This window comes from Suncus etruscus, chromosome 1 (genome assembly GCF_024139225.1).
Source record: "Suncus etruscus isolate mSunEtr1 chromosome 1, mSunEtr1.pri.cur, whole genome shotgun sequence".
Lineage (NCBI taxonomy): Eukaryota > Metazoa > Chordata > Mammalia > Eulipotyphla > Soricidae > Suncus > Suncus etruscus.
In genome coordinates this window covers 87,528,806-87,600,894 of record NC_064848.1, presented here as the reverse complement: position 1 = coordinate 87,600,894, position 72,089 = coordinate 87,528,806, and the positions used below count along the sequence as shown (strand labels likewise).

The 72,089-nt window shown below is 35.5% G+C and overlaps 1 protein-coding gene across 1 annotated transcript; it reads right to left on the bottom strand.

The window, feature by feature from the left end:
- Positions 1 to 32,370: 32,370 nt before the first annotated feature.
- On the bottom strand, positions 32,371 to 69,425 carry COL1A2 (collagen type I alpha 2 chain). Its single transcript, XM_049785197.1, is given in 50 exon segments — positions 32,371 to 32,670; positions 33,559 to 33,801; positions 34,832 to 35,016; positions 35,643 to 35,901; positions 36,207 to 36,314; positions 36,433 to 36,486; positions 36,951 to 37,058; positions 37,350 to 37,403; positions 37,536 to 37,643; positions 37,735 to 37,788; positions 38,162 to 38,269; positions 38,883 to 38,990; positions 39,739 to 39,900; positions 40,962 to 41,015; positions 41,833 to 41,886; positions 42,266 to 42,373; positions 42,470 to 42,523; positions 42,621 to 42,674; positions 43,394 to 43,447; positions 44,156 to 44,209; positions 44,845 to 44,952; positions 46,277 to 46,375; positions 47,679 to 47,723; positions 48,667 to 48,720; positions 49,240 to 49,293; positions 49,708 to 49,761; positions 50,420 to 50,473; positions 50,870 to 50,968; positions 51,412 to 51,465; positions 52,399 to 52,497; positions 52,603 to 52,656; positions 53,014 to 53,121; positions 53,246 to 53,299; positions 53,715 to 53,813; positions 53,925 to 53,969; positions 54,126 to 54,224; positions 54,971 to 55,024; positions 55,365 to 55,409; positions 55,510 to 55,563; positions 55,847 to 55,891; positions 57,637 to 57,690; positions 58,299 to 58,352; positions 58,988 to 59,041; positions 59,341 to 59,394; positions 59,488 to 59,541; positions 59,635 to 59,679; positions 62,841 to 62,894; positions 64,302 to 64,412; positions 65,539 to 65,609; positions 69,250 to 69,425. Coding segments are annotated over 50 exon segments (4,128 nt in total). The 5' UTR covers positions 69,320 to 69,425; the 3' UTR covers positions 32,371 to 32,523.
- Positions 69,426 to 72,089: the final 2,664 nt, after the last annotated feature.

Below are 72,089 nucleotides of genomic sequence, written 5' to 3'. Positions count from 1 at the left end.
CTTCCTTCCTTCCTTCCTTCCTTCCTTCCTTCCTTCCTTCCTTCCTTCCTTCCTTCCTTCCTTCTTTCTTTCTTTCTTTTTTTTTTTTTTGGTTTTTGGGCCACACCCTGTGACGCTCAGGGGTTACTCCTGGCTATGCGCTCAGAAGTTGCTCCTGGCTTCTTGGGGGACCATATGGGACGCCGGGGGATCGAACCGCGGTCCGTCCTAGGCTAGCGCAGGCAAGGCAGGCACCTTACCTCCAGCGCCACCGCCTGGCCCCCTCTTTCTTTCTTTGTTTCTTTGTTTCTTTGTTTCTTTGTTTCTTTGTTTCTTTGTTTCTTTCTTCCTTCCTTCCTTCCTTCCTTCCTTCCTTCCTTCCTTCCTTCCTTCCTTCCTTCCTTCCTTCCTTCCTTCCTTTCTTTCTTTCTTTCTTTCTTTCTTTCTTTCTTTCTTTCTTTCTTTCTTTCTTTCTTTCTTTCTTTCTTTCTTTCTTTCTTCCTTCCTTCCTTCCTTCCTTCCTTCCTTCCTTCCTTCCTTCCTTCCTTCCTTCCTTTCTCTCTCTCTCTCTCTCTCTCTCTCTCTCTCTCTCTTTCGTCACAACTGGTGATGCTCATGAGTTACTCCTGGTTATGTGCTCAGAAATAGCTCTGGCTTGGGGGGCCATATAGGACTCTGGGGATTGAACCTAGGTCTGTCCTGAGACAACTGCCACTTGCAAGGCAAATGCCCAACCGCTGTGCTATGGCTCCAGCCCAGAGTAAATATAATGTTACTAAATACTTCAAAAAGTTTAATGAGTAATTTTATTTCTATTACTTTATAACTACTTGTTCTGATGTACTTGATTATATTCTCTGCTTCATTTACAATATAGTATTAAATCTATATAGAAATATATTTTATGAACTGATATCCTAAGTTTTGAGTTCTTGCATGAGAGTTGAGAGCATAGTTCTTTGTTATTACTATGGGAATAGTAAAACTTATTTGATAAAAAAAAAAACCAACTTATTTGATAAGATAAAACATTTATCTTCTGTGGCAAAAACCTCCATATATGGAGTGTGTGACAACAGCCTACAAGGGGTCTAAATGATTTCTCAATGGTGATGATGAAGTTCCCTGATATACCATCATATGGCTAAAGCTATGGTAGATTTTCTTTCTGGTTGACTTCTTAACTCTTTAGTATTGCAGCTATGACATTCTCCAGATATAAAAGTTCCAAAGGCCTTCTGCCTATAATAGTTCCAATTATGATAGTTTCCTATAAAATTGGTACCTCCTGGGGTTTATGATTTAGCTTATCACTGTGCCTTCCAGTCCTTGATACAAAGTTTCACAAGAAACAAGTGACCCCCTTTTTTTATTAAGACACTAATTCTTTTATTTCTTTTCTCTCTCTATCTATCTATCTATCTATCTATCTATCTATCTATCTATCTATCTATCTATCTATCTATCTATCTATCTATCTATCGTCTGTCTCTCTGCCCCCTCTCTCTTGTTTAGTGTGAAGCACTGAAATTAATAGTAATTGTCATTTCAGAAATAAAGATTATCTGAAAGTGCAATGAAAAGCAACATAAGTTGCATACATTTTTTTTCACATTTTCAAATCTAAAAGATTCTGGAATAAATGATGCATGCTTCTGAAAAACCATAGTCAAATCCCAATAGCTATTATTTTTACTGCTATTTTTATTTTATAACCCTTTGACTAACTTTTAAGAGAAGCCATTTAATTTCCAAAATTAGTTAATTAAAAGAAAGATTAAAATAATATGTGATTAATCAAGCAGTAAATCCAGACAAATTTTAATGCTCTCCTATGTCATAGTATGTATTCTAAACATGTTAAATAACTTAGTTTCCTAGAGGTGTGTTTTCTATATGGTGATATATATGACTTTTCATTGTTAGTAATTACTCAGAATAGTGTTTGGACTTCAATATGTTCACATTTTAAAAGGTGAAGCCTGAAAATACCACTGTTTACATAAATTTGCTAAAATACCATTAATAATTTTTAATTATAGATTCTCATCCTAAGATGCATACTACAACATGGATGTCTCTTCCTCTCACATATTGAACAGCAAATCTTATGCTTATCATGGTATATGGAAGACACAGAAAGAATATGGTAAAACTTAAGATTGCACAGAGTCTAAAAGTAGTTGTCAGTTTCTATTTGATTACTGGACAGAGTAGCTATAAGATTTTAAAATTCTCTAATTAATACTCTATTCAGTCTTTACATTTTTGTGTTCAAACTAAGAAAAAGTTTCTTATTGGACTGAAAAAGGAGAGAGTGAAGGAAAATAAATACATAGAAATGAAATAGAAACACAAAGGTTTTCTTAACTTACCCCGTTTTCCCCAAAATAAATGTCTTATATTAAGTTTTGCTCCCAAAGATGTGCTAGGTCTTATTTTCACGGGATGTCTTATTTTTCCGTGAAGAAGAATATGGTACACATTTATTGTTAAATAAAAATAAAAGAAATTTATTACCTTTATAAGGTATGGTAGTATAGTATTTGTCAACGCAAACCAAACTGAATCCTACAGTATCAAGAATTTATTCACCTAGCAACTAGTTTATGATAAATTAATTTTCATTTCAAGACAGAGCCTAGGGGGGCCTTATTTTCTGGTGGATGCTTTATATTTCACCCAGAAGGAAACCTGTAAGTAGGTCTTATTTTCAGAGGATGTTTTATTTTCGAGGGAACACTGTAGATACAAATAAAGTTAAAACTTTCTTCTTATTATCATGACCTGGAAAACTTTAGTTACATTGCTCCACTTTATGTAGGAAATTAAATGACTGATAGTAAAATGTTTCTTTGCTAGTATCAATGGCTAAGCCAATCTATATTGTTGGTTGTTCCCATAATTTCCAGATAAAGTGACTAGCTGCTGATCAAAATCCAATTATTCTTATTTATAAATCTATTTAACAGCATTAGCTTATGTAGTATATTGTTGCAGTATGGAATTCTAACCTCAAAGTTGGTCCATAACAGCTTCCTTTGAGACCTTAATAGATAAAAATCATAGATAAAGAAAAGCAGCAACTGCTAATTTTTTAAAACAAACTATTCTGCCTTTCCTTGTATACACCCCCACACATGAAACCAGATAAATACAAACAATTCAATTGTTATACCTTTAGAGCATAAGATCCTTACTATACATGAGTACTATCTGTTCTTTACCTTCAATGTCTTTTGCAAAAGTAAATGCCATGTGCAGCTCCATTAAATTATTTGCAATAAAAGGAAATTCTTGGGCATTCTATAAAAACCTTTAGAGTTTTTCCAGAACAATAACTGGAATTATGGGAAAAGATTTTATTTTGTGGGAGGGGGTTGGGGGGTGTCCTATTCCCTTTCAGTGGAATGGTCAACATACGCCAGGCGTTTTTTTTTTTTTTTTTTTTGCAGCATTTCTGTTAATAGGTTTTGTCTAACTGATTCAAAGTGAATTCACTCCTGGGCATGTGTGTGTGAATGACCTAAATATACTAGAATCTTTCCCTCTTCCAGTTTGTGAGAGTGAATAAATAAAGACTTGGCAACTATCTCACAGAGGCTGCTGACACCTGCTCTGGACAAATCCCAGGGTAATGTGCTTTCTGTCTTCGTTGCATGTTCTGCACGAAGGACTAAATTTTGTTTATCTTCCATCCAGCTAAACAGATTATATTTCATGGCCAGCTGGTTCCCTTTGAGGCAAAATTTGACTCTTTAAATACAGTATATGTTGAGGTAAATGTTTAAGTTGTTTAACAAATGACTTAAAAATACTTTTTTCTGGAATGTTTTTTCACTTTTCAATGGTAAAATACAGAGTATTCAAATGTATATTGTTAAAAAAATTTTACCTCCCTCACTCAAGAACTAGTCCCAAAAAGAACAACTTTTTTATTTTTGTAGAAGAAGTTGTCATTATTCATAGCACAGTTATCCTGAGGCTGTTAAATATGATCAGAATAGGTCTGAAATTGTCTGTTGATATAAATATTCACTACTAATTTGAAGGGGAGTCCTGTTTCTGTTTTGCACATTTCCTTTAATTTCTATGTGGTACATTTCATGTGTTGTCTCACTAAAGCCTTGTGTCTCCATAGTATGTAGTGATTACCCGTAGTATCATTGCAGAACCTTTCACGCAATATGTATTCTGTCTCATCTGTAACTGGAGTGAAAGATTTGTAAATACATTTTGATTTATCAGCGTTAGTCAACACAAATAAAAATGGATCATAGTATCAAATCTTTTTACACATTTTCTCTTTTGGGTTATTTAATTGTTTATGCCACTTATTTTTATGGAATTCTAACCTGCCAATATGAGCTCAATTCACATGAATGCAGTGGAGTCAGATGTGACAAAGCTTTAGACTGTTTCATTACAGTCAGTTTGCCTGGTTCATAGAAAATGGGGAGCCTGGTAGTGCTAGTCTCTATAGATAAGAAAGCAGCCACCATGAACTAAGCTAAATGAGACACCTCTGATTTTTCGGGCATGACTGAGAAAGTAATGACACCACAACTGTGTAGGGTGAATGCATAGCAGGGTGGAGCCAGGCTGTCTAGGTTCAAAACGCGAGATCTTTACAATTACTGCTGTGTAATTTTGGAAAAGTTATTTAATAGTTTAAAGTCAGTTCCATGCTTGTAAAATGGAAATAATAAGAGTATCTAACACACAGGGTTGATGTGAGGATTAAATGATATCATGCTATAAAGAGGACATGGGACAGAGTCTTGCATCAAATAAACACTTAGCGAATGTTAGCTGTTAAATCCTATCTACCATAACCACTCCTTGACTCCGAACTATTAATGCTCTTGGAATTTGCAATGCTCTTTTTGGCACTTGACCATGCAATAATTCATCCATCATCATCTACTGAGATGAATTTAATCTCCCTAAGGTTGCTGAGTATGGTTCACATAGAATTTAAAATAGCATATTGCCTATTTAAGTGCTGTTCACATTAAATTAACCTCTGACAAATATTTACTCAGAATACTAAGTCAATATTTAACAATAAAAAAAAGAACTAAGGAATATTGTCTTTACTTAATAGAGAAAGGGTATCCAGTATACTGAAGCCCAGTTTAAGTGTCATTGCTAGAAATTGGAATTAAATATGAGAATATGCACCTTGGGAAACACACTGGTCATAATAGAAGTAGAGGAGGGTAATTATAATGGGTAGGTCTAGAAAGTATGTTGTAAGAGAAGTAGGAAAAATAATGGAAACCAATGGGTTGTGTGGTGTCTGAGGATATCAACTTTTTTTTTAGGTATTTGCTGTTGGAAGATTTGTACTCTCTACATTTCCATTTATAGTCAAGTTTTATTGTGAACCCCTGAGACTATATTGAAAAGCCATATAGAAAGGCACCATTCTTTAAAAGCCGTACTTTTTTTAATGCTATGGCTTTATTTCTGGGCACACTTTAATGCTATTGCATTATCAGCAGCAGCAGCAACAGTAACAGCTTCATCATCATCATCATCATCATCATCATCATCTTTGCCTTGAGTATTCTCCCAAGAGCTACATGAACAGTTTCTCAAATGACCTTGCAAGCTCCTGCCTACTATTTTGCAAGAAGGTCAAGGCATTGGCAATCTCAAGTCAAGTTTAACCCATATCCTCTACCTCTGTCTCAGTAGAAGAGTAATGGATTAAACCAGGCGGGAACAGACTAACAAATGTCCTAGGGATTCATAGTAAGAGAGAACTGAATTGAATAGGGTGGAGTCCAAGTTCTGGCTATCTCAGTGAACACTCCTCTTGAAGACAAACTCTTTAGCATGTTGCTAATGCTATCCTCAATTTTAGAATGCTTTTCACTCTGAGGGTTCACATTCTGTCTCTCTCAAGTGACTTTGTTATTATTTTTTTAAACCTTTGGTGCAAAATCAGTATAGTTTTAAATTTTAAAAATTTTAAAATTGCTGTTATTTATACTATATTTGGTTTGGAGGTGTTTAGGATTATTGGATTTCTCACCTAAGAAAACCAATTACTTTGATTTTATATTCACTTTTGTTATAAAACTCAGATATATTCAATTTTAGTTTTATGTGGAAGTATTTTTTCATGGGGACTACTCTGCTCTCACACATCTCCTTACCATCTTGATTGCCTTTAACTGTAATGGTGGCTCAGCTCTAAAGATTGAATATCTTGCTAACAATTAAATTTTGCTATTTTCCCGCAACAATTATACTCTCCATTACTTTTGATTTTGTTTTTAAGCAATAGTTGTAATTCATATGATTGTAAAATGGTTGATGTAAACCTTTAGTCCTCTTTAGAAATATTTAAAATACTGTGTTCTTTAGGAACACATGAAGAATAATACTTTAGCACATAGCTTTTATTTTCTCTGAGCTTACACTAATCCAAGGTTATTTAGTTTCACATTGTGTAATGTTCTCACTTCTGATGATTTCTGTAGGTTTCTCATTTGCTTTTTTTAATCACAACAACTGAAGGACAACAACAACTGCTTGAATTATGGCTGTCAGACATTTTAGGTATTTTTCTCCTTTGGTTTGAAACAGTTCTGTTGAAAATACTAAGTTGTGCATATGTTGAGATTGCCACCCACTGGTGAAATAGCGAACTTCCATTTTAATGAGTAAGAAGATAGCCCATTTGTTTTCTACTTTTACAATAAAATTTATAAATATGTTTAAGATCTTTTAAAAATGTATTTCAAGTTTACTTAGAAGAATAAAAATTTTCATCATTATTAAGCAGTTTGAATTTCTAGTGGTAGAATTAAAAATCATCATTATGAAACCATTTAGAAATCTTGTAGCCTCTTCAAAGGGAAAAATTGAAAACAATTTCTCAAATTAGTTTTGCCAACGTAGTATAATGCTTGCTATTGCAACTATGGTACAGAGATTTAGAAGGATTGAACATTACTTGTTTATCATTTAGTTGCTTCTTATCACTTTTATTTAACATTTTGCTACAGAGATCTTGCATTGCTTTAAAAGAGAATGTAAATCTGAAGAGAAAAAATATATATGTTTGTACATATATTGAAATGTAAGTCTTCAAATAAAGCAATTTATAGAGTGTTAAAAACATCAATGCCACATTTAACTGAATTGATACAAAAGGAACAAAAGCCTGAGATTGAACTGCAGCTTTTATCATTCTACCAGCGCAAATTTTAAAGTCAAATGTGTACATGAGAATTTGTTACGTGATAAATATGTCATTTCAAATTCATGTGCAAGGATACTTAGCTTCTTCGTGTCTCTTACAAAATAAAACTAGATGTGAAAAATTAAAATATAAAGTTTAAACTATACAAACATTTAGTCTGAGCAAAAGTGCAAAGGAACACTATGAAGGGAAATCTAAAAAATTGTGACAAGGTAAAGTTACAGTGGAAGGACAATCACCCATAACAATTCTCAGAAGAAGTCCCCTTGCTGATATCTTTGAACTTTCAGCCAAAGAACATTAAGATAAAATAAAACAGAATCCATGTAAAATTACTTTGTCCCTCAAGTCCCCAGATTGTAATACATTATAATATTTCTTAGCAGCACACAAGGCAATCTAAAGCCATAAAACTTATGTAACTCCTTAAACATTAGAGGCATAATATTTTTTTACATTTCCATGTACATGCATATTACTTTAAGTTAACCTTAAAAGTTGGTGGGGAGGAGGGACATCTGGGAAATTGGTGGTGGGAATGTTGCACTGGTGAAGGGGGGTGTTCTTTACATGACTGTAATCATACAACTATAATCATGTTTGTAATCATGGTGTTTAAATAAAGATAAAAAATGTAAAAAAAAGAAAGACAAAAGAACCTTTCTATACTCTGTAGAGTATTGACTATTAAAGCTTAAAAATACGTTATCAATTTTCTTATGCATATCTGTATAAAATCTAAAATAAACTTGGACTTATACAGAATATATACATCATAAAACATTAACACATATTTATCTGATTTTATTTGTGTGTAAGACAAGTAAATAAAACTTTCTTTTTTTAATTTTTATATTTAATTATGAGAACAAAGATGCAAAGAAAGAGGACAAGGTAAAGTTACAGTGGAAGGACAATCACCCATAACAATTCTCAGAAGAAGTCCCCTTGCTGATATCTTTGAACTTTCAGCCAAAGAACATTAAGATAAAATAAAACAGAATCCATGTAAAATTACTTTGTCCCTCAAGTCCCCAGATTGTAATACATTATAATATTTCTTAGCAGCACACAAGGCAATCTAAAGCCATAAAACTTATGTAACTCCTTAAACATTAGAGGCATAATATTTTTTTACATTTCCATGTACATGCATATTACTTTAAGTTAACCTTAAAAGTTGGTGGGGAGGAGGGACATCTGGGAAATTGGTGGTGGGAATGTTGCACTGGTGAAGGGGGGTGTTCTTTACATGACTGTAATCATACAACTATAATCATGTTTGTAATCATGGTGTTTAAATAAAGATAAAAAAGTTTAAGTGAGTTTTCTTTAAGTATTAGAGTCAAAGGAGCACAGTAAAAATGGTCTTAGAGTGGCAATTGTTGTTTGCATAGGCCCACCAAAATATGAGGGGCATGGAAAGGAAAAACATTGGCCTAAATACAAAGAGACCTACCCCTGAAGTTTCCTGGCATAAGACCAAATCTAGGCTCTAGGCAAGCTAGATTGTTCAATCCAAGACATTGTCTGTAGTCCCAACACACTTTTATTTTTCACACAGTCACTGTTGTTGGTATCATGTTTCTGTATTAAAGATCCTGGGATATGCATATCCTACATTGAAGTCAGGATGTGGAGCGTCCTCTCGTTTCACCTTACAATTAAAGGGCAATGCAGAGAGCCCTGTCCTATAAGCAGGTTGTTGTTGTTGTTAGTCTTCTCAATGTTAAGGGAAGTCTCTTTTCAGCAGGTCAATGTCTGAGCAGTGGTTGGGTCTTCCGTGGTAGAGGATTGCTTCCAGGTGATGTTATAGACAAACTTGGATGTTTCGTGGATGGCTTCCCTGGTTCAGGGGTGAATGGAAAATGCCCATTCTTCTGAGGCCTGTGCCAGGTCGTTCTGTCAATGTTCAGGGTGTAAGGTCCCTTTGCACTACAAGATTAGTGTGTTCTAATCTCTATTAGATAAGATCTTATTTGTATTATAGAATTTTCCTATTTTAATGTGCCTATGCAAAAAAGGAACAATGCCACGTGGCGTTATTGGCGCATATGGGGGCCATAAGAACAAGTCCAACAATCCCCATGACATGGTTCAATCAAAAGCATTAAACTGGGGGACTCTTTCACCAAAATACTTTATTGAACAACTCATAAAAAGAAGATAAAAAGTGGTTAGAGATGCCTGCCCAGTGGGGCCTGACTGTGAAAAACTGTGAGTGCTGCCTGTGTGTCTGTCTACTATCCTGTTGTGTGAACCTCTTGGGAGTGGGCTGAAAGAGGCTCCAGCATAGCATGGCCGCTCTGCTTTGCTACGCGGCCATGCACTTTTTCTAAGAAAAGAATACCATCGCAACAAGAAGAAAAAATTACACTAAGAACTGTGCTGGATCACTGAAGCCCAGCATTTCTCTCTGGACTGTATTCAATGCTGCGTGCTCGGGCCTAAGATGTGATCCTGTGTGAGGCTTCATCCACGGAGGACTCCCCTCCCTTAGAGGCAAGTTGGCCCATCAGGAAAGGGCGGAGCCAGAGGAGTGTGCTGCCTGCATCATTTAGCCAATAAATACCACCACAACACGTAGAAAAACCCACAATACAAGTGTGACAATGGGGAAACAACGCAGGCCAGCATCAGACATAGAGAATGAAGATGACAATTCTGATGACCTGATAATGACCAACCAACTAATCAACCTCTCAGATAAGGACTTTAGACTAGCAATATGGAAGATGCTCAAAAAACTCAAAAAAAACCATGGATCGAGTTGAACAGAACACTAATAAGAACCAAGAAAATATGAAGACAGAAATCACAAAACTCCACACTGAAATAACATGTCAACTAACAGGCCTGAAAAACTCAGTAAATGAAGTGAATGACAAAATGGATAAGCTCTGGGACAGGGTATCAGAAGCTGAGAATAAACTTGGTGCTGTGGAAGATGAGATACATAACAATTCCATACAGCAGGAGAAATTGGAAATAAAAAATTTAAAGCAAATGAACAGACAATGGAAAAATTAGTCAAAGAATGGGAACAGATGAAAATAGAAGTCTATGATAAGCTCAACAGAAACAACTTAAGAATCATTGGAGTCCCAGAGACCCAGGAAGAAAATTTCCAGGAAGAATCAATGGTCAAGAACATCATTAAAGAGAAACTTCCAGAGCTAAAGAATATATGTGATCAAATCCTGCATGCTCGAAGAGTACCAACCAAAAGAGACCCCAGAAAAACCACCCCAAGACACATCCTAGTCACAATGAAGAATCTCACAGATAGAGACAGAATTCTAAAAACAGCAAGATCAAAAGGGGAAATCACGTTGAAGCAAGCTTCCCTGAGATTTACAGCAGACATGTCACCAGAAACACTCAAGGCCAGAAAGCAGTGGTGGGATATTGTGACAAGACTGAATAAAATGAATGCTTCACCTAGAATACTGTACCCAGCAAAACTCACTTTCCGGTTTGACAGAAGAATGCATGGTTTCACAGACAAAAAACAGCTCAGAAACTTTATAGACTCAAAACCAGTCTTAAGAGAAAAACTGAAAGACCTAATTTAAGACAAGACTACCCAAAAGACACACCAAATTTCGATATAAAGATGGCATTAAATCTCAGGACAATTCTTTCTCTCAACGTCAATGGATTAATGCACCAGTTAAGAGACACAGAGTGGCTAAATGGATCGAAAAACTCAATCCAACCTTCTGCTGCCTACAAGAAACACACCTGAATAGTCAGAACAAACATAAACTCAAAATAAAAGGCTGGAGAAAAATTATCCAAGCAAACAACACCCATAAAAAAGCTGGAGTGGCCATACTAATATCAGATAATGCAAACTTTATACTCAGAAAGGTTGTAAGGGACAAAGATTGACATTTTATATTAATCAAGGGGTATGTAGAGCAGGAAGAATTCACTTTCCTAAACATATATGCACCAAATGAGGGGCCAGCAAAATATTTAATACAACTATTGACAAATCTGAAAAATAATATCAATAACAACACAATAATTGTGGGGGACCTCAACACGGCTTTGTCAACACTGGATAGGTCAACCAGACTGAAACCCAACAAGAATATACTAGACCTGAGGAGAGAAATGGAAGAAAGAGGCCTAGTGGATATATATAGGACACTCCATCCCCAGAAACCAGGATACACATTCTTCTCCAATATACATGGGACATTCTCCAGGATAGACTACATGCTGGCACATAAAACATACCTCCATAATATTAAGAGGATAGAAATTTTGCAGACTACATTCGCTGACCACAAGGCTCTGAAATTATTTGTGAATTCCAAAGGGACTCAGAAGAAAAACTTTAACACCTGGACGTTAAACAACCTCCTACTAAAATAACCAGTGGGTCCAAGATGAAATCAAGGAGGAAATCAAAAGGTTCCTGGAAACAAATGACAATAAAGACACAAACTATCAAAACTTATGGGACACAGCAAAAGCAGTACTGAGAGGAAAATTTATAGCTTTGCAAGCACACATCAGGAAGGAAGAAGGAGCTTACCTGAGTAGCTTAATGACACAGCTAATAGACTAGAAAGTGCTCAAAAAAAGGACCCAAAAATAGGGAGACAGAAGAAAATAACAAAGCTGAGAGCAGAAATCAACGAAGTGGAAACCCAAAAAACAATCCAAAAGATCAACGAAAGCAGAAGTTGGTTCTTTGAAAAAATAAACACGATTGATAGACACTGACAAACCTAACAAAGAAAGAGAAAGAGAGAGAAACTTGATAACTCGTATTAGGAATGAAAAAGGAGAGATCACTACTGATATGACAGAGATTCAAAGGGTAATCAGAAACTACTTTGAGAAACTCTATACCACTAAAAATGAGAACCTGGAAGAAATAGATAAATTCTTGGACTATTATAATCTTCCACGATTGAAGGAAGAGGATGTAACATATCTAAACACCCCCATCACCACTGATGAAATTAAAATGGTAATCAAATGTCTGCCCCAAAACAAAAGCTCATGCCCAGATGGATTCACTAATGAGTTCTTTCAAACTTTCCAAGAGGAACTACTACAAATACTGGCAAGACTCTTTCATGAAATTGAACAAACGGAAACACTTCCAAATAGATTTTATGAAGCCAACATCACCCTGATACCTAAACCAGCCAGAGATGCTAGGAAAAAAGTAAAATACAGACCAGTATCGCTGATGAATGCAGATGCAAAGATCCTCAACAAAATCCTGGCAAATAGGATTCAGTGCCTCATTAAGAAGATCATCCACTATGATCAAGTAAGTTTCATCCCAGGAATGCAAGGATGGTTTAACATCCCTAAATCTATCAACATAATACACAACATCAACAACAAGAATAATAAAAACCACATGATCATATCAATAGATGCAGAGAAAGCATTTGATAAGTCCAACGCCCATTCTTGATCAAAACTCTCAGCAAGATGGGAATGGAAGGAACCTTTCTCAATATAGTGAAGGCCATCTATCACAAGCCAGTGGCAAGTATTATCTTTAATGGAGAAAAACTAAAAGCCTTCCCTCTAAATTCTGGCACAAGACAAGGCTGTCCTCTCTCACTATTCCTATTCAACATAGCACTGGAGGTACTCGCTATAGCGATTAGGCAAGAAAAAGATATCAAGGGAATCCAGATAGGAAAGGAAGAAGTCAAGCTCTCACTGTTTGCAGATGACATGATACTCTACTTAGAAAACCTTAAAGACTACCAAAAAGCTCTAGAAACAATAGACTCATATAGCAAGGTGGCAGGCTACAAAATTAACACACAAAAATCAATGGCCTTTCTATACACCAATAGTAATAAGGAAGTAATGGATATTAAGAAAACATCCCCATTCACAATAGTGCCACACAAACTCAAATATCTTGGAATCAACTTGACTAAAAATGTGAAGGGCCTATACAAAGAAAACTATAAAACTCTGCTCCAAGAAATAAGAGAGGACACGCGGAAATGGAAACACATACCCTGCTCATGGATTGGCAGGATTAACATAATCAAAATGGCAATACTCCCCAAGGCATTATACAGATTTAATGCTATCCCTCTAAAGATACCCATGACATTCTTCAAAGAAGTGGATCAGGCACTTTTGAAATTCATTTGGAACAATAAACACCCTAGAATAGTTAAAGCAATCATTAGGAAAAAGAATATGGGAGGAATTACTTTCCCCAGCTTTAAACTTTACTACAAAGCAATAGTTATCAAAACAGCATGGTATTGGAATAAGGACAGGCCCTCCGATCAGTGGAATAGGCTTGAATACTCAGAAAAGGTTCCCCAGACATACAATCACCTAATTTTTGATAAAGGAGCAGGAAATCCTAAATGGAGCAGGGAAAGCCTCTTCAACAAGTGGTGTTGGCACAACTGGCTAGCCACTTGCAAAAAATGGAACTTAGACCCCCAGCTAACATCATGTACGAAGGTAAAATCCAAATGGATTAAAGACCTCGATATCAGCCCCAAAACCATAAGATATATAGAACAGCACATAGGCAAAACACTCCAGGATATTGAGACTACAGGCATCTTCAAGGAGGAAACTGCACTCTCCAAGCAAGTGAAAGCAGAGATTAACTGATGGGAATATATTAGGCTGAGAAGCTTCTGCACCTCAAAGGAAATAGTGCCCAGGATACAAGAGCCACCCACTGAGTGGGAGAAACTATTCACCCAATACCCATCAGATAAGGGGCTAATCTCCAAAATATACAAGGCACTGACAGAACTTTACAAGAAAAAAACATCTAATCCCATCAAAAAATGGGGAGAAGAAATGAACAGACACTTTGACAAAGAAGAAATACAAATGGCCAAAAGACACATGAAAAAATGCTCCACATCACTAATCATCAGGGAGATGCAAATCAAAACAACGATGAGATACCACCTCACACCACAGAGAATGGCACACATCACAAAGAATGAGAATAAACAGTGTTGGCGGGGATGTGGAGAGATGGAACTCTTATCCACTGCTGGTGGGAATGCCGTCTAGTGCAACCTTTTTGGAAAGCGATATGGAGATTCCTCCAAAAACTGGAAATCGAGCTCCCATATTATCCAGCTATACCACTCCTAGGAATATACCCTAGGAACACAAAAATACAATACAAAAACCCCTTCCTTACACCTATACTCATTGCAGCACTATTTACCATAGCAAGACTCTGGAAACAACCAAGATGCCCTTCAACAGACGAGTGGCTAAAGAAACTGTGGTACATATACACAATGGAATATTATGCAGCTGTCAGGAGAGATGAAGTCATGAATTTTTCCTATACATGGATGTACACGGAATCTATTATGCTGAGTGAAATAAGTCAGAGAGAGAGAGAGAGAGAAAGACGCAGAATTGTCTCACTCATCTATGGTTTTTAAGAAAAATGAAAGACATTCTTGCAATAATAATTTTCAGACACAAAAGAGAAAAGAGCTGGAAGTTCCAGCTCACCTCAGGAAGCTCACCACAAAGAGTGATGAGTTTAGTTAGAGAAATAACTACATTTTGAACTGTCCTAATAATGAGAATGTATGAGGGAAATGGAGAGCCTGTTTAGAGTACAGGCGGGAGTTGGGTGTGGAAGAGGGAGATTTGGGACATTGGTGATGGGAATGTTGCACTGGTGATGGGTGGTGTTCTTTACATGACTGAAACCCAAACACAATCATGTATGTAATCAAGGTGTTTTTAAAAAAAGTGGTTAGAATCGTCACTGTACAAGATAATAATTAGTAAGACTTATAGCTTTCAGAAAAAAAACACATAAAATATTCAAAAGAAATACGTGTCCATTTTATGTCTTTTGAAATAGTTGGAGGTTGTTACAAACAATGCACGACTTTGGTCCGTGATTAGGACTATGCAGTACTGAAGTTAAAAAGAGTAATGTGGGTTAGTGATGTTTGAGGGGGGGTGAGAGAGTTAAAATGTAAAAATGAGCTTTATAGGGGTGTGGGAAAGGGCAGAATACAAAATGGACATTCTGGATATGCAATCATAACATAAGGATAGGGAATACTCTTAATACATGCAGTGCGTGCTTTTCCACATGTAGACTGGTCAGAAATTTCCAGTGACAAACTTAGTGCAACCAAACAAATCTCAGCACGCCCCAAGTAAGGAACTACCATTTCTGGCCGCCTGTGCTGCCACCGCAGGAAGGCCTGGAGACCGGGAGCAGAAGAGGGGACGGCTGGGGGCCTATCAAGGCTCCCAGCACACCCAAGTTAGGGAGAAGGCCGTCTACATGGTGTCTCCCAAACCCCATGCCGGCTAGAGCTAGCCTCCAGCTCAAAAAAGCAAAACTTTCTTTTAATAAGGAGACCTTAATAAGCTGGAACAAATGCCTGTCATGTATAGGGCCCAGGGTGGGATCCCTGGCACAATATGGCTTCTATAGCACTACAGCTGGGTGTATTCATAGAATCCTTCCCTAACTTTTCCCATTGTTTTTTTCATGAGTGTGCAGTATGCCCTTATATACATGAGACAGGGGATAGAAATGTGCAATTACTCAGTTTGTATGTCTCTAACAGTATATGTTTTAGTACACATTTTTCCTACAACGTGGCCTACTCAAGCCAATTGCTTTGATGCTTAATCCTAGGAATCTATCTAACTTAATATAAAAGAAAAACTGGATAGAAGGTATAGTATTTAGTTGCAAATCTGGAAATTAATAAAATTAATTTCATCACATGTTGATTTTGAAACATATCTTTATGTAAAAGATACCAGCCTTTTTTGTAGTTGTTCTTTAAAGTTTCTGATGTTTTTTACATACTTTTTACTGATTGAATTGAAATTCTTAATCTGTATATGCCATATTACTTTAATCTCCTTATCAGACATTTGGTTAATTTCTAATGTTCAGCTATAAAATAAGACTGGCATTATATTGGGTCGGTCTTTGTTTTTACACATGTACTCACTGATTTGTTTTATTTTTATCATTTTTTAATCATTTTTATGCAAATAAGATATATAGGGGAGGTCAGTCTGTCTTGACAATAACTAGTTGTAATTGCTTTTAATATAAGAGGAGAAAATAAAACATTTGAATGCAACCTTTTTGTTGTATTTTGAAGACAACAAGCCTCAACACCTCTTGCTCATAGGTTTGAACTGGCACTTGTCATGTAGGTCAGCCATTGAATATTTGCTATGGCTTTTTTTTTTTAAAGTGCAGTGTTAAGGTCTTTCTTTTGTCTTCATGTTCCAAATAGCCATAGAATTTCTCAGTTAGACATCAGTGATTTGCAGATTTGTCCTTCAGGTTGGCATAGCTTTCTCTCTGATTGAGGTTTCATTTGTTTGTTACTTAGATTGCTCTGGATACAAGAGAACAGCTATGGATGTATAAGTTAGGTAGTGAAGAGAAAACCAGTATCTCAATTTAATGAGAAATTCTTTGTATTCATTCTCATTCACAAGTCTTTGGGGGAAATCAAATTTACTTTGTTAAGTATATTTCTTTGTATTAGAGTAATGGTAAAAATAAATTTTTAAGATTTGATACAAACTGGTAAATTGCTTTGCAAATATTTCTTACAAACACCATGTCAATTGTGTATGAGGATGATCTTTTGAATAAAATGTAATTATTTCTAAAAATACATAGTTTTAGTTTGGAGTATGCTTATTATATATATATATATATATTTTTTTTTTTTGGTTTTTGGTTTTGGGGCCACACCCGGTGGTGCTCAGGGGTTACTCCTGGCTGTCTGCTCAGAAATAGCTCCTGGCAGGCACGGGGGACCATATGGGACACCGGGATTCGAATCAAGCACCTTTGGTCCTGGATCAGCTGCTTGCAAGGCAAACACAGCTGTGCTATCTCTCCAGGCCCTATTTTATATTTTCTTAAATAAGAGAAGCTAACTATTGTCTTATGCATTCAAACATTTAACATTCAAAATTTCATGTTCATCAGTCCTCTTTTAAGATATTTTGTTTAAAAATATCGTTACAGTTAAAAAAGTACAAAGTACCTTTTAATAGCTGATATTTTTATCTAGAGCTACAATTCCTAATCCATGAGGAACGTGACACATATTTTTAAGAGAGTCAATGGTGGGAAAGTACAAGAAGTCTAGATAAGCAGTATTTATTCAAATAAAGATGTTAGAGCTTTTCCTGCCCTTGCCCCCTTTAAAATTATCCCACCTATAGCATCTGATGTCTATGGCCACATGTTATACCACATGACTTTAATGATCACAGTTGATGGGATGACTATTCAAAGGTCACCAGTTAATAGGCTGCCAAGGGATTAATATATTGCACTGGAATGTATCCCAAAGGAATTGGAATAGTGAGGGGGAAAAAGATCACCAATTAGTAGCAAATCTGTAAAGCACAAACACATAGAATAGGAATGAACAAGATTAGTAGTAATACTGTGGAGGAAAGAGCCACAGATTCCTTCTGAGGTTGCCAAAGTCACATTTCATAAAGAGTTCTATTCCAGATACAGTTTCAGCAAGGCTATTTAGTTATCTCTTATTCTATGATTGTTCCTGTCACATGAACCTCCTTGAGGGAATCTACTACTTAGAGTGAATTAAAGTGAATCTGGAGAAAAGGAATAATGCTCATAAAAAGTACCTATGATATAGATTTAAAACTATCTTAGTTATTTATAATTCTATACATATTCTAACAGTATTTTTATGGTTAATACTTGCTTCAACTTTTAACATTTAATAATTGAGTATACTATGTTTTTACCAGGCTAGTTGGTAAAGGACACACAAAGATGAATCAGACAGTTCCTGTCATCTAAAAGAAAATAGTTCAATCACACTTTTCTGCATAGCATGATGGTCTTTCATTACTGTAGATTGTCAGATCAATGGTGACCAAATAGTTGCTAGGCAACTTAAAGACAGGAACATAAAACTGATGTGTTTCATTCTGATATGAATTCTTCTTGGAAATGTTTGTCAAAAACTGTGAAGGGCCTGAGATTTTCTCTGCTAAAGCAAAACTGTTAACTTGCCATAGTTTAATGGATGCTGGCAGAAGACAGGCTTTCAGATCTTGATTATTTACAACAAGGCAAGTAAAATAAGCTTTATATTTACTTCAGGTTTCCATCCCTTCCCCTCCTCATTCTCACCTCTGATTCCCCCGAGGAGGGCAGTGCAGAAAGACCCAAGTGGATGTATGACTAGACTAGTGAAATGGTCAGGTGTGGGGAACCCAAATCTTTTTTTTTTTTTTTTTTGGTTTTTTGGGCCACACCCTGTGATGCTCAGGGGTTACTCCTGGCTATGCGCTCAGAAGTTGCTCCTGGGTTCTTGGGGGACCATATGGGACGCCGGGGGATCGAACCGCGGTCCGTCCTAGGCTAGCGCAGGCAAGGCAGGCACCTTACCTCCAGCGCCACCGCCCGGCCCCAACCCAAATCTTTTACAGCGATTTACAAAGCAAATCTACCTGAAGTATACTCAATAGGTGGGAAGGGAAAGAATTCTTTATTATTTCAGACAGCAACTAGTTCTTCATTCTTAAGGGAGAAATAGACTTTTCAAAACTTCACTATCACTATATAGACAATCTTAAAAAGAGTCTAGAATATAAATTATCTTTGCTTATAAGATATTTTAGCAAAAACATCAAAGACTCATAGATAATCATCCTCCAACAATTTTGTTTTTTTTTTGTGTGTGTGCTTAAAAAGACTAACTATGAATTTACATTTTTACTTCTCCAACTTTTTATTTTTGTTTTTGGGCCACACTCGGTAATGTTCAGATTACTCCTGACTATGAGCTCAGAAATCGCTCCTGGCTTGGGGGACCATATGGGATGCCAGGGATCAAACCTAGGTCTGACTGGATCAGCTGTGTGCAAGCAAACACTCTACAGCAGTGCCACTGCTCTGGTTCTTACTTCTCCAACCTTTTAAAAAGATATTTAAGTGTTTTTTTTTTCTTTCTCCTCCATTATCTGTTTACTAGGTAAATTATTTAAAAATTAAAATCCTAACAGAAAAAAACTTTATCACAAGCCAAAAAAATATGTAATGAGAGGATATTGGATTATTTCATAATCCAAGGGGAAAAACACTCAAACTGGGGGCATTTACAGAAATGTAGTTACCTATAGAATTCTCTCTCTCTTTCTCTCTCTCTCTCTCTCTCTCTCTCTCTCTCTCTCTCTCTTCTCTCTCTCTCTCTCTCTCAACCTGGCTGTGTTCAGGGGTTACTCCTGGTAGTGCTTGTGGGACCATGTAGTATGCCATGTATCAGCATGTATCAGACATGGATTGTCCACATGCAAAACAAACTCCTTACCTGCTGTGCTATTGTGTCAGACCAATCCTCTGTCAATTTATTTTTCAAGTTTTAAATTCTCAGAAGAGAGGAAAATGATAAATCATGACTAAGATTTTGCACCTGTATTTTTTACTTTTTTTTTTTTAATGAGAAAAGGGACATAAGACATAAATGTAAACCATGGCTTTTCCTGAAGAAGGAGAAAGAATTTGGAGTGTTGATTGCTTTGGCAGCAGTTATTACTAAAATTGGAATGAGAAATCGGGGTTAGCTTTGGAGAGCCTTCTAATTGCTTCCTTTGTAGCTGATTTGTTTTGATTCATATTCCACAACTTAAGCATTATTTAATCTTTAATTTCAATTAAATAAAATTTTGATTTGTATATGATTTTTTGGCCACTGTTTGCCATTTTCCAATTTTTAGAGTTATTTTATCAATGAACCAAGCTAATATTTAGACATTCAAGGGAGTTTGGATTTTGGAAAACAAAGGTAATTTTGTAGTCTATTAAAATAACAAGTGAGCTTTTATAATTTTTTCTGATGTAAATATTTTACTAACTTTTTTGAAGACCATCATCTTAACAACGAAATATTTTTTATCAATAAATACACCCTCTGTTTCAAATAGTAACACTATTTCAAATATCAGATTAGACACATCTAAAACTGTGTATTTTACTAATTAGGGCATTTCCAAGGTTACTTAATCATCCCTGGAGAGTAGACTAATGTAACCTTATTTTTCAACATGTGCATATATACATGAGATCTCCTGTGGAAGTAGTTTTAAAGTAAATTACCCGACATACAATATAATAGGTCAAATTTTAGTCATTTAGTCATACACTTATGCTAATTTCCACCCTTTTTTGTAATTAACATTCCTCCTGACTGGATTAATTGAGTTTGCAATAAGAAATCATATTTATAATACTACAACCGTTCCCAAATTAATTGCTCACGTGTTCAATGAGCCATTACATGTTCTCATTTAAAGCAGCTCAGAGAGCCCATAATTTTGGTGCTGTGGTTCTAACCATTTTGGGAAAAGGGGCACAGGATCATCCAAGAATCTGTCAATAATACAATGGCAGAATAAAATAGTTGTTCCCAGACTTTGAGAGGACATGATAATACACAAGTGTATTCATTTAAAGCAGGAACTTTGGCTCCACCTTGCAATTGAATATTTTGACAATTTTTATTAGAAAGATATTGTGTGAGATCTGGAAAATTTATGAGAAGTGTTGTATACAGTCTTTTTTAGAATAAGATAGTGTATTTATGCCCTTGCTTCCAATTTTACCAGCACTTTTAAAAAGAGACTTTTGTAACTCAGTATCGTTAGTGTAGTACATTTTCTCCCAACATTACGATCATCCAGAGAGTCTTAGACATATTCTAAAAACAATTAAATCAAATATAAGTGTCATGTGAAGACCAAACACCTTGCATGATTTTTTTAGCTTAGAATGAAAATCAGGATTTTCTTCAGGAATCATTCAATTTACTGAAGTAGACGCATTTGACAGGTACCTAGCAAAGGTGATAACAAAAATATCCAAGTAAACCTCTAAATCTTACAAAATACACAGTTTAATTTGTGTATTGGTGAGAAGGCAAATCATTTTTGGCATTGATTTGTCTTTTTATCTTTAAAGGTTCAAAGGATTTAGTAGATAGACTCTGTACTCTTTGTTATAAATAGCTTTCTCAAGCTTGAGAGAAGAAAAGCATGTATATATATATATATGTATATGTAATATATAGCTTATGGTGGCAAGCAAGGTGAGTAAATATTGTGATATTTTGCTGAAAAATATCTCAACAAATATGTCAAGCTTTAAACCCATGGCTACAAGTTCACTATATTTTAACGTAAACCCAGTAATAACTAAAAGTAACTAATTATTATGAGTAACCCAGATAAATACTTATTTAAATGTATAATTTTCTAGATGTTATCCAAGAAATATCTTAAAAATCCATTAAAACCTCAGGAATAAATACAAAGTAGTATATAAAATTTAGTTGCATAATAAAATTCTTGAAATTATTTTAGACTTCTGTAATATAAAGAAAAGAAAAGCTATAATCATGTTTTAAAAACATGATTAAAATAACTATAGTCAAAAACTACTGTGTGCCTAACTATTGGTAATATTACTCATATAGATATTCAGAGCATTGTCAATATTAGATAACTTAATATTTTAAACTAATAAGTTTATGTAGGCTAAGATATTTCCTTGAGGACATGAATTTAATAATTATGATAATTTCTTATGTTGATAATTGTTGAGTTATGATTTCCCTGCCAACAAAGTTTCAGAAGATTAAATTGTAAAAATTAAGTCCAGAAGTTCAGCCAATTCAGCATGTATGAATTATAGTGCATTTGTGAAGAACAGGTAAAAGGAACATTCCTAAGATCAGAAATTTAATATTAACAGGTAAAAGGAATATTTCTAAGATCAGAAAGTTAAGTTCCAAATCGAATTTTCCACCAAGCTCCAAAAGAAAATAATAACCACCTATAATTCCTATGTAGTCTGGTCCTGGCTGATACACTTGTGGTATTCTCAGAAAGAAGAGGGTGGAGATTCCCTTTTCTGCCTGAGCTACGGCAGCCCACTGCCACACCTTCTACCCTCTGACAGAAATGGTTAAGCTTTGCATCTAAAATCAAATAATATGAGCAGCTAAATCTTCTCAGATCACATTTCAGAGCTAAAAACTCTGGATCTTTTTTTAGAAAATGAATTTGATTAAAACTCACTGTACGCAACCCACCCTACTACCACCATCTTCCCAGCTAAAAATGAGAGAGAGATAGAGAGAGAGAGAGAGAGAGAGAGAGAGAGAGAGAGAGAGAGAGAGAGAGAGAGAGAGAGAGAGAGAGAGAGAGAGAGAGAGAGAGAGAGAGAGAGATTCTCCACAAAGTTCCAAAAGAAAATAATGGCCACTGGTACTTCTCAGGTAGTCTGTTCCTGACAAATACATCTGTGGCATTCTCAGAAAAAAAGAGGGGACAGATTTCCCTTTCTGCATGAACTGCAGAAGCCAAATCCTACCCTCTATCTCTGTGACAGAAATAGCCTAGCTTTGTGACTTAACCTAATCAAACTTCTAAGTCATCAGATTGATTCTAGGTTATAAATCCTGGACACGTCAAAATCTTATAGTAGCGGCAGTCCAGTAGTATCATAGGAAATTTGATGGGATGGTTACATAGTGATCTACCAATATCTGTTAGCCTGAAGAGTAATGCAGAAAGCTCAACTAGCACCAACCACACAGCTCAGAATATTCTTAGACACGGACTTTAGTAAACCATGAAAATATATAACAATAATTTAAAATTGGCCTGTATTGATCTAAATTTTTAACAATTCCATTTGCCTTTTGCTGTAACAAGTAATAGGAAGTAAATCTGTTTGTGTCTACATGGAGTTAGGATATGGCTGTGTGTGGGGACCCTGGTGAGGTAAGGAAAATCTGGTGGTAGGATTAATATTTGAATATTTAATGTCTGAAATGATTGTATTCTAAAAATCTTGGTAATGACTATGTTATAATAAAAATTAGGAAAAAAAGAAAGTTGCTTTCCAAAATTAGATGGACCTAATGCCATAAGGCAGAAAGCATTTGAATGCAATTTGTCCTTTTTTAATCAGAAAACATTTTAAAGGTGGAACTGTGGGTTTTGTTTTGTAAAAATTTAGACTGACTTGCAAGCTTTTAAATAAAACTGGGCACTTTTGCATGGAATGTCAAGGGTCCACCAAAATTGTGAGAACTTGGAAATTTGGTTATAATAGTAGACTCTGGAGTCCGATTAAATTGTAGTTGTTATATAATTTTAGGTCATTATAGTCAAAGAAGATAGAAACTTGTGGAAAGGTAGCAAGTTTTTCTTGTGGTGGAGTTTAAAGCTGTTAGGAAAGTACCAGGCTTGTGAAAAGATAAGAGTAGCAAAAATAGCAATAATAATCATAAATTCCACAAGATCTATGACTAGTTTATACAATTTTTTTTCTAATTCTAACAATCTGGTATGTAGTGTCGTATTTTCCCCATTTTACAAGTGAGGAGATAGCGAAGACAGAATTCAAATTCAGACACCTCCTTTTCAAAGTTGTAGCTCTTTTGTTACATATTCTTGTCTCCGCTACATAAAATCTCTAAGACCTCTGGCCTAAATTCTAATTTAGGGTTATATTACATTTTGAACATATATGCAACACTGTGTAACTCTAATGACCAAAAATGCTGTCTATTTCGTTTGAGCTTTGTTTGCTTCTTGTTGCCTTCCGTTTACTTGCTTCTTGTAAAGATACTAAGAAGAGATTACATGAGGGTTGGAAAGAAAGGCAACACTGAAACCATGAAGGTAGACTCCTATAAAAGGATAAGGAAGGTTATGCTCTCCGGCAGACAGGAAATAAGCACAGGATTCAGTTCTATTATCTCCTCCAAAATTTCATTCACTGATGGTGTTCTGTGGCAGTATTAAAAACCCAGGGTGTTCTATTATCCAATCAGCAGGGGGAGTAGTGGACTTAAAGTGACATCCCGTAGGGAGAGAAAGGCCATCCATTCAGATTAGGGATTTGAGTAGATGTTCTTATTCTGCCTGGCATTATTAGATTCCACTTAAGAAATGAATTTTTTTTATGTTATTTATGATCAATTAAGTTTTTAGATACTAAGAGCAGTTCTACACCAGAAAAAAAATCCGCCTATGGTAAAGTGCATTTTGCGTTTATGAATTTTTGAAAATACGTAGTGAATTGCTATTTTAAGGATACTTTTCTAAAAACCATTAAGTCTTAATCCTGAACAAATTACTCTTATGTTTTGTGCTTGAATAATAGCTCTGTTTGGGAGCAATCAGATGAGGAGGAGACTTGCTTCTATGAAATGATCTGAGGGTCCCTGAAAAACATATTTTAATAATTGCTCTTAAAACTTTTTATGGTACTTGAAATTGCAAACCCATTAAGATACATTTTCAGGGCCAGAGCAGTGGCACAGCAGTAGGGCGTTTGCCTTGCACACGCGACTGACCTAGGGCAGACTGCTCAATTCCCCGAGCCAGGAGCAATTTCTGAGTGCTTAGCCAAGAGTACCCCTGAGAGTCACCAGGTATGGCCCAAAAACCAAAAAAAAAAAAAAAAAAAAAATTCTCTATCACTCATCTCTCTTTATCACTCTTACGTATCTATAACACACTTATTTGATCTAAAAAGAGTAGTTAATTAATTGATCTCCATTGAATTTGAATGAACTCACATAGGTATGTGATGTGTAAATACCTATTTTAAAAAGTTCTATAGACAGGTACATTTTGATGTACTACAAAGAAGAAGATGAAGTCTTAAGGAATCTTCCTAATCAGTGAAGCAAAAACTGTAGAGTCCATAACTTGGAAGTTGAAGAATAAAAGACAAACTACTATTTTAATCTGCACTGGTACTGATTATTTGTCAGGTCTTACGATAAGAGAAATATTATGTTCTTGGCCTGGAGAGATAGCACAGCAGCGTTTGCCTTGCAAGCAGCCGATCCAGGACCAAAGGTGGTTGGTCTAATCCCGGTGTCCCATATGGTCCCCCGTGCCTGCCAGGAGCTATTTCTGAGCAGACAGCCAGGAGTAACCCCTGAGCACCACCGGGTGTGGCCCAAAAACCAAAAAAAGAAAAATAGAAAAATATTATGTTCTGAGTAAGAGATTCTTGTCATAGTTCATAGAAGTTTGGGGTTAGTATATATTAATATAGTCATAGTTAATATAGTTAACTAAATAGTTTATATATAAAATGTATTATTTATAACTATATGTATTTAATATAATTAATACAGTCATAGTTAATAAAAACAAGGATTTAATAAATACTTTTGTTGTTTACGTTCATAGACATAAGTTTTGGCTGTAATTCCTTGCAGCAGATGAAAATTCTGTGGATCCCATTCAAACAAAAATATGCACAAATACAATTTATTACTTGTTGTTTTAAGAGTTCCTTAATATTACACCCTCCCCCAAATCTATCATGAGTTCTTGTTTAGAGCAGTACTTGTAGATTGGAGGGGTGAAAGGGGGGTTCATATATGCCCCATAGGTTTGTACAAAATAATACTTGTGAGTACAGCAATTTTTTATTTGTATTTATTTCCTGTCTCTTAAACATAATATTATGTGTGTAGATTTTATATCGCATATAATATGTTATTTCCAGATATATTTATATATAGATGAACACAATTAATTGTAGAACTCACAAATTTTATGAATAGCCTAACTAATAGCATAACAGTTTTATGAATAGCATAACTCAAAACTTAGGGATTACCAACTTGGAAAGCATAGTTGTGCTAATTATAATTAAATTCTAGGCTTTGGTATCAGATAGATCAAATCAAGAGGTCACGATTAGTAGTGGGAAACTTTGAACTTAATAATGACAATCTGGGGGGAAAATTATTGTGAGTACGTACAATGTCACCCTGTACTTTTACACAGACTTCTTTCATCAGTTGGAAGTTCTGCTCTAAAAAATAGGTAGAACAGCTATGCTAATAATATACTAACAAAATTCTCACATAACCTAAGAGATAATCTATTTTTTATTAGGTTTTTCTATTTTGTTTCACTTTATAATGGTATTAGTTCTTTGTATGTATTAGATAATAACTACTTGTCAAATGTAAACAATGCAAATAGCTTCTAACCCAGGGGTCTCAAACTCAATTTACCTGGGAACCGCAGAAGGCAAAGTCGGGGTGAGGCAGGGCCACATAAGGGATTTCACACAAAAAAGGGACAGCGGGCAGGAGCAGCGAAAATGACGTCTGCACTAGGTGCAAAGTATTCGGGATTATTTGCTTACCGAATATTCGCAATAAAAAAAATCACATTAGTAAAAAAAAAAAAAAACCGCAAAAAATTGCATTAAACATTTGCATACCCCGAACAAAACGCGATTTTTTTCTTACTAATGCGATTTTTATTGCGATTATTCGGTAAGCAAATAATCGCGAATACTGCGATATGTGAAGGCCGGCCGCGGGCCACAAAATGTTGTATGGAAGGCCGCAAACGGCCTGTGGGCCGCGAGTTTGAGACCCCTGTTCTAACCAGTTTGTTGACTTCCTTTTTCTCTTACAAAAGATTTTTAGTTTTACTCTAGCTCATTTGTCTATTTTTTCATTTGCTTCCCAAACTGTCAGAATGGACATCCCTGAGATTAATGAGATCACCTAATATTTCTACTGTACATGTTATGGTATATTAAATTCAAAACCTCAAGATATTTGAAATTTTAGTCTATTATGTTAAAATAAACCATATGTTCTATAGTAAGATCAAATTAGTTTGGTTCAAGGTCCATTTATTTGGTCTACGGTGTTAAAATTGATCATTTTTGTCTATGGTGTTAAATATTTTAGTTGAATTATTTGCATGTAAAGTAAATCTGAAAGACAACGAAGGCATGTAGATGGTCAGCAGGCATATGAAACAAGGCTCACGATCACTTACTAGAAAACTACAAATCAAACTGCAAGGACATATCAAGTCTCATTGTGATAAAAGTCTATAGTAAAAAGATTAAAAGCAATAAGTGTTGGTGAAGATACAGAGGAGAGGGAAATCCTTATATACTGTAATAATATAAATTGCTGTAGTCTTTATAGAAAATGGTATAATTATTTCTTTAAAATCAAAAGCCAAATTTCATAGGATCCAGAAATTTCACTCTTTGAAAAATATGATAATTAATAGAGAGGAAGAAAGGGTGGGAAGAATGGGTAGAGAAGTGAACTGGATATTGATAAATGAGCTGTGGTGGTGAATTAAGTGTAGCGTATACACATATAGATAAATATATTATAACTGTACCGTGCTATCTATATGCTATGCTATACTATATAGCACGAATATGCTATAGTATAGTTATACTATACTATAAATAATAATAATATAAATAATAAATTTTTATGAAAAATATTAAAAATAATAATATAGGGTCAGACGATAGTCCAGCAGTTAGAGTGTTTGCATTGCATATGTCCAACCCTAATTCTTTTCTTTTTTGGAGGTTTTTTTGGGGGGTTAAGTTACATCCAGTGGTACTCAGAGGTTACTCCTTGGCTCTGCACTCAGATATCACCTCTGGCAGGCTCAGAGAACCATATGGGATGCCGGAATTGAACCCCGGTGACTGGGTCGGCTGCATGCAAGGCAAATGACATACCACTGTGTTGTATCTTTGGCTGTTGCATGAATTATTAGTTATAAAGTCCTAGTAGTGTGTATGGTGAAGCCTTTCTTGGCCCAACCCGGCACCTGCAGCCCCTTTGGCCCGTGGGTCTGTAGATTCTGGATAAAGGGTGAAGAAATGATCACAGCAGTCAGAGGAAGTTACAGGAGACATCAGCTTTACTGTAATAAAGGCCTTGTAAGGTCCTAAACGCCATGTGCATATTCTTCACATAGCCTTCAAACTAAGCAGCCTTTTTCCTGCTCCTGCATCCAACATGTCTCTGTCTCCCAGCTGTGGGAGATCTCACAATCCAGGTAAGATAGGCAGGAAGTTTGGGGGAGGGGTAACATCCGGCCCGTAACTTTAATCCTTGACACCACATACCACCTTCAGGTGACTTTCTGGAGACCCCTAGCATCACTGGATATGGCCTGTTTGGTCCCAGACACTACAGGGCTGAGAAGCACTCCATCCTCAGGTTATCTTATTGTGCCTCTGACCCCATTGACTTAGAATTGACAAGAATGACCCCAGAACCTCTGAGTACTGCTTGGAAGCCCTTTCACTACCACCAAATAACCATAATAAAACAAAATAGATTTTCCCAAGTGTCCTTGATTAATTGTAGAACTGCTGTTCAGAACCTTGACTGCTGACCATGAATTATGTGCTTATTTCTCTGAACCACAGGGATAAGTCAATCACTATGTTATGTCTATGGTCCCATAGCTGCAGTTTTAGGTTCTCCCTGAGGTCACAGAGTTGTTGAATCCCTGGCTGATCAAGACACAGGAATAGACAACGTATTTTAACTTTTTGATCAGAGATTCAAGAAGCTGAGCTAACAATTCAGTATTAGCTCTCTCTTGTTGGCGCTGTAATACCAACATATTTCAAAGCAGATAGAGGACTCTGGAAGGGTTTAGATGCATCTGTGCACAAAAAAGATTTACAATGGGTTATTAAATGGGAGTTTTGAGGCTGGCTTCACAGGAAGTGCCAACAACTCTTTCTCCCAAATTTCCCCTGGTGCCACTGTCAACAGCAAAGTACTCATCTAGATGGATCATTTTTCTGACCCAAAATGACATTTTCAACTTTTCTTATATATAATCCAATTTCTGAACTTCCTTTTCAGTATTATTAAATGGAATAACATAAAAAAGTCTTTTGGCATTAAAGATAATAAATGTGTTCAACATTGCTCAGATGTGTTTGCTTTGTGTTAGAGTATTAGCTATATTGATTCTAGAATTTTAAGTGACCCCTTTTTCCTTTTTACCAGATTTGATTAATGTCTTTTATCCCATCTTAACTATTTACTTTTTCTCTTCTCATGTGAAGTCTTTTTCTCTATTTTTTTTCTTTCTCTTTTTCTCTTTTTGTCTTCTTCCTTCTCTTTCACACTGGTACAAGATAGAAATAGCTGACTTTCTAAGAGTTAGAAAAGAGTAGAAGGGTCTCTTGGGCATGATAATTAGCTTCTTCAGAGTGTCCTAGAGGTACAGAGCTAAACTTTCACAACATTGTCTAGGTCCTAAGAGTACTTAGTAGACCTCCTGACTTGGTAAGTAGCACAGTGTTTTCATCTGTGGCTTCCAGAGAAATCTCAAGGTAGCTTGATGACAAAATGAGATCTCTGGCAAGAGCTGTCCAGATAAATATCAAATATCACTTTTAATTGCACAAGACTGTTAATTTCCAGGATTATATCTCAATAACTAATAGTGCCTTCTGAGAATATTCTTAGAGGACATTTTATTTAGAACTATGTTTACTCATTATTATCATGTCTTTCCACAACGGAACTACAAGCTTTATGAGGATGTTTGCTAACTGCTTTGGAGAATCCTCCCCCCTATACAGAATTGTTGAGTCATGACTGGTGATCACTCGGGTTTATATTTTTCTTCATTTTCAGAGGATGGAGGCTGGTCACCTTTTCCCTGGAGATTACACTTTGCTAACAATTACTTTTGCTTGTTTGTTTTATTTTTGGGGGGGCCACACCTGACAGTGCTCAGGAGTTACTCCTTGCTCTGCCCTCAGAAATCACTCTTGGCAGGCTTGGACATCCCTATGGGATGCCAAGGATTGAACACTGGTCCTTCCTGGATCAGCAGCATGCAGGGCAAATGCCCTACCACTATGCTATAGCCCAGCCCCATTCTGCTTATTAAATATTTATTTTCATAATATTCTGAGTACACTTGTAAGTAATAAGGATAATATAACATTACAAATGTAGACAAATTATTTCTAGTTAGTCTATGAATGCAACTACTATTGTTTTATATGCATATTTAATTTCTAATGACTAAATGAGTTTATACTGAAAATATTGTAAGCATCTTATTCTAAGTATTTTATTCTTAATTGCAAGATGCAAAATTTATTGTTTTTTGTTTTATATGCATAATTATTTCTTGTAATTTTAGTTATATAATAGCTTATTCCCTATTGTTCACAAATAGATGTACCATAGTTAAAACACTATTCCTACAGTAAATCACTTATGATTAGCTTATTTATTAATAATTATCAGCTTACACATTCTCCCAATTTTGATTGTTTGATAACTGTCATTATTATTGCATTTAGCCTAGTGTTTGCTTATCATTGATGCTCAAAAAATGTAGGTTTTTTTCTCTTTCAATATTCTTGCCTTTTGTAACACCATTATGGTTGTTTCTTGTACTATATGTACAAGTATATGCTTCTTGTACTATATATATAGGTGTACTATATGCTAAAAGTCATCATATGTATTTGATCCAGAGATTTCTGTTTGTCATGTACATTTACCATGACCATTTCAATCACTAATTTGCAGGGTTCTGATCACAAGGATTTTGTATTTCCTTATATCATTTGGCAAAGCTTATTGGTTGCTTTATATCAGATGTAGTGTACCAGAGCAACCTTGAAATAACTCTACCCAATTAGTGAACATCATAATTTTGCAGGATGCTGAAACATTTTAATTTCTTGCTAAGTCTTAGTTGGCAGTCTTAGTGGTAATTTCCCAATTTAGGGTTAAAAGGACCATAACTTAGAATTACACCTGGTCAGAAGACTTTGCTAACTTTATTTGGAATATTAAATTTTTGTCATAGTCAGCCTTTCACTTTTAAAACTAATTGAATCCTGAGATGACATAACTGGAGGCAAATATTACAGTCACAATTATGTTCTGCAACAGGAAATAAGGTCTAAATGAATCTTAACATTTTACTTGACACATTATTATGTGTAAGTGTATTAAAGATGTTATTGAAAAGTGCAAATGAGGAAAAATGAACTTGATTTGGCAGGTAGGTGTTCATGGTACTATTATCCACAACTGTCTGTGCTGATTGACAGTACACTTATTACCTCTTAATAGACATCAGTCTCAATTGCATGGGATTTAAGTGTATGTCACTTTTTACTGCATATTTGAAACTGTTTTAGTTAATACTATTAATTGTTCATAGACCAATTTTCATCCACTGTTTTAAAGTAGTTAGTAGATAATAAACCAAAAGGTTTATTTCTCATAGTAAACTTAGGTCAATAATGCCATGTTGCTTAGGTACTATTTTATCTTGATTTTGGGAAATGTTTAATAATGTAGAGAAAGAATCATTCCCCACATTAATATACTTGGAAACTGAAACCCAGAAAGGTGAATTGTCAAGGTCAGATAAGGAGCACTGCCAAATTGGAGCTCAGCTCCCAAGTCCTTGTTCTTTGCTCTTTATACTATGGAAAGCTAATTTTTTTTCAAAGTACCCTTTTAATGAGAAATACTTGGTCTAATGATTAGTAGAGATGTTATATTTCACATTTATATACAAAGATCAGTAAAGCAAAGAATTTTACTCAATATTTTCTTTCGGAAAACCAAACATGCTTTATTTAATTTTTCACAAGTTATTTAAACATCTCACATATACAAAATACAAATTAATTTTTTTGCTTGTCTAAGAACAAGGCTTTTTTGGAGGATGAGAAAAAATAAAAATAAGGCTAGCAAAGAACACTTGCTAAATTTAAAGAAGAGAAAGTGTGGGGCAAATGATGATCTACATACTTTTAATTGGGGATAAGATGTAAAGTATTGATGCTAGACCAAAAATAAAAAATGTATAGTACAACTCAGTACAGTATTAAGATGTATTAATTTTGAAATTCTTCTAGCACCATCAAATTCTTCAAGTATCTGAAATATTAATTAGCACCTCTGGATTTTGAAAAAATAAGTACCTCAAGTCATCTCTGTCTAGGTTAGCACCTAATGGTATATATAACACTCACAGGAAAGTGTTTTGAGGTAGTTTAAACCTTTGGAAGCTTGGGTTTTAAACTTCCCTCTGGAAGATATTCAAAAGCCACAAGTGGTGCAAATGTTCATGGTTTTTATTTTATTTTAAAATTTTTATTGATTCATTTATTTTTACAAAGGTTGACATTTTCCACAACAGATCTAAGAGTGCTGAAAAAAAAATCCAAATCTTTGGGGAGAAGGGGAAAGGAATGGGAAATTAATGAAATAATATTGCACAATGCTCTCTGATCAAATCCTTCTCCTCTTTGATCCACAATTTAAGCAAATAGATGTGTAGAAGAAATGGAAGGATTCAGCTTTCAGTTAAAAAAAGAAAAAAGAAATGGCGAGGAGAGAAAGTTTTATCAGATTTCTTTTTAAAAAAATTTAGGTTGAGTTCATTTATTTGAAACAGACTGGGCCAATGTCCAAATAGAATTCTTGGTCGGCACCACCGATGTCTAAAGGTGCAATATCAAGGATAGGCAGGCGAGATGGCTTATTCGTTTTGTATTCAATGACGGTCTTACTCCATTCATTCGTCTTTTTCTGTTTAACAAAGAGAAAAACATCAGAAATTAAACTTAGCTATTAATGTAGTACTCTTTGAGGTTAAACTAGAATAGAATATTTTTAGCTTGTGTCATTCTAAAGACGTGTATTTGAACCAAAAATTTCATCTTTGAAGCAGTAACACTGAACTGTTTCTTTGAAAGAAGCTTCTTGGAGTCTATTTAAAAACTAAAAACTTATTTTAAGTGATTTTTTTTCAATGATAATTTTAAGAAAGTATGTGTGGTGATGGTGATAGTGCAGAAAACTAGATGGGTATGTAGTATTGCTATTAGTAAATTTTAATGTTTCTCTAATATATAGCATTATGAGAAAATTTAGAAAAATTAATTGTAAGCCATACTAGTAAGTATAATTAAATATATATAACTATAAAATATATCATAGGCCATGTAAACCCTAAGTAATTTTAAGTTATGTGCATTATCATCATTTAAGATATGTATATGAAAAAAAGTTGCTAATATATGGATTTAATATGTATATTTAACTCAGAGAATTTTAGAAGAAAAATTAATTAAATTTAAAATCTTTAAATAGCTCAGGGTTTATACCTGGCTATGTGCTCAGAAATCGCTCCTGGCTCAGGGGACCATATGGGATGCCAGGGATAGAAGACAGGTCTGTCCTGGGTCAGCAGCATGCAAGGCAAATGCCCTACTGTTGTGCTATTGCTCCGGCCCCAAATTTAACATTTTATTTAATTGATCATTAAATTTAAGTTATGATCTGAATTTAAATCAATATTAATAAAAAAAACCAAATAAGGTAGTTTTTTATCTGCTCATTTAATGGTTTATTCTATTATTTTCTCCACCCCATTTCCCAAATAGGCACTATTCCCATTTTTTTACTATTACTTACAGAGCAGCCATCTTCAAGAACACTGTAAGTGAACCTGCTATTGCCCTCAGCAACAAGTTCAACATCATTGGAGCCTTGTAGAATGACAGCTTTTTTCAGGTTGCCAGTTTCATCATCCATATATGCAATGCTGTTCTTGCAGTGGTAAGTGATATTTTGAGAGGCATGGTTGGCCAGTAGGCGCATAAAGGCAAGTTGGGTAGCCATTTCCTTAGTAGTAACTCCTTCAATATTGTATTCAAACTATAGGAAATAAAATGGGGGTTTGAGGTAAGTGGAGAAGAATTTATATACTAAGAGACAAACTTAAAAAGTCTATATAAGAAGAAATCATGATCTCAAATTGAGCCTTAGAAAACATTGCTCTAAAAGGAAAACAAATTTACTTGTCTTTGAAGCATGAGTTATTTAGAAGGGTTATAGAAATAACTTGGTTAAGTCAGGATCATTTCAAAAAGTTGCTTGGGAAGCTGGAGAAATAGGAAAGTGGTAGGGCCTTGCACACAGCTATTCCAGGTTGAATGGTGGTTCGAATCCTCGAATCCCTTATGGTTCCCAGAGCCTGCCAGGAGTGATTTCTGAGTGTAGAGCCAGGAGTAACCTTCTATTGCCGCCGAATGTGACCCCAAAACCAAAAAGTTGCTTAGTGTCTTAGACAAGGTTTTATATATTTTTTTATTTTTGGAGATGGGAATGTTTGGGGCTCATTTGAGGTACTCAGAGATTACTCCTGGTTCTGTGTTCAGAGATTAATTCTGGCGGTGCTCAGGGACCATACACAGTGCTGGGAAAGAAACCACGGCCAGTAATGTGCAAAGCAAGCACATTACCCTTGTATTCTTTCTCAAGCCCTATTATATTTCCTTTTTATATAAAAAGTATTAGAATAAGGGAATAAGACTTCTTATTCTTCCTATTTTGCAATTTTTGCTAGAAGGCATTTAAAAGTGGTTAACGGTTTAACAAAATTCAGGAAACAGAAGTACTGGTATAAGGCTCTATCTTGATGAATGCTTGTGTTTAATACTAATTCATACTAAATGATTATACTTTTTAAATTATCAGTTAAGTAAAATTTGAATAATTCTAAATTGTGTATTTCTGTGCCTAAGCAGTCCATCTTTAAGCTGTAATAATAAAACAGAATGTGTGAAATAGCAGTGTTTTCAATAAGCCCATTTGGACAAGAATTAAAATGAAAATAATTAAAATGAAAGCAATTTTAACAACTATTTTTTTTATCAAGAGAAATAATATTTGTAGAATTCTTTACCTGAGTCCCACCATTGATGGTTTCTCCAAACCAGATGTGCTTTTGGATCTTAGAATTTTTGTACCAGTTCTTGACTGGGATGCTTTCAGGTTGAGCCTTGATGCAAGTTTCACCAGTAGAGAAATCACAGTGTACTTTGATAGCATCCATAGTACAACCTTGGTTAGGATCAATCCAGTAGTATCCTTTTTAAGAAAATATGATATATATTATTAAACCTTTCACTGGATGGTACATAGGTTAGAGTAACTAATAATTGAAGGCTTTGATTCCCACAAGACTTTAACTGTACTTTCATTGTCTGTCACATTTAACAGGAAGGCCATTTTTAAGATCAGACACATTTGACTTTTCTGTCTTCCATAAAAAAATGAAATCAGGGTATATCTTTTGCTAAGAGAATAATAAAACATATCTAAAAAGATGTCAGAATGGATGTGAGAAAATAATGCCTCATTAATTGGGCATGATTTCACATAATGCCATTTGGACACAAATACATTTTCTTTCTTGGGAGGGGTACATCAGGCAATGCTTAGAAGTTATTCCTGGCTCTGAATTAAGGAATTTCTTCTGGTTGTGCTCACAGGACTATATGGGATGCCAGGATTGAATCCTGGGTAAGTTTTGTGTATGGTAAATGCCCAACTTGCTGTACTATCATTCCAGCCCCATATAATTTCATTTTAAATGCCCAACTTGCTGTACTATCATTCCAGCCCCATATAATTTCATTTTAAATGCCAATATATACTCATTTGAGAAGTCCCAACTTGTGAGACACATGCCTGTCTTGGACAACTTGACCTACCACTGCTCCAGTCTGGGTGGCTCAATCTCAAGTCACGGCATGTGCGAGCTGGGTTCTTCCTAGATCCTTCAGGAGTAAGAAGAGTCTCAATTTGATTGTTGAGAGATTTCAGTGTAGCATCAACTTCATAATCCTTAGGTCTGAGAGAAGGTGGTGAACGAGGCTGGTCAGCCCTGTAGAAGTCTCCTTCAAAACCAAAGTCATAACCACCACCACTAGGACCAGGAGGGCCAGGAAGACCAGGAGGACCAGGAGGGCCCTGCAAAGAGAATGGGGAGGCTTAATGAATAGTTATAGGGTGAGATACCAATGACAACATATTTTTCAATTGATTGGCATACTGAACAGTCTCTTGTGAGAAAAAAATAGTTCATGTAAATAAATAATTTCTTTCCCACAAATTTGCAAGAATTAATTTAAACATCAATGCATACATTTTTACATATTTTAGAAGACATAGAGCAGAAGGAGACTTGTTTAACAGTTTGTAATCATCTTGCTGAGATGGATAAAAATGGTTCGTAGCTCAATAATGTGTTCTGTTAGTTACCAAGTGACACTTACAGCAGGACCTTGGTTACCCTGGGAACCACGAATGCCAGCAGGTCCAACTGTGCCAGGTTGTCCAGTGCGACCATCTTTGCCAACAGGGCCAGAAGGACCAGCAGGGCCCTAAGGAAGAAAGATATCAAATCTGAGTGAGCCAGCAAAACCCTGAAATGGAGTAGAGGTCTGAAACTCCCTCCAGTAGGCTCTATTTCAGAGATACATGTCTCTTAAATTGACATACCCTAGGACCAGCAGGACCCACGGAGCCAGGTGCACCTTGATCACCATGGTGACCCTGCATAAAAGAAAGCAGAACAATCACACTTTCAGAACATTTGTCAATAAATAGATTTTAAGACACTGAAAAGAACTTTTTGGTTTCAGTGGGCTATATTGAGAAAAATTGCAATGTGAAGTGGAGCTCTTTTATCCCAATACGTCTTTTATAATTATTTTTTCTTACAAGCTATTTCGGCAGTGTAATATTAGTATTTCTTCTAATTATATTATTGTAAGTGGGGTTGAAGGACACTGATGTCAGGAGATATTAATGTATGTACATTTTTCTTTCCCTTCTTAACCCTTACATTTTTGGGTTGGAATAAAATAGCATTATTTCTGGAAAGAAGTACTTAGGGAAAAGAAATAAAATATTATGTCAGACATTTAGAATAAAAGAAGTGAAAATCTTTGGAAGGTCATTCTGAATTGCAGGCCTGTAAGGTCAGAACACATGCTGGATGTCTACATTTTACTTACAGCAAGCCCAGGAAGACCTTGCAATCCATTGTGTCCCTTTAGGCCAGGAAGACCTCTTGCTCCTTTATCACCAGGCTCTCCCTTGTCACCTCGAATTCCTTGTGGTCCCTGTAAAGACAATAGAAATTTCACTCACTTTCTTTATAAAGGGGCACATAGTTTCCACAGTTTAATCTGTCTAATCAAGACATGTGGTGTTTTGTCCCACCTCTTAATTTTTTAAATCTGCTTGAATTGCCTCTAATGTGGTTGGTTATATTTTCATAAATATTTAACAGATACAGACTACATATTTTAAGAATATGTCATCTAGACTATATACTATTTATTTGCTCATTACTGTCTGGACAAATCTTCCTTAAATAGTAATTTGTAAAGAAATCTTCACCGTGTACATACACTAGGGCCTCTTGGACCAAAGGCACCAACAGGACCAACTGCTCCAGCAGGACCCTGTGAATTAGAAAAGAAAAATGCAACTCATTAGCCAAGCTCAAGGAAATTCTCCCAGAGAACCCTACAGTTCCCAAGTGTGGGAATATTAGGAGTAAACTCAATGATGACAACACAAAGGGACAAACTTACAGGTTCACCACGATTTCCATGTTTGCCAGTGGGGCCCACAGAGCCATGAGGACCAGGTGCCCCCACAGCACCAACAGGACCAGCATTGCCAGGATATCCACGCTCTCCCTGTCAAAAGCAAAATTAAGGGTAACATCAGTGTGGCCAATTTTTTTTTTTACTAATTTTTAAATTAAAGGAAGTTAGGAGATGTACTGACCTTATGTCCAGCTTGACCATCACGGCCTGGGGGACCATCACTCCCAGGATTGCCCTTGAAGAATAAATCACACCAATTAGAACTGGGAGTAAATGCTGATGTACACCAGCCTTTGCATTTTAGCCACTCTTTTTTCATGTCCCAAAGGCACTTCACATCACAATGCACAAGTGAATCCCCATTAAAAATTAGGAACACAATTATATAAACCTAGTTTTTTCTTTAGGTTTAAAATATTTTAGTTCAGCTTTATTAATGGGTAATTCCTAATCCAAATAATAGTAAGAGTGCTAAATATGAATAGAATAGTATAGAGAAATCTATGATATTGCTTAGAAATTTTAAACAAAGCCACCTCACCTCAGGCACAAAGTTATATGTGATGTAATGCCTTTAAGTTTTAGCTTACAAACTTAGATAGACTCACATCACGCCCAGCTTCACCAGGAGCACCATTGACACCAGGATTTCCCACAGCACCAGGGGGACCACGGGCCCCAGGAGGGCCAGAAATGCCAAGAGGTCCAGGTTCACCCTAAAGTGGCAGAGAAAAAAATGAAACATTACTCTCACTGGGCTGGGTATTAATATATCCATCTTCAAACAATCCTATTCATTCTAATTGGCTGAGAATAAATATATAGATTGTGAATTACAAACATGTTAAGAAGTGTACAGTATCACCCTTTCTCTCCTTTTACACATCTAGATGGTCAGTTTTATGTATAAAATGAGCCAATTATTATCATAACCTTGCACCTCCCAGAAAAGAATTTATAAAGTTGGAGTTTGCAATAATGTAAAAGGTTAAAAGGGATGCAGAATTTAATTCTTCCTACAGGATAACTGATGCCAGTATTTCATAATGCAGAGGAGTAAATGAATTAGAACTTATATAATTCTAAAACATGTAAAAAGAACAAAAATCACTCTGCATAATGTTAAGCTGTGTCTGTATAGCATGCGTCTAAGTAAGGTGGTATTAAAGCATCTTAGACAAATGACATGCGATTTGTATAAAGAAAATGCCATGAATAAAAAAAAATCCTTAAGTAGAGTTATTCAGTGATCAATTTGTCACATTTAAAGTGGCAGCTTTTAAAATCTTTTACTATGTTAATGAGAACAGAATGGTGTCAAACACTCACCAGAGATCCTGCAATACCTGGTAGACCACGTTCACCTCTGGTGCCTGGGAGACCCAAAATACCAGGGGAACCAAGAATACCCTGAGGTCCTGGTGTGCCAGGAGGTCCCTGAGCAAGAAGAAAAATATTGAATATTACTGGTAAGACCTTGGTTAATAACAGAAGGACTATAAGTCTAAATATATTTTGGAAAAAACTAATGACTTTCCATTAGTAGAACAGATCATTTGGTACAATTTCTCTTTAGTGATGACAGTAAGATTCTATCTTAGCACATAATTTCTTTTAACCTAGCCTTTCCTTGAGACCAGTAGAATAAGATCTTAAAACATATGCGTGAGATTAGTGAAGCTATTTGGGATAGTTGGAATAAAGCTTTTTAGATTCTCTCTAGGAAAGCATGGGTCTTTAACTGACCCACGGTTAGTAAAGGCATTGATCAGAATAGCAATAATTCTGGATAATTCATAATTAGGGAAGTGGCTAAATTCCTTAAGTTTAACTTAAAGAACTGAAATAAACAATTCATAAAAAAGAAAATCTTACTGATAATTATTAATGGATAATAGAATAATGATAGTACTCAGGTTTTCTAATCCTTGTACCAGTAAGGTACCCTTAACAGTTTAAAAAGACATTCTGAAGAAACAATAAAGTTCCTTCACTTATTGTTACCCCTTCCAGTGCCTTCGGAGCATCTGCTAAAACTGTAACTAATGTCTGCTGGACAGATTTCCTCCCTCAACTCACCTCCACTTTAAAACTATGGTCATGAAGAAGTATATACTACTGGAATATATGTGTAAGGGTTTTAATTTTAATAGTTATTAAGAAAGAGATATCTAAAACTACTTACAGTAGTACCAGGTTCTCCAGATGGACCCTTCTCACCAGCAAAGCCTGGGAGGCCAGATGCACCTGTTTCTCCAGTTCGACCAACTGGACCCTGGTCACCACGAGGACCACGGAGGCCTTCTTTACCAGCAGCACCAGGAGGGCCAGGGGGCCCAGTAATACCCTAAAAGCAAATATACAAGGTCACTGATTCTCTGTTAATAATCATTATGAATCTGCAAAGGAGCAGTAGTAAGTAGAGTGTTTAGGTACTAAGATAATATCAGTAAAAAGTAATAAAATAAGATCCTGAGAGTTTTAGGAAAATGTTTATGTAGGATTTTAAAGTTTCTTTCTTGTGCTTAAATAAATTATAAAAATATAAAGGGTTTTTTTCCTTATAGAAAGAGAAAGTCTCGTCCCTTTTATCTTGAGGCTGTAATAAACAACTGAGACAGAGTTGTGGCAAATATTAATTGAGAAAAAGAAATGTGCTGCCCATTACCTGGCATATGGGAATTGAAACTTTGGGAAATTATGAGTTGTTGTAAATGAATAAGATTTTGGGTTTTGGGGGGCTCTGCTTATTTCTTTTTGAAGAAAGTCAATACTGGCATTTTGTTCCTAATTGAGGATCACCTATTCCCTCAAATAGGTTTAATTAAATGTTTATATGGAATGAGTATTTTTCTCATGAACTTGTAAAAGGATTCCAAGAAATCAACATCTTTGCTATTTTTCCCAGAAACTTTAGCCAGAAGACTTATTCCTTGGTAATTAATTAAATTATCTTGAGTTCTGACAGGTGAGTATGAATCAGAATTAAATTAGAAACAAAACCATCTTTAAATTCAGGAACCTTAACAATAGAGGCAGAATGTTAGCCATAAAGGCTAATTAGATATAGAAATATTTGATATTTGGTATTATTAAATATTAAATATTTATTTATTATTTGATATTGTTTATCAAATAAATAATAGTTCTTTTTATTCTTAACAGAAAGCATACCCTTAAAAGGTGACTTGTGTTCACAAGAATCAAAGCCTTTTTAACTGATATTATGACATATTATTTGTGATCCTTTTGCCTTCATGGGTCAGAAAAACAGATTTCAGACCAGGAAAGCAGTAACCAAATATTATTAGCATGTTTTCATGTAGAGTTTCTTACCAGTTTCCTCTTAGCTGACAGAACATTTTTGCTAGAAAAAAAAAAGGCATATGTTTGATTTGATTTACTTACAGAAGGCCCAGGGGGACCAGTCCTTCCAGCAGCACCAGGGAAGCCAGTCATACCCTAAAAGCCAAACACACTGACAGTCAACATCAACTCAAGGGATTTGGGTAAATAAAATATTTCCTTTGGAAAATCCTCAATTGATATGACCAGGGATGGGCCAAAGAGTAAACAATGGCAGCCTTCAATGTGTGTTCCTTAATCTGAGGCCTAAAAAACTTTTTCTACACTGTTTCCTAATTAGCATGTTTTAAAGTTTCATATATTACATTAAGGGTCTTATGGTTCTTTTGAAAAAAATATAGTATAGCTTGTTGGTTTAAGAGCAAGAGGACATTATGCTCTTATCACACGCTGATGCACAAACATTATTGAATGACCTAGCTGACTACCAAGGGAGTGGATGCAAGGCAGTTTTGTTTATAGAGGAAGGTACAAGTGATCTAGAACATAACTGCTCTAAGAGAAGGAAGAAGTCAGTGGAGCCTGTTTCTGAAAAGGAAGCCTGGGTCCCTAGAAAGTGATTTTGATAGTCCTGGATGTCAAGTAGAAAGACTTGGTCAGGCAAAAGAAGAGGCATCAAAAGGATAAAGAGTATCAAGTATTTTACCATTTCACAATTAAACTATCTAGGATTAACCTTGTTTATTAACTAATGTGAGGTGATAGGAATATGCACAGCACTGAATTCCACCTAGATTATTATTAAAGTCATAAATGTCAATAAGTATCTTTAGCTTCAATACTGAATTGTTATGATTAGAGTGAACTTGAATTTCAAGTATTATTATTATTATAGTCTATATTCCTCCCCAAATTTCAATTTGTCCCTAACAGTTTTCTACATAAAAGATATGAGTCTATACTGAATACTTACAGGGGGTCCACCATCACCACGACCTCCAACAGGACCAGGGGGACCATTTGGACCCTGAACAGAAACAAGAAGTCAAAATCACAAAACAATTTTAAAAAATGCTTTTTCTCTTCCAAATGAATTATTGTCATGGTAATTAGAAGCAAATTCAGATATAAAAATGCTCATAGCAGTATTATATCAATTAAAATCTCTGATCCAATATATCTATCCTTATTGTAGTACTGAAGAAGTAAAATAAAGGAATCTTTACAAAATGTTTAGAAGTAGTAAAACATTGTGCAGTTGTCATCTACTATCTTGTCTATTTCCTGATGTATGATACTTGATTGATATGTTAAATTACATTATAATAATTAAGAACTTTAAGATTTAAAGGTTAAAAAATTAAAAAAAATGATTTAAAGATTTGTCTGCTAAGAATTTGACTTACAGATGGGCCAGCTGCTCCAACAGGGCCTGTAGGACCGACAACACCATTTTCACCCTTGGGCCCTTTGGTTCCTCTCTCTCCTTTAGCACCAGGTTGACCAGCAGCACCCTGTTGGAAAGAAACGATTATAGTTTAGATATTCTAACTCATACTACTTATCAATTAGGGATGTTTTCAGAATAACCTTCATTATCTAATACTCACAGCAGGTCCAGCAAATCCATTGGGGCCAGCAGGACCAACTTCACCACGTTCACCCTAGAGAGAAAAATGGATTTCTCAATGTCTTAGCAATCTTAGTTTCATCAATGCCAAAAAAAGTGAGGTATATAACAAGATCCAGGTTTCTACTTACAGGACTGCCACGAGGACCAGCAGGACCAGCAGGACCAGCGGGACCAGCTTCGCCCTATTGAGTACAGAGAAGTTCGTTAACATACTTCACATAACTACTTTAAGAGGTAGAAAAGAGAGAGAACCATGGAAAACTATGGACTCATTAAGACTTTGAACTTGTGTTGGCAGACACAACAATGAGCATTTCATTAAGTAAAATCAAGTGTATTCTTACTGTGCCAAATGTTGTATTTTGGAAGATAAAGTGGTATTGGTTATACATATACAAAACATTACAAATAAGTGCCCACAATGCCAGAAGAAAGATATTTTAATGTTTAGGTGGACACAAAGTGGATCTATTTTCTACACTCTGTGCAATACAAAAATTAAGACCTATTTTAAGTAGAATGTTCAATGTGTACATATAATATGTACACTATGTAATCTATTTATTTTAATTACTTGATTAATTTTTTTCAATTGAAGAGTCTGAGGAAACTAAGATCATCAGGGTATTGTTAGTGGGGAAGAAGGAGAGCCTACCAAACAGACAACAGAGATTGCAATAGAGGTCAAATTGCTGGCACATCTATTGAAAAGGAAAAAGGACTTCCAATACATGACATTTGTTTCCCACTGTCCCTTTACAGTAGATAGGCTTTAAAATAAGTGGACTTTAAACCAAGTCACATAAACTAATTGTAGGGTTTCTAATGATTAGTGCTGGTAGGACATTTTAGAGATTGCTATGAATTTAGAGAGTAGTAGCCCAGGGAAATGCTTACTTACCCGGTCACCAGAAGCTCCAGAAGGACCTGGGGCACCTACAGCACCAGGAATACCCTAATTCAAAAACAAAAAAGGAAGTTTTACTAATAATAACATGCCTTTACCATTAAAAGTGAACCTTGATGTTTCCCCTTGTTGTGCTGAAGAGTAACTGAACACTTTTACTACTCAATTTGGGTAACTTCAAGAAAGACTCAGATGCAATTTAGTTCTAATTATCAAAATGATCAAAAGCCACTGGCTATGTTCCCAGTGATAAAGTTTCTAAAGTGATAAAGGTTATGAAATGTCTAAGGCAAGGATAGGTTAAAAACTTGGAGGTTTAAAACATTCCCTGAAGAGCAGCAAAGTGCAGCTTCCTTTAAAACTACTTGGCTTGTGATTCAGATGAACACCTAAACGAAAATGCACAGGGACTGGCAGTTCTAAGAGAAAAGTGGAGAGAAAGGAGGTAGCTAGGACCTGGAGGAATCAGGAGGCCAATATTCTTAGGCTAATATTAGGCCTTTTTGAGTTTAACAATAGCAACTAATCATTGGTGTGCTTCTTTTAATGCTAAGTTCTTAGGACATACATTTGAATAAGGGACTTTATTGGAGGTTCTGGCTCTTTAAAATGTAAAAGAATTACTGTTTTTCTTAAAGCAGCATAATAAACAATTCCTTAAAATGCTAATAAACCTCCTTTGTCAGTTCTCTTTTGGAAAACTTCTCAATTCAAATTGAGTGAAATGTCAAAAACCAAAGAGAGAAACATACTCACCCGAGCACCATCTCTGCCTGGGCTACCGATTTCACCCCTGAGACCAGGTTCACCCTAAAAGCAGAATACAAGAGCAACTCTTTTTTCACCAATGTTTTATTTAAATTAATTTTAATGTTTTTATATAACCTACTACAAATGCTTCAGTCATTTAATATCTTTAACAATGGATATAGAATGTAGAATGAGGGAAAAAATAACAATTCAAGAACCCTTCTCACATCACTGTTAAATGTTCTCTTCTAATTTCCATATACCCTCTTGAAGCATAATCAAGCAAGGTACAAATTCATGTGGACAGAATTAAAAGGCGCCATCACAATGGGCTTCAGTGCCTGATCACTTTTATGGCATAGCTAATGCAGCAGCACGGTTGACAGCTGTTCAATATAGTTTATTCCCATTAATTAGGGCAGGATGAGGCATTATTGTTAGTGGCATTAAAATGAGCCGCATGTATTACTCGACACCATCTGTTTTCCTGAAATTCCATGGTAGCAAAGAATTTTGCCAGATTAGTGAGTTTAGAAATGCGTAGGTGCTAGGTGGCAGAGGCAAATGTATAGATAAGATAGCAAAATGTTATTGAACCACCTGCCAAGAAATAAAAAAATTTGAGTGTCCTTGTGCAGTCTTCTTTGCTAGAGTTTCCCAACAATATGTATTAAAGTCTAAGAGGAAGATGATACCTTATCTCCCTTGCCTCCAGGTATTCCAGCAGCACCCCTCTCTCCTGGAAGTCCACTACCTCCAGATGGACCAGCAGTGCCAGGAGCACCAAGCACACCAGGTTCACCCTTAAATCAAACATATGTGAAGTCGATTATTTCAAGTGACTCTAGGAGAAAATGAAGACTCAAACTCTTAAAGGATTTCAATTTAAACATTTAATAGATAGCATTATTGCCTGCTTGGAGATACAAAGGAAGGCTACTGAAAGGAAGGAGACTGCATAGAAGATGCTATTAATGACATGGTGACTATAGAGGAGAGGGTGGTGGGAGTGAATAGTTATTTTTCGATTAACTGAGCCCAATCTTAAGGGACACAGGCATGGAAAAGAAGAGGACAGAACAATGAGAGGAAGAGATTGAAAATATTTGCCACAAACATTTTTCAAGGTTAAGTCTCTTAGCCCTGACAGGAATTTGGAATGAGTCCCCATCAACTGGGGAGATTGTTACATTTTTATTTCCTTAAGAGCGAAGACTGTCGCTTCTATTTTATATAGGATCCTACACTCATACTTAAAGTCTATTGACTAGCTACTTAGATAAACTCTTAAAGACCTATCTCACAGAATCCTTTTCTTATTTCCTCTATCCTTTTTTACCTGATTTTTGTGATATTTTTCAATCTCCTTTCAATACCAAAGTAACGTTTTACAGTTAGTCTTTACTCTTTTTTCAATAAGAGTCAGAAGTAATGTTACTGTTTTGTCTTTATTGTGGTTAAGTGTGTCCCAGAAATGTTTAATTGCCTTTATTTTAAAACAAACTAAAAAGATTCAGATTTGAAGTAGTCTTAAATTTGTGTTCTGGTTAGAGTGATGTTATTGTCCAGTTAAATTTTATCATCATAACTTTTAAATTGAAATGTAGAGTAGGTTTTGGTGAGAGGTGACTGAAGGGGAAGGGGCACTCACCTTACAGTACAGTAGCATGCACTTTACCTGCTGGACTATTTCTCCAGTCTTTACTTTTTGAAAATTTATGCTATGCATCCTAAAAATTTTACTCAGAACTTTACTAAAGTATATTGAGAAAGTTAAACAGTTTCTTCAGAAATAGTGTCTATCTCTCTCTCTCTCTCTCTCTCTATATATATATATATGATATATGTGTATATATATTTATATGATGTTTCCAGATTAAAGCAAAAGTAGTAGCAAAGAGGGTAAGACATATATATGTGTGTGTTTTTGTAGTATACTGGGATTTCTCATTTTTGGAAGAGTTTAAGTATCCTGGAGTAATATGCCTATTTTCTGATATGAAAAATAATCACAGAACTAGAAATAAATGAAAATGATGCAAAAATGTTCCTTTTACTGTGATAAAGAATTTATTTATTAGAGGGTAGACTGAACCAAACCAGCAATATAGACATAGAACATGATACCTTGTTTCCATCAGGCCCTGGGGGTCCAGAAGGACCTCGGCTTCCAAGAGGACCAGCAGGACCAGCAGCACCACTTTGACCTGGGAGACCTCGCTCCCCCTGGAAAAGAAATATTAGAAGTGTCACACTATTCACTCACATTCAGAGATACAAGTTTGCATATGCAAGTTTGTACATAATTAGTTTTTGAATCCTAGCTATCGTTTATTATTTTTCAGGGGAAGCCCACTCTCAGTTGTGCTTAGGGATCATTCCTGGCAGTGCTCAGGGGATTAGATAGAATGTCAGGGACCAAATTCAGGTTGCCCAAGGGCAGGAAAAGTGCCCTGCTTATTGTAGTCTCTCTAGTCCTACATGTATTAGTGAATTATAACTTCTTCCCTTAATTTCTCTACTCATAAAGGGAAGAGAAGGATAAAATAATCTCTAAAGTCTTGTTTATCTCTAATTTTCAGTGAGTCTAACTACTGAAATGTGTTGCTTTGCAGTATACTATTTGAACTTTAAACTTCAGTTGTTTTTTATTCCCCCTTTATTGGTAGATCCATACATAAAAATAGATGCCAGTATGCATAGTATTTAAGTGAACGATTGTCCCATTTTCTAAAGTTTGCAATGCCAAGTAACATTAAATAGTTCCATATCTTTCTTCTCCCTTTGTAATTACATACAATAATGACATAACAGTTATGATATTCTAAGGATGTATTATGCATATTATGTCTGTGCCTGTACATTAGCTAGCTAGCAAGCTAGCTTCTGATTTGCATGAAAATATTACTGCAAGCTCGAATTCCATGGTCCATAAGAGCCAACACATAAGTTCATGCTGCATGTATTTCAAAGGTCCTTATTATCATTTGTTTCTGTGGCACTATGGTTTCTGTGGTGCTGAATTTGGACATTCAAGATACATGATAAGTAGTCAGAAAATAGGATACATTAGGGTCAAACTAATCATACCAATTATTCTAATAACCACAGACACACCAAAGTCTATTTTATTTTTATTATTTACTCTTAATTACATTCCTTTTCAAAAGCAGACTCATGAATTTTGCTGTAGGCTTTGAACATCAACATATACTGCAAAAATTGACTTTAAATCATAGGAAGATAATATTTTTCCTTGGCTTAAACTGCGTCACTACCATAAATTTATAATTAATATCTATATAAATCACTAGATAAAATATACACATTAGTTAATTTATTTTGCTTATGACTGGTGTATTTTAAATAGAAAATGTGAGAAATGAACTAAACTATAAACTTAGAAAATTCTTTTTAGAGATTATGTTTGGCCACTCAAACACAAAACTTGCTACAAGATTTGTACTTTTAAGTACTACTAGCTTTAAAACTTACTGTGAGAAATTTATGATAATTAAGTAACACTTACTCTTGGGCCAGCAGGACCAGGGAGTCCAAATTCACCAGGGAGACCCTAGGCAAAACATGGCAATAAATTAAGAATAAAGTTTATGTACATCTAAATCCTCTTTTGATTATGATATTTAAAAAGGTTTTGAAGAGTAAAATAAAGCTGAATGATCTGTACCTGTCTAAGTATGTTAGTGACTAAGCCAGAGAACTTACAATTATGGATGAAGTCATACTAAAAGTGACAATTCCATGGATACCAGAGATATATTTAGCTAAAACTAGCATCAGAAAATTTAGTTTCTCACTGCTTTTATAAAATGGACAAAATAGACCCCCTCCTTTGATAATATGCTAAATAATGATAAACAATGTCAGACATTACCTATTTTTAGTTACAAAACAAACTGCTTTCTTAGTAAAAATGATCATATTCTGGGCATTACCCAGGTAATTGTATACCCAAGTGTATCTCCTTTATTACTGACCAGCTGTTTCTTTCATGTGCCTCACTGTTGACAAAGGAGACCAGGCCACAGAATGTAACTGAATTGAGGCACATTCATCACAATTACAGAGAAAATGATTCAGAACTCATGTCCTGATTGTAGATAGCAGTGTCATGTCTGAATGCCAAGAAAAACTTATAAAGCAATTTTTCAGGGGCTAGTTTGAACAGCACATTTATGTTGTTACTATAAGGAAGGAAAGAATCAAAGACTTTATAACATTACCAGAGTAATACAAATAAGACCATAAGTTGGAATGCTTGTTGATGTATTTTGCTTCTATAATAATAATGTTTCATTCAATTTTCAAAAGTAAGTAATTTGTTTTGAATCTAGTCACTAATTTGGCTGATTCTATCACTACCAACATATAAGGAACACCATCATGAATGTGTAAAATATAAAATTTGCTTTTGTATACAACTGTACTGCAGCAGAGTAACAAAAGTGGTAAAATCAACAGTGGAAAGTGAATTGAATATCACATATTTTACTTACCCTTTCTCCTGGTTTTCCAACTTCACCAGTTCCTCCTGAAGGACCTGGAAGACCCTACATGAAAGAAAAACAAATCTCAATCTCATGGTTATATTCAAGGAGACTCTTCTAATAATTGAACTTTGAATACAATTTAATATCAACATTATCAACTACTGTATGATAAAGTATCTGTTCAAAGCTTTCCTTGAAAAAGCACACCTCTACCTCACTTCTAAGATTATTTTGTGTATGGTTGGTTGGTGAGATGGGACAATTTAAAAATGAATAGTCTGGTAAAAGATAGATGGGAGTATATGTGTGAGGGTACTTCTCCCAAGTCGTACTCAGGAAGTCCGGGGGTCCCAGCTGTTCCCAGTCAGCCATATTGACAGATAATATAAGAGTATGCACTGCTTAGGTCTTGTGGAACTGGAATGACTACACTCACTCTAGCAATGTTAGAGACCTTCAGATCTGCATGTTGCAATGCGTAGGGTACCTGTGATGCCAGGGACAGAACCCATTATGTGCCCTAAACACTGCTTTCTCCACATCTCCCAAACACAGTTTTCATCATTTTTGTTGATTTACCTGGAAGCCTGGAGGTCCAGCGGGGCCCTGTTCACCTTTTCCACCTTGGACACCCTGCAAGTGACAGAAAAAACACACATGAGATGTATAATTTCACTGTGACCCAGCTACCTAACTTTCACTTATTTATTATTTAATATATCCTTCAGCTACTCCTCCCAGGAACCTCAAATGTGAGGTTATCAAGATCACACAGTATATACAACACAGATTGTCGTGCTGGACCTCATGTTGGCACTGGGTATTCTCTCCACTTCTAAGATTTCCGCAAGGTCCCTTTTCACTATAATTCTGAACAGGAAGGCTCAGGGATCAACTTAGCATAAATAATTGGCATGGGGTTTTTATTCGTGGCCTGAGCTGTTTTCCATGCCTCCTATATAACTTTTGGGTTGACAATGAGGATGGTCTATTTTGAAAAACTGGTCACTTTGGGGCAGAAAAGAACAAGGATGGAGAAATACTCACTTGTGGTCCAGGAGGTCCCTGAGCACCATTGTTTCCATCAGGACCTGGAGCACCCTAAAATTTAAGTAAAGAGCTTAATTACCTCTGAATAGAGAAGAATGATAACTCACAATCTCGAGTCTTACTTCATCAAAACATGCTTATCATATTTGCCTGAATTCAAACTCACTGCTTTTGGTCAATGCCCAAATAATTACCTCTTAACTTCATAGGAATCATAGGGAGTCTGGGAGTGGGTGGGTGGTACAATTTATGAAGCATGAAGAATGCTTCCAGCATACTAATCTTTTAAACACAAAATTAATTAAAACCAAAATGCACCAACAAATATTTTGATTTAATATACAGTCTGATTTTTTTGTTATTCACTGTGGTTTTGTTTTGTCTTTCAAGATAGTTTTTAGGAACTGGAGTGATAGCACAGCAGTAGCGAGTTTGCCTTGCATGTGGCTGACCCGGGATGGACCCCTGGCATCCCATATGGTCACCCAAGCCAGGAGCGATTTCTGAGTGCATAGCCAGGAGTAACCCCTGAGAGTCACCAGGTGTGGCCCCCCAAAAAAAACAACAAAAAGACTTTTTTTTTTTTAACATTAAAGGAGTCTTGGGCTTGCCCTTTTGGAAAGAAAGCAATAGAATAATACCAGATTGTTTCAAGATAGTATGTTTCTTAGGTGACTAGGCCATAGATACCACAAAAGTTAGCACTTACCCGATTACCAGCAAGACCAGGATGACCTCTCTCACCACTTTTGCCAGGTTCACCCTATAATAAATATTAAAAACAAAAGCAATATTACACATTTAATGTCAGAGTAACCATGATAATTATGAAATGCTTATTTTTTTGCTGGGTTTTTGCAGAGTTGGGGGTGGGGGTGATGGTGAAGAGAGGAAGGAATTCTTAATTCTTTAATGATCTATCTAAAGTATGATTCATCATCAAACAATATTCCTTACTGAGGAAAACCTGTATCTGCAGAAGTAAAAGGAAGGAAAAGGAAAAGAATTTTCAGCAAAGTGGCAGTCAAGTTTTATTGTGGAAAATGACTAGCAGTTTTCCTAAGTTGAGAGGAACTCTCTTGAGGAAGAGTAGACTGAAGCAGGAGATGATATTACAGTTTTGGTGAATGTGCTTAAGAATTTCCTTTGTAATTCTTACATTGGGGCCTTTGGGTCCAGGGAATCCAATGTTACCAGGCTCTCCTCTTGGTCCAGCTGGGCCAATAGCTCCAGGCCTGCCTTCAATACCTGGAAGGCCCTGAAACCAGAGTTTATTTACATTTTACATATGCACAGGGTCTTATCACCTGAAACCTGTCATCTTGTCTTGGAATGAAACAGAATCATTTGAAAGTATAGATTTTCCAATATAAAGTGTCAATATATTATGAATCTATTTTCCTTTTCTAAATAGGATGTTGGTCCACAAACAACTGTTTCAATCTCAGGTGTGCACAATTTCTCTCTTTTCCTTCTTTTTCTGTACCCCGTTAACCTTTGCAATTTTAACTGCTTTAGTTTTCTTTTACCTTCTCTACTTTCAGTCCTGCATTCATTTGACTCTGCAATTACTATCCTTTGCCTTATATATGCCTAATATTTATTTTTTTTCAAGGCATTTATGCATAAATAAACAACAGAAAGACGAGAAAAGTGCAATGGGTGTCCTTGGAAATATAATGGAGAATGAGCATTGCTTACCATAGGACCTTCTTTACCAGCTGGGCCAACATTTCCAGGGGAACCAGGAAAACCCTGCAGAATAAATGAGGGTGCTTTCATTTTGTCATGTGAACACTTACACTTAAGGTCCAGATAATTAAAATCTCCCGAAAAAGCACTTTTTCCTTTCATGTTCTTTTTTTTTTTGCATAGGGCAAATTCTTAGGGATATTTGCCACTAGTTGTAATATATAAGAAAAGCTCTGAAAAATTTCTTTTATTTTTTTGTCACTTTTCTTTTTTTTTTTTTTTTGAATTTTAGGTCAACAGATCTACTTACAGATATATCAAGAAACTACTAAGCAACATACTATTTGGGCAAAATGTATCATCTACTTGCTTCATAACAGAAAAACAAATACTTTAATAAGCAATTTTCAAAGTGTATATTTTTGATTGCTATATTCGATGTATCTGTTACTTGTTTATGATACAATTACAGTTGATATTCATCCATTAGAGATAATGGAGGCAAAAAAATTGCTCTATTGCTATGGATTAGAGTGTCTACAAATCTAAAGGTCATTTCTCCATAGCCAGTGTGCTCTTGAATACATTATTGCACTTTGTGATTGCTGGAAAAATGATTTTGCTTATGAATCTAATAAACTGAGAATGTATAGACAAAATATGTTTCATGAACACCTTTATATAAAACTCAGAAATTCAGATAGAAATTTCATGCTGATAAGTAGATGCACCTAATTTGGATATATTAAAGTAAATCCATTCTTTCCAGAACCCCATAGACATTGTATAAGTAATAAATATAAATTTATGCACTAACCAAATTTATAAAAAAAAGTATCATCTACACTTTGAGAAGTTTAATTAAAAAGGCAACCAGTAGTGTTTATTAAAATGTACTTTTAATATTTCTTTATTGTTGTTTATAATATTAATCAGTCTTTTAAAAAAAGAAAACTGTCATATATGACTTCTGTAGAATCAATCTGAAAAACTTACCCTGGGTCCCACCAGGCCAGGCTCTCCAGGGCGACCAGAATCTCCACTGGGACCTCGGATACCAGCTGGGCCACTCGCACCACGATTACCAGGAGGGCCCTATTAGACACAGGGTGAAGAATGCTGAAGTGGATGGCATACTCACCACCAGAAGTACCATTTTCCAGGAAGATATTTTCTGGTAAGTACTAATAGGTCACTAACCATGACACCAGCTCTACCATCTGCTCCAGGAAGACCACGAGAACCAGGACTTCCCTAGAAGGGAGAACACAAAGAAGAGAGTTGGAAAAGAATCTTTAAATCAGATAGGACAAAATTTATTGAAACAAAACATGCAGGTAAGAAACCTCAAACCCCTGATGGGGAGATGGAAGTACAACCCCCCAAAGGAATGTGTGGAGGAGGCATTTTGGAAAAGAAGGTCAACATTGTTTCCAGACCAATTTTAAAACATACCAAATTGAGTCAGAGATTTATTTTAATAAAGCAGATGGAAATTAGATGCTTCTTTATCCAGAAAATGAAGTCAATGATCCTAACTCCCAGTGAAGGAGTGTCACCATCTCTTTCTAGTGTATCTATCTAGGAGTCAGGAATATTTGTGCAACCTACTCTCAGGCCAGGTGGTCCTGCAGGACCAGCAGATCCAGGTTCACCATTTTGGCCTCTCTTTCCTTCTTCACCACTGGGACCAGGAGGACCTTGAGGCCCTGCAGAGCCCTAGTTAACAAAACAAAAATAAGGAGGGAAGTAGGTTAAAGCTAGACTTCTATTATATGTAACTAGAGAATTTGGATTGAAATAGCAATAACCCCTTTACGATTGTGATAATAGATCTACTTACAGGTTCACCCTTGTTACCACCTTCTCCTTTGGAACCAGCTGGACCAGGCTCACCCTAGGAACCCAAACAAAGCTGTGGTTAAATGGCAAACATTTATCATAAATCTCTCACAGAGATAAACCTTAAACATGTATGGATCAAAATAAACAGAAACTCAAGCTCTTTATAAAATGTTCACACTTAAACAGATCTGAGGCAATGATCCTGGTTGAAAGGACAAGTCTAATAATCTAGAAATGTGCTTTATTATATTTTGAGCAACATTGTAGAAGACCATGAGACTGTCTGTGTTGGCGTCTGTATATATGAGAGTAGGAGTAGGGTCTAAGCATGTGTAGGGAAAAATTTCAAGCTAAAAATATTAAGAGGAAAAATATAAAATGGTAACATTATAAAAAGTCTAGTTGGTATAAAATTATAGTAGAGTCAATATTTTTGGATGTTGAAAGACACAATAATGACCACTTACAACAAGTCCTCTAGGACCACTAGCACCAGCAGCACCAACAGGGCCAGGAATACCACGGGGCCCGGGGAGACCAGGAGCCCCAGCAACACCAGGCAGGCCCTATAAAGGAAAGTATAACTTAGTTATCCTGTGATAAAGGGTAGCAGAAGGAGCACTCATTAAAATGCCTTTGAAACCATTACAGCTTAGAAGCAATTCCCATATACTTACAGCAGCTCCCTTAGCACCAGTAAGGCCATTGGCTCCAGGGTTACCCTACAAGAAAAGGGGAGGAAGAAGATTGCCAATTAACTCGAGTATTTCTGTTCTTTAACCACGCTCTCATGCTTTTCTTATTTTTTCACCATACTCTTGTGCTTTTCTTAGTTTTCTTTCTTTCACTTGGTGAGAATAATTGCAATGAATACTTACAGCAGGTCCAACAGGGCCAGAAACACCTGGAAGACCCATTTCACCACGTGCACCAGCAGGACCAGCAGGACCAGGGTTACCAACAGGTCCAAGTTCACCCTAGAAGAGGGAATGAGCCAACCAATCACAAAACGTCTTATGTTTGCTTATAGGTAGGTGTGTGTGTGTGTGTGTGTGTGTGTGTGTGTGTGTGTATGTGTAGGAGATATTGGACATGATGGGCCCACTCCTTGCTATGTTTAGGGATTAATCCTGGCTTTCTGTTTAGGGATCATTCCTAACTGTGGTTGGAGAGGCTATATGTAGTTCTGGGTATTGAACTAGGGTTGGCCTTGTGCAGACCAAGTGCCTTAATTCTGAATTTTGTATGGTATCTCTGGCTCCATATATCTAGGACATCAAGTTCTATGAACTTTCTTCAGAATAGCAGTAACCTTTTTTACCTTTTCTGACACCATACAACTGGCGCTGGAGTTTCGATAGTCCTTGCCTAGTCTCCTATCTAGGCTACAATTATTGCTCTCTTCCCCTGTGGCTGTCTCTCATAGTAAGACTGGTTTTCAGCTAATCAGTCCGACTTGTTCAGAAGGGTGTTCCAGAGGAATAGGCTTGCTAAATATCTTTTGTGTTGCCATCTATGTCCATTCACATAGCACTCAAACAAAGGATGAATATGTATTTCAAGCTTAAAGTGCAAATCTGGTCTTTCTATATCCATTTTGTAGGAAGGACTGTTTAAGGTACCTAATTTTCAATTATCTCATTAGCTGTATACAGTTGCTATCTTTCACATCACTATAAAAAATGTATTGAGATCATTATAATGACCACCTGAAATTTTTTACCTTGGGGCCAGGGGCACCAGGGAAGCCTGGAGGGCCAGCAGATCCAAGGGGACCCTAAAATCAAAGCAAAAGGTGGTAAGAAATTTTCTCCCTAGAAGTGAAAATAACAGCAGGAATAGAATATCAAAATATAATTTAATATTGCCAAAGAAAAGGCATATAATCTATTGTTCTTAGTAGTATCTAATCAAAGTGAAGATATTCAAGGTATCCAAGATATGGTTTGTAGGTTTTTACTTTATACTTCAAAACCCTTAATAAAGTATTTTTAAAAATATGACTATCAACATACCTCATAGAAAATTATCAAAATAGTATCTAAATTTTTGGTGTAAAATTAATAAAACTGATAGTTCCCATACTACAACCAAAAAGCTTCAGGGTCAAAACTTACAGCAGGACCCACAGGTCCCACACTTCCATCACTTCCACGGGCACCCTACAAAGAAAACAAAGAGGAAATGTCAAGTGGAAAGTTAAGTGGCACTTACTACAAGATTTTAAAGAGACTGAAAAAGAACAAAAATGGAAGTACTCACAGCTGGGCCAGGGCCACCAACACGTCCTCTCTCACCAGGAAGCCCACGAGCTCCCTAAAAGGAGAAATACAATGAATTTCAGACTGCTAGTTCAGAAAAAAAAAATCACAGATGTGATTTGTTTTGTTCAATTTTCAGCTATTGCAAGAATCCACTAAAAAATAGATCTTTCCCTAATTCCAATGAAAGGTGATAAATTTCAATTAAGTACTCAGACAGCCATTTAAAAATATCCAAGAGTACAATGCTAGGGAAGATGATAACTAGTAAAAGGTCAAGAAGTTACAGCTTGCAGAGCTTTCACATTTTGATTTATAATAATGAAATTAATACTTACAGCTTGACCTGGGGTTCCATTTTCACCGGGGGCACCAGGCTCACCCTATACATAAAAGAATTGAATTTTGTTCATTATACATGCTAATTATCATTTTCTGGTTGTACAGTTTTGAAATTATTTTTTAAAACTTAATAGCTTACATATTTAGTAAACTTTCTTACACGTACAGACTGTATCTCAGGTAGGCTAAGCAAATATGTAGATGTTAGCTAATATCTCCAAATATCACATTATAATAGAGGTTTGAGTGTTACCTATACTTTTTTTTTTTTTTTTTACAATTTCTGATTTAGGTTTTGACTACTATTTGGACTCGGCTTATATTAGCAATGATAGCATTGAACAAGATGTCAGAGTGTAAACATGCTTTAATATAACCATTTAACCCTTTTAAAAAGAGTTTTGAACAAATAAACTTGAACTAAAAGTAGGTTTTATTGAGAAATTCTGAGGAAGCAGAGGAAAGGGGGAGAAGAATATGCTCAAGAAAGAGTGAGGATGTCTCCAAAAGTAGAGAGAGAGCCCTGTACATATTTCAGGGTTAAAATATACAAGTACACATATCAAGAGGAGAAATATGAACAACATATGCTCAGGCAATACATGTGCGCAGCAGCAACACAGGGAAGAGGCTACACATGTGCGCTGAACAATATTTTTAAAAAATATTTTAAAATTTTTATTTCTGTGCATATTTTAAAAATATGCATAGAAATATAAACTTCATAATACTTTTCAGGGCTTTTTGATTTATTTTTTATGTATATTCTGAGTGAAAACCTTGGTGGTAACTTAATGCAATTATACATACACAAGAACTTGCCTTTTAGATAAGTTGACTCAGATGTAAAGAAACACGCTGTAAAAGACCATTTAAGGACTTCTCATTTCTCATATTTTATGTAGAACATATACTTTGAGAATAAGCACAAGAGTGAGAGTCGATAATTCTAGCTGACACCTCTGTTTTCTGTGTGACTAGTTGTGTGACGTTGGGTGAGTCAATGTCCTTTTCTAAACCTCAGTTTCCCTCATCTGCAAAATGAGGGAGTTTCCAAAGCTCCTTCCAGGCTCCAATATTTTATAATGCTGTGATTAGTAGTCTGAACTATTATATTAGGCTCTTGGGAGAATGAGTTTGACCTTATCCATTTGTGTGGCAGCTGGAAAGTTAGAACAGATCCTCCATATTCATGTTCATTTCTAGTCCCCCTAGTATTCGATACTCATTAATTTGTAATTACGTTGGTATTCACTTTAATATCACATTATCTCCTTAATAGGAGTCCGAACATTTTATAGTTGAAAACGCTGTCAAAAAAGAGCCTAGCCAAGAGATAACACACTTCTGAGACTTTAATTACCTAATTAAAATTTTTTTGCGGGTGCATAGATAAATCACAGGAAAGAGGTTGAAAAGTGTATTGTGACATGAATGTACCTACCTAATTAGTGCATAGCAAAGGAGAATTTACAACCTAAAATAATATACTAAGTTCTAAAATTGGATTATTTATTTATTTACTTCTACTTTAGCTGCTAAAATCAACTAAAATTATAGGCAAAAAGTAAATTGAGAACTATTGACATGGCCTTTATTTAATTATTTAATTAATAATAAACCAAATACATATCATTAACAATTGGCCCTCTATTGCAGAAATCCATATTCTCTCCTATGGAAAGATTGGAAATTATAGAAGAAATATTCTTTATTGTATGGTCAACTTTGATAGTGGTGGGATTTATAATTAATATTTTTGGAAATAGTATTTCATTGTATTTACCTTCACACCTGGGGTACCAGGTTGTCCCTTTAATCCATCCAGACCATTGTGTCCCTGAAAGGCAAATCTTTATTATTACTATTGTATGATTATTTTATGAATGTCTTATATTTATTAATAAAACATTATGAAACATGATTTAATATGTCAAGTAAGTAAATTAATGTCAATATAATGCCAATATATCAATACACTAATGTATTGATATAATGTATTAAAATTAGGTTGGCCAAATAAATGTTCTGAGCCTTTGTAGTTAATATCTTCTGGTGAAACTTGTGACTGCTTCAATACCATGGAATCCCAAAGTTTTAGCTCCAGACAAACTTCCTTTATTGCCCAAATAAATTATAAAACCTCCCTTCATTATTGCCATCTTTAATAACTTGGTAATTTTCAGATGGCTCCAAATATCCAGACAATATATAATTTATAAATAATTTCCTTTATATGAATCCTTGTTTCTTCAAAGATAGAAAAAAAATAGGAAAAACTTTACTCTTTAAAAAAATAATCTATAATCTTTAGTTCTCTTACCTCTCTAAAAAAGTCTAGGAATTTGGATGTAAATAAGTATATGCCACCCAGACGTCTAAATTGCTTTGACAGTTTCCCTGAATTTAATCAACCTGTTCTTTCATTTGGATATAGAATGTACTCACACGAATACCCTTGAAGCCAGGAAGTCCAGGAGTTCCAGGGAAACCACGAGCACCCTTATAAAGAAATAATGAACAAATGGTCAAAAACAATGGGGCCTGAGAACCCGGCTACAAAAGGAGCTAACCTGGGAACAAGGTGGTGTGGGAGGTGAATGGGAGGGGACCCCGAGCCAATCCTGGGAGGAGGGGAGCGGTGGGTGTGGTGTTAGAATGCTGCATGCTTGCATGAACTATATCATTACAATATTGTAAATCATGATGCTTCAAATAAAATAACACATTTTAATATACATAATAAAGATAACTAATAATGCCTTTATTTTAAATAAAAGGGGCAATATTTTCTTCTCTCCATAGTCTATTTCTTCTCATCAAGTTCAGGCTTGGAAGCAAAGACTAATATCTTTTTTAACATTGCATAGCAAATGAACTTGACCTAATATAAGTAACTAATACCAAAGTGTTTGCTGAAATGTTTTATTTGTTTATAGTATGCTTGCTGTTAGTAATACCACATTATTTGCATTAATAAAGGCTATGCATTCTAATTTGGATCTTTCATTTGCCAATTTTTGCTATTAGTATGCATATACTGAAGCTGCCAATTAAATTGATTTTAGTTTTAGTAACTTTCTTTTCTTTAAGCTCTCTAATATTTTATGATATACTGCTGTTTAAACAAATCTCACCTGTGGTCCAACAACTCCTCTCTCACCAGGCCTTCCGGGCTTTCCAGGGCGACCCTAAAACAGAAAGGCATTATAGAATAAACTTTTCTTGATAAACACTCAAATGACAATGGGGATGTTTTGGTTTTCACAATAGGGAAAAGGCATTACATAAAAATGTAAATCCAGATACTAATGAACAATTGTATTTCTTTATATGCAACTAAATTCATGAATATATCATTAAAATGCTTCCCATGCGAGGACAATTATATCAGGTTTATTTAGCTCTTGGTAGAATATTTAATATTAATCTAGATGGAAGCAAGAATACTAATAGATGGCAGTTAAAAAATTTAAAAGTAAATACTTACATCTTCACCAGCTTTGCCAGGAGGACCAGTGGGACCACGAGGACCAGCAGGCCCCTAAGAAAATGGGAAACGCAACATTTTGCAAAAGGCGTATTTATAAATATTTGAAAATAATGTATTTATCACAAGAGAAAAAAATGTACTTACACTTTGACCAGGTTCTCCAGGTTCACCTGGAGGGCCATGGAAACCAGCAGCTCCCTGAGAGAAAACAGTATATTATTCTCCAACGTCTTTATTTAATTATCTGCCTTTTTTACACAATAGAAAAAGAAATACAAGTTTAGTACTTACAGGGGGTCCAGCTACACCAGGAGGGCCTCTGGGTCCCATTAAACCCTGTTAAGACGAAAGATATAGTTAGCACTAATAAATTGCCTTTGTTTTGGCTTAGCGTTGGCATGTAACATAGGTTAGCTTAGTAGTGAGTGCTTACAGACATTTTGTAAAGGACAGATTAATAAAATTTTAGTTTTTTTTCTTTTCCTTAAAGCATTTAAGGACTCACATGTCTTCCACTATTTCCTGCCTTTTATTCATATTTATTTTTAATACAAAGCAATCAATCTTAAGGAGAAATAAATGAGGTAGCCCGAACTGGAGTGATAGCACAGCAGATAGGGCTTTTGCCTTGCATGTGGCTGACCCAGGTTTGATCCCCTGCATTCCATGTGGTCTCCCGAGCCAGCCAGGAGCAATTTCTGAGCACAGAACCAGGAGTAACCCACGAGCACCATCGGGTGTGCCCCCCCCAAAGAAATAAACAAAATAAAATCCGAAACAAAAACAAAAATAAAACCAAAAAAATGAGGTTGTCAAACTATTGCTCATAGTTGTGTTTAGCTGTGCCTATTGAGATTGCTCTTGAAAGTGAATCCAGTCTGCATAGCTTGAAAAACACAATGGGCTTCCAGGTAGCAGATGAAACATTGCTAATTGGATTACCTTGATTATATGCTATTCCATGTCAGTTTTTGCTAAGAAACTGCTATTTTTGTTGCCACAAGGGTGGTATATTTGAAAATAATCAAAAGTTTTTCATGATTAGAGGGATGGTTATTGTAACTCTGGTTCAATTAAAAGCTACTGATGACTGCTGAAAATGTCAAACAAAAGTGAGTGTAACGAGGGACTGAAAAAATGAAGTATATCTAAAGCAACCTACTGGAAGAGTCTTGTATATGGCATTTCATTAATGATATGGCCCTGAAAACAATGTTCTCCCCATTGATCTTCATGGAAAATAGTGTCTTCCTAGTTTGTGAGTTAAATATGTATTTTTAGTTCCTCTTTGCAGCGCAGATCAATGCCTGTACAAATTCAGTGTAAAAAGTGACCTATTTTTCTAGTGTTGAAATTTCATATTGCACAGACAAGTCTCAGATATTTCCATGAACTAAATTGGGGATTTTGCAGTCATGTCTGTCCACTGTATTAATTCTTAGAGTAAAATAATATAAATGTATTTAAAAACATATCACATTGGCACAGGGTGTAAGGTATCTGCCTTGCACATGCTAGCCTAGGATGGACCACGGTTCAATTCCCCTGTATCCCATATGGTCCCCCCAAGCCAGGAGCAATTTCTAAGCCCATAGCCAGGAGTAACCCCTGAGTGTCACTGGGTGTGGCTGAAAAAAAACATATCACATTAATTATGAGAACTATTTTTTGGTTTGGAAATTCCTTCAGCATTAAAATAAACTCATTTTAAAATAAAAATAATTTTGATTTATACATTAAGACAATTGTATTTGACACTCAAAATTCTAATTATAAGTATTAATTTTTCCATGAGTTTCAACAATTTTATTTACATGAAAGATACTTTATTTTGGAGAGGCTGTAAGATGTATCATGAGGTATATAGTATTGATGTTCCAACATAGGAAATTATTTTAATACTTTATTTTTGCCTATCGTTTTTATTTGGGAATGTGTATGGATGTGTAAGTTTAAACTATATTTTACTGATATCTGAAAGTAAAATTCTATTTTATGTACCTTAAAGAGATGTTCCAAAATCAAATTAGTATAAAATCCATATTAATTTTCCAGGCTTATATAAGCCTTTTTATTAGTATTTTACTTCCTCCTTCCCTTTGATTTTTTTTTCTCGAGATATAGGAACAGTTTTAAAACTGACTAATGTCTAGCATTAGCTTGAAATGGCTAATTTTCAAATATCCGATATAAACAAAGCCAAAAGAAGATCTCTACTTTTTAATTTTTGAAATAAATGATTTAAATTACCAGAGGAAAAAAAGGAAATTGAAAATAATCAATTAAAGGTACATTACTTCTCAAGTGAGAGTTTTAATTTATAGAAAATGCTATCCTGCCCTTATAAGTTTATTAGTTTATTGCGGACCATTAGCTCTAGTGGAACATGTTCTTTTGAAGATAGGGCACTGAATAAATTTTCCAGGTAAGTTTTATATTTTAAAGAGCATGCTAACTTTGGGTAGAAAAATACCTTTGTTCAGAAACAAGTAATTAAAACTTCTTAATTGTATGTGGGGAAATGTATGCACTAAACTCTGTAGTGTTTAACTAAGCTTTACTTTTACTTCCAACAATTTTCTATTTACACACATTATATGTGCTCAATTTTTATTTTTGATTTTAACATACCTCACAATGCTTGTTAGAGATTTATTTATTAAAGAAAGGCCATCATCATCATGATCATATAGGGAAATTCTTTAAATGCTACCAAATTATAAGTTGCTGAACATTTGGGCTGAGAACACAACTGGTAAATTTTATTTCTCTTCTATATTGGTTTTTAATTAACACATTAAATGATTTTTTTTATAGAAATAGGGTAAGAAGAAACAACTCCTCTTTAGGTAATTCTCTGATGAATGGTCAGAAACTGTCAAACTTGTTATATTCCCAGTACATAATATATTTTGGGATACTTTGAAGCAACTGATATTTGTTGAATGAATGATTGTTTTATTCAAGGACGAGATACAAGAGTCTTTATGTCAAATATCAGACATCTTGCCTGGCAATTAGTCCTAGTTCTGTTATTAACCACCTGCATGACCTCAGGAAAGGGCTTAAATAATCTAGTTATAAAATGAACAGACTGAGCCAAAATTTGTTGATTCTTTCCAAAGAGTTCAAAGAGATTGATAGTTCTGTATCTCTGAGATTTGCTTAAAATCCTAAGCAATTTAAAAGGATGTAAAATGTATTATTTAGAACGGTTATCTTTTTGAAATAAACTGTTTTATCTAAGCATGTCTACTACGTTGAAAATTATATCTTGACGGAAAATATCTGATTCATTATAGGGAGATAGGTTTGTCAAGCTAATCAAATTCTGAATTTAGGCTTAGACCTTGATACATTTGAATACAAAAAGATTTGGTTCTGATATGTTGATTGTAGCCAGATAAATGTTAATGTCTAGTTTAAATGTGTGATTTTAAATACATTTTGTATGCAGTATATATATATTTTTACTAGATAAAAAGAAATAAATATACCATTGGTCCAGGGCCTAGTCCAACTCCTTTTCCATCAAACTGAGCAGCAAAGTTCTAGGGGAAGAAAAACATATTTTCTATTATTATACAGTAATTATCAGCCTTTTTCATTCTAGTTGTAAATATTTTTTGCTGCTTAAAAGAGAATAATATTTTAAATTTAATTATTAGTTTAAAAGTCTTTACTAAATAGAATTTTCCAAAGTTAGGAAAAACGTAAGTTTAAATTCTGTCCAAACCTAGTTTGAAGTATATTTACCTTATTATTTCAAAAATTATTCTCTCCCTTTCTTTCTGTCTTGTATTTTTTTCTCTTCTTATACAGGGATTAGAACCTAGGGCCTCAGGCATGCAAGAGATCAGTGCTCTATGTAGGAGCTCTTTATTTTATTTTGTCAACTTCCATAACTACTCTATATTACTTTTTTTTCAACTCTTTCCTCTTCAACTAACAGTTTTTCTTCCTTCTCCACCCACACCGCTATACCAAGGAAAGAAGCTGGATCTAAACTTTAAAAAGTCACTGAGTGCTATTCATAAATGAGACAGGCCATGAGAACAATTTTATATTTCCACCTGTTGCCACTCTCCTCTAGAGCTACACACAATGACTTAAGAAACCTTTTTCTTGCTGGAGTTTGAAGAAGGATATAAAGAGTTTTCAAGTTTAGAGAAAAATTAAATTAAAATGCCCCTTGGAATATTAAACTTTTAAAAAATAGTTCACAGTAATAACTTTACATTTAAAGATCTCTCTTATAGTGGCTGTTCTATTAAAGAAGGTGCTTTTTAATGCACCAAGTAGATAAGCAATCATAATAAGATCTTTGAGGGGAGAAAGGTCTTATTTTACTGGTGTACAGTTGGATATTAGAATCAGGCTGCTGAATCATAGTGCTAACCAATTAAGCAAATATGTTTTCTTTCCTGCAGTAAGGCCATTTGGCACTCATATCATTGTTAAAGACATAAAGCTAAAAGAAGATATTAATGAAAAAAGAGAAATGTACTTTTCTCAAATTAGTTTCAAGCAAATTAAATCTAAAACTGCTTTGTATGTTGCTTCAGCAGACTTCAAACCAGAGAGAATAAAAAAGAGTCAGATGTTTGTAAAATTGCTTAGGATCAGGCATTTCATTTCTAATCCAATCTAATCAAACTCTTTAATAATGCAACACCTCTTATTTGTGCCCTACTGATAAAAGATATTAAACCCCCAAATTAAATAATGGTTATGAGGGCTACTGCTGCCTTCAATGAGCAGAAAGACCACTTCTTCAATCGACAAGAATTCACAAAGGGGCTAGACAAAGCAGGGTCTTAAATAAGAAAACTAAAGAAATGAAATATTAATTTCCAAATGGCAGTCTCTCTTAGCTACTAAAATACACAAGACAGTGAATCTTCTTCCAAGGAAAATATCAAAGTTAGTTAAATATTGCAACATTTAAGACACCTTACCTCTCCAAGAAGAGGGGGTCCAGGTAGACCAGGTGGACCAGGTGGACCAGGTGGACCAGCAAGGCCTGGAAGACCATCAGCACCATCTTTGCCTGGTGGGCCTGGTGGGCCCTGTTAGGTAAAAAGTGAATCAGGTCAGAGTTAGACAGTAGAAATGTAGATGCATAAAAGGAGACTTTGAACAATAAAGATTAGTTAGTAAGATCAGTTAGTTGTTCAGATCTTTGAATATATGCAATTGGTGTGGAACTCTAATGTGTCATTATTTATCACTTGATTCAATCTGACAGGTCTACTGAGAGGGAGATACAGTTACTAGTGTAGGTACAAGACACAGGATAGAGTGGTTTTTCTAAAGGAATATATTGATTATTGACTTTTAATTCCTAATGGAGTGCTACTATTCAAACAAAAATTATGACTAATATTTATGATTCATATAATTAATATGATGAGCTGTGCACAATGTACTATGTATATTAATTATGACTTTCTGACTCTGATGAGTTTATTCAATTATTTTGTTATGCTATATATGAATAAGAAATAATATGATGTTTAATTTATAATGCAGCAATTGATTTATGCCAGTGATTTTTATGGGGCAGAAAATCCTGAAAATTTCCTATCTATAATTATTTATGCTGTCAAAATAATTTATGAACATATTATTAGGTCTAATTGAGTGAAATACACTTTAAGTCTACACTTCCTGGTCATTAGGTTATAAGATAAAGATTTTTATATATAAGCCAAAAAGACAAACTATTCACTTGCAAATGCCAAATAAGAACTGGCTTTAAGTATACTAAGAAAGAGATAAAAGCCAAACTTGCACATCTATATATTAAGACAGAAATGTGTTGTTGAGTGCATCTTCACCATTATTCCTAGGCTACATAATGAATCTTACATGAAAAGCAAACAAAATGTTTAAAAAAAAAAAGAAACTATGTTATAAGGTAGTGATTTCCATTATGTATGTTTTGGGTCAAATAAAAACAAAGACAGGCCATGAAAAGAATATGCCTGCCTATAATAGTTTTGCTTTTATAAAGAATAATCTTGACCTAAAAAGAATATTGATTATATATAATAATACTCATCTGCTTCTTCAATAAGACATTATCTACTTAAAAGATGGTACAATTATCTGCTTACATAATATGCTTATGAATTGTCAGTATTCTGTAGCTTCTAATATGTTTTTATTCAAATATGGGCTATCATGACGTACCCTTTCTCCACGAGGTCCCCTATCTCCAGTTGGACCCTACAAAAAAATACAAATGAAATCTTTATAAATATCTAGATAATTTTCCTTAAATGAGCAAAGCATTCTTGAAAATAATTAGTTGGTAAGACTGATCTAGTCACAATGTTATTAGAGTAGCTCTAAAATGTCATAATACAATTGATCAAAGCATATTTTAATTACATATAATTTTTAATTAGTAGATTGGAGGATACTATTTCCAAACATTAGGTCAATATTATGAGTAATATTTATTAAGTTAGTAAACAATAGTAATTTAATAATAATATTTCTGCAGATAAAAATGACAATTTTTACTTAGTTAATAGCATGTTTATATTATCAAAGTCTTTTAGAATAAACTTTCATCTACTACTAAATAAATTAACATAACATTCATTCCATTTTATGTATGCAAATCATCCCTTTATGTAATATAATTGTAATTGGAGATGATCCTAGAGATATTAACGCTTTGTAATCTTAATCATCAAAGATATTTTATTTTATGATTAGCAAATGCATATTCATGTGAACAATATCTTGACAAAGTATTTCAACTACATAGTCAATTATAAATAAGGGTAAATTATAAATTATCTATTACCATTTGTTATTTGTGAGAACTCTTACCTTTCTTGTAATTGCCTAGAAAAAAGAAGTGAAAGATTACTATGGGGAAAAATGTGCATCTGTAGTATAATATATTTATATATATTTAAATGCTTCTGTTTTGGTATATCATAAAAATATAAATTCATAGTATATTATATTTATCATTATTTAGTATTTAAAATACAATAAAATTTTACCAGTAGTAAACTAAATATTTATAATATCAAAATATATACGTATCTACAATTATGTCTTAAATTCAATTCACAGGCTAAGAGTTTTTCACAATATTCTTGCAAATCACTCCAAGGGAGAGACAAGATTATTTCAGCTCTGTGGAGATGCATTTGCAGTAGTGGAGTAGCTAATACTTAAACCAGATTTCACTGGATTATTTGATTTATTTCTGCTGGTTGTTCTTAAGAGGGTGGTCTTAATTAATTTGCTCCTCCCATTTTGAAGACTGGATGGGTACTTTCTTTGACAAACAGAAAGGCGTGGACTGCCATGGCTCTTAATTTTCTTGGCGATTCAAATTGGTCAGTACAAATGTAACCTTTCCTTCCTTTCCCAGAGAAAACTTTACTGTGGTCAAGGAAATAAGTATTTTCTTAAAAAATTCTAAAATTAATTTTACTCACCTCTTGTAATGCTGCAGAGGAAAAAAAGAATAGGAAATAATTTTTAGTAAAATTTTATCAATCAATAACTGATTAAAATAGACATATTTCTTTAAAATTTTTGGCTTACCTAATTCTCATTTTTATTAATAATATTATAATGACTTGGAAATCATACAGGCCAAAAATATGGCACTCACCAACAGAATGACTGCTTTGCGATATTAATCTGTAAATATGTTTTAATTAAATTGATAATTTTTACTATTTTATAAACTTTGCAAAATATTAATATGTCTGAAGGATATAGCTAATGATTAGTACTTCAACTGGCTAATTCACAGGTAGAATGTTGAATGTGAGCAAACCAATAGCTAAATAATTTATGATATAAGTAATTTCAGATATTTAGAAATCTAAAAGGGAAAATTTAGAAAATTATATCACCTAAAATATTGTTTTAATAAAGCATTAAAGGAACCTTGCACTTCACTGAGTTAGTATTATTTTAATGTCCTTTTTCTAAAGAATGTAATTTCTAAAGAACATAATTTGCAAATTAGTAACTATGAAATAGATTCATTTGGACATTTGAAATTTTACTTTAAATTGGTTCACTTAAATTCAGTAAGGTCATTTTACCAATACATATCACTTTTATCCCTAAGAAGAAATTACTCTTTATAACTAGAAAAATTGTGACTCACAGATCTTGAAAAATCGTTGAAAATTCTCAAAGGCTAAAATCCTCTCCTATGGTATAAAAATTATAGCTTAACACAGGATGTAAGTATGGCCAAGTAGGCAGCAAGATGAGTCACCTCCCAAAATTGCTTTAATTATGGTCAAGAAGTGTATCCATTGAAATGAGAACAACTATTGTAATGGGCACAATTCAGGTGAGAGGAGCACATCTAGCACTGACATTTAAAAGTAATTTTTAAGAATTATCTTTAAACTAGGAAAAATTATATGTTTACTCCACTGTGCCTGTTAGTAGGAAGAATAGCTATGCCTCAGTTTGATTAACAGAAGTTATTATTTTGGAAATGTGCCTCTTAATGGAACAGATTGGGCCATTTTAAAAATCTGTACTTGTAGTCAGCTGTTGACTAGAAAGTGAGCTGCATTTTATATTTTCAAACTTCCTTATGTCTGTTTTCATGTTTTCTCTAAGATCCAACTCTTTACCCCAATCTTCATATTTCATAAGAAACTAGCATAATCATGTGAGGTGGTTGAAAACAACTTTTCCTTACTATGTACAGTGTGCATACTATAAGAGAAGGAAGGGACGGAAACACTCATACAGAATGCATCCGTAATGACGTAATGGTAGACACATGGTAAGTGGGTGGGTGGAGCAAATATCTTACTGTTGGGTGTGGCCAAACATCCCTTGGATTTCATTTAATTGGTATCTTTGTCTGGCAATTTAGCAGCCATTTTTCATGACAAAAGTAAAAAAAAAAAGGCCCAATTTTGTTATTTCACGAGGGTATAGTCTGGTATTGAAAAAAAGTCTACAACTGAAAGTGATCCAGTATATCTAACCTATATCTCACATTTTTGGAAAGAACAGTTTGATTTGGGTAAGGTCACATGGTAAATTACTGGCCAAAATGGGGACAGGGAGGTCCCTTGAGTCTTACATCAGTGCTTCTCACTTTCCTGCATTCAGAATGTCTGATTGTCACTGGAAATATGGTGAAGAGATAACTCTAAGGCTCAAAATAAAGATCAAAGTTTAGTATGAATAATGTATTCATTTTCATAAATAGATACTGAATTTTAAGTTAATTTCTCTTTCCAGAATGATTCCAGTCAACATAAGATCCATTTTCCTTAGCAAGATTAGCCTTTGGGAATGGTTTTAATGCGAAAAACAGAAGAGGTTTTGGTATAAATCTGTGGAATCTTTGATGGGGAATCCATTAGCCCTGCACTGGTCCTCTATACGTCCATTATCATTCCTCCAGAGGGCGCCTCAGAGTTACCATCATAGAGAGTCTAACAACGCCCAGAAGATTGGAATCCTTGAGATATTTTGCCTTGGTAACTTTTAAGGGCTTTCTAAAGTAGGCCTCACGTTTTACGAGCTAGGCTGCAGAACAGTTTGGGGGCCTCTCATTTGGAGACCTTGATTTTCTGCATGACAACAGCTTTTAACGTCTCTTTCGTGTTCCTAGGAAGGTCTCTAACCCCAGCATCTAGATGAAGCAGTCAGCCTCACTTTTTGAGTTAGAAAAAAGTTTTGGTGAGTCTACGTTTCCATATTTTTCCTTTCTAAACTATCAGATATCTTATCATCAATCACCTGAGTTCTCCTACATGCCAAAGAGCTTTCCCTCCAAGCTGGCACTAAACTTTAAGCTTTCCTTTTATCAGACCAGGGTATCCCCACAGCAAATCTCTCTAAAAGAGATTAGTTGCCCCCAAAGAAGCTGAAGACACTTACATTGGCATGTTGCTAGGCACGAAGTTACTGCAAGCAGCAACAAAGTCCGCGTATCCACAAAGCTGAGCATGTCTACCACTTAGACATGCAGACTCCTTGGGTCGCAGAGCCCCTGGGTTACCGGCGGAGGGATCACCTGGCGGGCACAGGCATGCAGTCGTGGCCAGCACCTCCAATTTAGCCGAAACCTCCTGCTCCTGGTGCTAAAATAATAAAGCCAGGATCTGCCCTATTTATATGGCCCAAGTTTCTCTGGTCTGAGGGTGCCTCCAAAAGCTCCTCCACCAATGGGAGGGCTGAGGCTGGGGGCCCGGGCAGCCACTGCTGGGAGGAGACTGCGGGGGCGCAGAGGAGGGAGCAAAGGAGGTGGGGGGCGGGAGGGACGTGGCCACGAAGCTGGATCCTTAAATTGGTTCCATTCTTTTTGAGGACGTGGACACTTTTGAGGCGTTCAGAGGGGAAACTGTGACTAGCTGTCTGAATACCTCTTCCCTCCCCAGCCCCCCTCTTCTTCCCCGCCCTTTCCAAGTTTGGAAACAGTTTTGGACACGTCGGAGAGTGAGCTCTGCAGACTCCGACGTGGAGAGAGTTTGCAGCGCTGGGGGCAATGGGTCAGCTGGAGGGCACAGGAGCCCGGAGATCAAAGCAGGAACTGTCCAGCCCAGGCTCACCTGTGCCTCGCGGGCGCCCTGCTGGCTGGAGGGCACCCGGTGGGGGGCGAAGGGGGCTGGGGACTGGGGTCTGGGGATCCGACAGCGTGGCGCAGCCCTAGGCCTCCCTTCCCACCCCTCCAACACTCCTCCCGCCCCCGCCCAGCTAGTCTTTAGCTTCTGCGGGACGTGAGCCCACTTTTTCTGCAGTGCAGCTCATGCTCTCTCTCCCTTCTCTGGGAGAGGATGAGAGGGGGTTTCCGTCCGCAGAGGGTTCAGTTTGAGTTCCCAGATTGCTGTTGGTGGGGAAAGGAGTGGGATGGTGGGAAGCAAGGACAGGGACTGCGTGGCACTCAGTGGTAGGGACCTTTGGCTTGGTTTTGTAACACAGGTCTAGACGACACCATCCGGGAAAGTCCTTAGATATCTTGCATCCCTCTGAGAAAGCTAACTTAAAAACAAAGATCTGGGGATTCAGTGTGCCTGTAAAGTAACTGTTGGCCGATTTGGACCTTTGTCTTCTGCAGTCTCTCTATGCTGAGGGCTGCAGTGGATATGGTTCCCTCTTTTCTTCTGGCTTCAGGGCTCTCCATCTCCTAATCACAGACCTGTCTAGAGTCAGACAATTTTCCAAGAAACATCCACTCCCTCTTTATTTAGCCCCCCACCCCCATTTACTGACCCAACACTTCTATCAGCCAGTGTTAACATAGCTCCAAACTGAGCTCCTCTCCAAACCCTCGGGTGAATGCCCAGTTCATCTAGGGTACTTCTGGTGGGGCTTGAAGGACCTTTTTCTCTGATAACAGCCCTAACAGGTTCTTGCACCCCAATCCCTTTCCCATCCAGGAAAGAATGGCTGGGACCCCTGAGTCACTGAGAATGTGAAACCCCAGTTCCGGAGATTAGTGAAACCCTCCAGAGCAGTTAAGTACTAGGATTGGTTCAGAGGCAAAACCATTAGGCTGGGCTGAGCCTCTGCTTGCTGGTGCTCTCTGGACAAAACTAGCTAGAGTGCCAGCCCACTTCCAGAGGTCAGGAGCTGGGGGTGTAAGTCAACACTGTCTTCTCCACGAAAAAGTTTAGTGAGCTGCAGTCCTTGATAACTTCCTTATCACCCATGACTACCCCACTTCTGTTCTTAATGTTAACTCAATCAGCAATTGCTGTAAACAAAAGGAATTAAATATTCTTCAACTGGTTATTATCTCTAAACTTAAAAGTAAGCAAAAATAAAGATGAAAAGAAATAAGAGAACAAAAGTATTCAAAGGAGAACATTTAACTGGGAAGGAGGCTTTTTTTTTTTTCTTTCTTTCTTAAGAAATCTGGAGTGAAAGAATTTGAAAGGGTGTCTGGCCCTTACAAGAAGGAATTCCACAAATTTGATGGCTTAAATTGTACAACTTTTTGGGGGTGAAGTATGTTTATAATTTTCTTTTTTGCATTTAAAAAGCCTCACCTAGTTTTAGGAATTAGAGAAATATAACTCAAAGCATATACTTACAAAGTAAAGGAAAAACATCTCTGTAGAATGAACTGATAACTTGAATAATATTCCTGGAAACTGATGCAAATACCAAATGTTGCCTGGACATACTTGCTGCTGATGTGGCAAGTTTGAGGCAGTCAGCAGTGTTCAGTGGGAGGCCCTAAATCTAGAGGAAAAAAAGAAAATGGAGAAATCTGAAGGAAAGTTTCTTTTTTCTTCAATTGGGAGGTAGATTCCTGTTTCAGCACTTTTATACATTATTTTGATCACCTATTTCTTGTACTCATCAACTCATTGATGAGAATAGATTAAATGTTTTTGTTGCACAAATATTTCTTTAATGCTTAACTTAGATTTATTTAATATTTTGTTCCTTCAGCTTTTTGTGGGATTGAGAGCTCTGACTCAAATCTTAGTTTAAATGTTCTGGTAATGTGTGTGTGTGTGTGTGTGTGTGTGTGTGTGTGTGTGTAGGGGTGCAGGTAAGGTGGCTGAAAAAAGGGGAGTGTAGATCCCAGATAATATAGGAAGAGAAAGAAGTATGAGTGATACAAAGGTTGAGACTGAAGGAGTGGAGGGAGAAGAGATGACAAAACTTCATCATTTTGCTGCTATAGAGTTTAGCACTTGACTTTCTATTCCAAAATCATTCTTTATGGGAAAAATAAGCCATCTTTTCAGTCCCCTAAAAGCCACAGA